This window comes from Mytilus trossulus, chromosome 1 (genome assembly GCF_036588685.1).
Source record: "Mytilus trossulus isolate FHL-02 chromosome 1, PNRI_Mtr1.1.1.hap1, whole genome shotgun sequence".
In the NCBI taxonomy this organism is placed as follows: domain Eukaryota; kingdom Metazoa; phylum Mollusca; class Bivalvia; order Mytilida; family Mytilidae; genus Mytilus; species Mytilus trossulus.
In genome coordinates, this window is record NC_086373.1 from 109863140 (window position 1) to 109914464 (window position 51325).

A 51325-nucleotide genomic window follows, 5' to 3' on the forward strand; every position below is an offset into this window, starting at 1 on the left:
TGATAAGGGACTTTCCCTTTTGAAATTTTCCCGGAGTATAGTATTTGTCTTATTTTTTTTTTAAAATAACAGACAAACAAAGAAAAAGAAAAATCACCAAAATAATGTCTGTTTGTTTTTTCTTACACATAGTTTTGATATGATTGAATTTTACGAGCTTGTCATACACGTGAAATTTTAAGGTAGCTTTAGAAACAGTTTTATTCCAACACTTTTTACATAAGGATATGTATATAACAAGTCAGGAATATGACAATTGCTTTCTCTCGTTTGATGTCTTTTGACGTTTGATTTTGCAATTTGTGAAGGGGCTTTCCGTTATGAATTATCGTTGGATTTTGGCATTTTTAATCAATAAAAGTGAAAGAATTTGAAAGAATGAAAACGGATGCATTTATTATTCATAATTTAAACTGAAATTTCTAGGTCAGTTTACACGTCATGTTAAATACCTTAGAAATTAAGTAGGTCAACTAACAGTATGTTTCTTAAACAGATAAAATTGATATTAAGCTAATTGAGTTGTGATATTAAAATTGAGTTCATGATAAAATTGTGATAAGAATTATTTGAATTTCCGTCGTCATCTTCTATACAACAATTTTACGATGTTGGTGACGACAACGGAGGGATATCAATTAAAACTTAAATATTTGTGAGACCATATAATGTTTTGAAAGGCGAGCTCTTTACCTTATACAGTGCTCTAATAAAATAAATAGAATATGCATAGAACCCCACACCCACAAGTTATGAAGGATAAATGCTAATATAACTGAAATAAAAAGGGTTATAATTTTGACCATATGAGGATGAGTAATTCAAACAGAAATGATAAATTTCTCGTCAATAGAAATTATAAATCTAAGAAACGTTTTTGTGGAAAATTTGATATGGAATTCTCTGATTCATCCAATTTGATTAGGTATTTATAAGTAATCCGTAGAGTAAGACCTTAAGAATGTGTGTTTAGACATGCTAAATTTCTATCACTGGGATAACCATCTTCAGTAATGCTCAAATATAAATAATGGGAACATTTTCAAAAAACATTTTTGGATTCATAAACTGAAAAATCTACGAAAAAGATGCTCAGTTATAAACACTTTGTAACTTAAATTATAAAGCATGCTCATACTCAGACACTGGAAGTATCCACATGAAATGCTCAGAATCAGACACTAAAAAAACCTACATATGTAATACTCAGATAACGTTTTTTTTTCTAACATGAGCAACACGTCGGATCTGCCTACCCTTTCTGGAACACCAGAGATCACCCCAGTTTGTGATGGGTTCATATTCCTCATTCTTCAGTTGTCTTGTTTTGTGTTTTATTGTTTGTCTGTTGGTCTTTTTCTTTTTTAGCCATGGCGTTGTCAGTTTTTATTTGACTTATGAGTTTGAATTTTTTGCCGTTAGATCATGTGAAGCAATAATGATGTCAGACGCTTTTATAATCCTATATATAGAATGATAGAATGCATGTCGTTTTGTCCACTGTCAGAGTTAATGTTTAAACATATCTGAGAACCATATTGTTAAACGTTATGAGCGTTTTTAAAATTTTCTCAGTTTCTGAATGGGAATCTTTTTTCAGAGTCTGAATAAGAGCATTTTATAGATTATTTATGTCAGTCTCTGAATCTGAGTCTGAAAAATTCCTTACGACATTATCCTCCGTTACTTAGTGTCAAATTGTACTTAAGTTCTAGAAACACGCACGTAGCGGACCAATGTTGAGTAATAACTTAAATAATATACATTCAATTACACTTTTTAGAGTGTATGTCTTAAAAGTATCAGCTGAAAACAACCCCGGTTTTTGTTCGGGTTCGTGTTGTTCTTGTACCTCTATGTGTGACTTTTTGTTCACGCATCATTGTCAATATAATGGAATTTGATGCGACTGTCGTACAAGTGAAAGGTTAAGCGCTATAAAACCAGGTTCTACATATGAGAATGCATGTACCAAGTCAGGAATATGACAGTTGTTTGTGTTTTATCATTTTATTTTGCCATTTGATTAGGGACTTTCCGTTTTGAATTATCCTCGGAGCTCAGTAGTTTTGTTATTTTCTTTTTAAAATACACACAAAATGGTTTTAGAGAGGGTAAGTGCTGTTTGTGAACTCTGGATTTGTGCATGAATTAAGATGGCCTTTCTCGACTATTTTTCCCGATTCTATAAGAGAAGGGTAATATACGAGAGTGGGATCAGTTTGATAATATCTTTTAGTAGACTGTATGTAATAAATGAGTGAATGTAATATGTTTTTCTGTCTATGAAGAAATAACATAAAAAATGAGGTGCACACTGAACACATATTAAAAGTGTACATCCCATAGTTTAGGTTATTTTGAATTGACATACAACATAAAGTTGTTGTCGTTTGTTGATGTGTCACATATTTGTTTTTTGTTAATTTTTGTACTTAAATTAGGCAATTTGTTTTCTCGTTTGAATTGTTTTACATTCGTTGTTTCGAAACCTTTTATAGATGACTATGCGGTAAGAGCTTTTCTCCTTGTTGAAGGCCGTAATGTGACCTATAGTTGTTAAATTCTTTTGTGTCATTGGTCTCTTGTGGAAAGTTGTCTCATTGGCACTAACATGTTTAACCCCGCCACATTATTTATGTATGTGTCTGTCCGAAGTCAGGAGCCTGTAATTCAGTGGTTGGCGTTTGTTTATGTGTTACATATTTGTTTTTCGTATCATTTTTTACATAAACAAGGCCGTTAGTTTTCTCGTTTGAATTGTTTTACATTATCTTATCGGGGCCTTTTATAGCTGACTATGCGGAATGGGCTTTGCTCATTGTTGAAGGCCGTACGGTTACCTATAGTTGTTAATATTCGTGTCATTTTGGTCTTTTGTGGATAGTTGACATCATTGGCAATAATACCACATCTTCTTTCTTATATCATTGGCAATCATAGCATATGTTCTTTTTTATTTCATTTTCAACAGTATGCATATGTCTTTACAATATGTCAAGCTCTAAATCGTCATTTGTTCATAAAAGATGTGAATGAATATAACAGAAAAAACCCGCGATGTACCACTTTCAAACACTTATTTAATAGTTTATTTCCGTTTCTGGATTTGATTGCGCATGTAACCGTATAATGTTTAAAAAAATATATTTAGCAATTTAGCAAGTATTATCAGTATGTTAATTGAGAAAATAAAGATTGATCAGATGGAGACTATGAAAATTACATAATGAAAACAGTAGTGCTGTAGGCAGCGTCCATAATTGCTTCCTTGTTTTAGATGGATTCTAATTCATTTTCAGTTGATGATGTAACTGTTTGAATCCTCCCCCAATATTTTTTAAAGGAAGCTACAACATTTTTTACTAGGTGTGGTACTTCATTTTTATAAATCAATTAACTGGTTTCATCTTTCATTTAAATAAATCGTATAAATAAATTCAACAAACGTACCTCATATTTCGACACTGTAAATCATCTGATCACAAATGAAACTATCTTATTAAGATAAAAATGTTTAAAATATGAAACAAGGAAATTTAAACATAAAAATATGTAACCTGAACTCTTGCGTTTCTTTTTATGACCACTTGTATGCATGTATATGATTGTGTTACCAAGGAAACTATTTAATCTAGGGTTCCCAGCGGTAGATTTGTAGTCGTCACCCCTTCGAAAATTGTTACAAACAGTTTCATGGTCTTGTAAAATATATTCGTAATGGCATATGTATGTGTCGTATTCATGACCACGGATATATTCCAATTGTTTGAGCCAAAAAAAGTCCCTCAATTTATTTTGATCTAGAGCCTATTGAGAGCTTTTTTAAGTCTACTCCAAAAACATGTGTTGTACGTAAAAAATTCATACATGCTGCAATTCTTTAAGACAGATTTTAGTTATTTTCAATTGTTGACGTTAAAGTGCTGGAACAGAACTATATACTAATAGCTTAATCATAAATTTTCATCCTGGTATCTATGATGAGTTTATTACTTATATTTGTAAAGGAAACAAACCTGATATTTGTTTACTCAAGAGTGCGGATTAAGAGTCAGGATTCGTCGGTTTGTAGTCAAAAGAATGTCCCTTGGTAAAGTAACACATCATCCCTTTGAAGGACATCTTCACACATTCAGAACTTATGGTTTGCTGCATTCTTGTTTTAAGGTATGTTGCCTCACACTGAGTGGTTTAATGCTTGAAGTTTGTGCAATATACGTTACTTGCGTTTTACACCAGAACACTTAAGATTGACCTTTTACAAGATTGAATTTCGGCTTATATATATTGGCAGTTAATTTTAAGGTACTGATTCAGGAATTGATTATACACCAGTTGTAATACTGACTCGGGATTGATTTCCATCAGAAGATCAGTATTGACTCTTAGATTGGGTGTTCTCCAGTAGCGGTACTGCCTCGGGATGTGATTGCACATCAGTTATAGTACTAACTCGGGGATTGATTTCAACCAGCGGTGCAGTTTTGACACGGACTGATTATTCATCAGCAGCGGTACTGACTCGAATTTTGATTGTCTTTCAGTTGCAATACAGACTCATGGTTTGATCTTTTAACAGCAGCGGTACTAACTCAGGTTTTGATTGTCCATATGTAACTGACTCTTTAATTTGTTGTTCACTTGCTGTGATAATGACTAGGGGGTTGATTTCCAACAGCAGTGCAGTATTGACATTTGAACTGATTATTCAGCGGTACTGACTCGGGTTTTGATTGTTCATCAGTTGCAAAACAGACTCATGGTTGGATCATTCATCATCAACGGTACAGACTCAGGTATTAATAGTTCACCAGCAGCGGTACTGACTCGGGTTTCAATTGTCAATTTGTTACTAACTTGTGGATTGGTTGTTCATCTGCAGTGATAATGACTCGAGTAACGATATCTACCAGGAGCGCAGTATTGACTCATGGTTTGATTGTCCATTAGTTGTGTTATTGACCCACCGATTGATCGTTCACAAGCAGCAGTAATTACTCATGGTTTGATCATTCAGCATCAACGATACTGACTCGGGTTTTGATTGTTCATCCGTTGCTTTACTGACTCGGGGATTGATCATTCACAAGCAACAGTACTGGCTCGGGTTTTAATTGTCTATTAATACCGATTCTGTCTCGGAGATTGATCGTTTACAAGCAGCAGTACTGGTTCCTGAATTGATTGTCTACTATCAGCAGTACTTACTCACGTATAAATTGTCCACCAGTAGCATTACTGACTCGGAGTTTGGTTGTCCACTAGCAACAGTACTTACTCTGGGCTGATTTATATTAGCAGCGATATTAAATCAAGGATTAATTGTCCATCAGCAGTGGTACAGACTTATTTGTTATTTTTTAATCATCAGTAGCTCTGGTTCTTGGATTGTTTGCATATTAGCAGCAGTTCCAACTCAGGTATTGAATGTCTTCTACTAGCAGCGGTACTGACTCGGAGATAATTATCTTCCAGCAGCGGTACTGACTCGGGGATAATTATCTACTACCAGCGGTACTGACTCAGGGATAGTTATCTATTAGCAGTGATACTGATTCGGGGATAATTATCTACTAGCAGTGGTACTGACCCGGGGATAATTATCTACTAGCAGCGGTACTGGCTCAGGGATAATTATCTTCTAACTGCGGAACTGACTCGGGGATAATTATCTACTAGCAGCGGTACTGACTCGGGGATATTTATCTTCTAGCAGCGGTACTGACTCGGGGATAATTATCTACTAACAGCGGTACTGACTAAAGGATTATTATCTTCTAACATCGGTACAGGCTCAGGAATAATTATCTACTAGCAGCGGTCCTGACTCGGGAATTATTATCTTCTAACAGCGGTACTGGCTCAGGGATAATTATCTACTAGCAGCGGTTCTAACTAAAGGATTATTATCTTCTAACAGCGGTACAGGCTCAGGCATAATTTTCTACCAGCAGCGGTAATGACTCGGGGATACATTTCTACTAGCACCGGTACTGACTCGGGGATACTTATCTACTAGCAGGGGTACTGACTCAGGGATAATCATCTACTAGTAGCGGTACTAACTCGGGGATAATTATCTACTAGCAGTGGTTCTGTCTCGGGGATACTTATCTACTCACAACGGTACTGACTCGGCGTTAATTATCTAGTAGCAGCGGTACTGACTAAAGGATTATTATCTTCTAACAGCGGTACTCGCTCAGGGATATTTATCTACTAGCAGTGGTACTGACTCGGAGATATTTATCTTCTGGCAGCGGTAATGACTCGGGGATAATTATCTACTAGCAGCTGTACTGACTCGGGGATAATTATCTACTAGCAGCGGTACTGGCTCAGGGATAATTATCTACAAGCAGCGGTACTGACTAAAGGATTATTATCTTCTAACAGCGGTACTGGCTCGGGAATAATTATCTGCTAGCAGTGGTACTGACTCGGGGATAATTATCTACTAGCAGCGATACTGACTCGGGGATAATTATCTACTAGCAGTAGTACTGACTCAGGGATAATTATCTTCTAGCAGCGGTACTGACTCGGGGATAATTATCTACTAGCCGCGGTACTGATTCAGGATAATTATCTTCTAGCAGCAGTACTGAATTGTCAGAAAAATGATATGGTTTTCTGTTAGAAGAATTAATTTGTCTGCACTATATATGTCAGGCATTTGTACCAGATTTGTTTGTAAGATAAGTTATAAACTGTTTTGATTAGTTAAAGAACATATTTTGTTTTATTAAGTTGTAAAAGCTATAAATAAAATTCGATATACAGATGCCGTAGATCGGATGCTAATTACATACATTCAATAAAAAATCATATTTAAATAATACGCATTTCTTAGTCTTAAATGTTATTGGACATTAACATATGCAATTATAGTAATTTTAAAGCAACATGCACAAAAGAAAAACAATTTGATAATATGTTTAAGATAGTATTTTTTGTAAGATTAATCTCATTATGTAATGCAGGGCTCGTTTAATATCAAATTTGAAACTACATTTTATCATATTGGGTTACTATTCAAGCTTTTATAGCAATTAAACGGTTTTGTGTTTCTAAAGTAATTTATTTTACAGAGTATTAATTGAGCATATTTCATATCTAATGTCAGAGACATCCTCGATTTACAAAATCTCGACTCCTTGTATTAATAAGTCAATATGCGTGACAGTTTGAATACTTCTTTAAATAAAGTATCAATTATCGTAGGGTTCTGGGAAGATACTCGGCTATAACATTTCTGTAATTTACAAAAACATCTTATTTACTCAGTTGATGAACATGCAGTTTTTATAATTATCCGAAACAGATGTAATTTGTTATTTAAATTCTTGTGAAGCTTGAAATATGTTTAGTTGATTGATATATATGACGATAAGTGTGGGGGTATTTAAAGAAGGAAGTTAATCAATACGTAACATAATTCAGAATGAACACCACGAATGATACCACGGTCTGTCATCACTTTGATCTTATATGTTTGGAAAGACATAATAAAACGGACCAGGCATACACAATTCTTATGAAATATATTTTTCCGAACTTTTATGAATGGATTTATATTGCCTTATTTAGTATAGTTTTTATCTTTGGTTTAATTGGTAACATTTTAGTATTTTACGCTGTATGGAGTAATGTTCATCTACGGAATACGACGAACTTTTTCTTGGTTAATTTGTCCATTGCCGATTTCTTGGTTCTACTTGTATGTTTGCCACCAACCGTTATACATGATATTGCCCAGACATGGTTCCTTGGAGAGACGATGTGTAAGATAATTACATATTTACAGGTAAGACTTATAATATCTCTCTCTCTCTCCTTACATATAAACAGGTAAGTAGTTGTTGTGTTAAAACAAGTAATCTCTTTCTGTGCAAGAAAAAAGAGGGACATAGCATTGGGGAAACACCTTTAACTGAATAGATATTACTTTGCTACTACCGTTTTAATTAAAAAATATCTACTTTTCGTTCTTAACGTATGGATTTAATTCTATAGTTTTTTTGAACAACAGATCTAGATGTCAACACGAAAGAGTAAATAAATTTCTTTTCACAACCTGTCTTTATTACGGAAATGATTTTTATCTATACATTTGTCTATATTTCTTTAGTAATGGACTATATTTTTACAACAATGATAACTTGTACAAATCTATTTATAGAAATAGAACAGATCGTTAGGATGAGCAAAGGTTTGCATATTATAAAAATCCTTATAAAGGGTATTACATTCGAATTTATTCCCAAGCGAGTCTTGTCTTACATATGACCCATTTAATTCCGTTTACCTTGCTGATTGTTTTTTATGACCATGAATTTTGCTGAATAAGTTCGACAGTATATTTTGAAAAGTTTAAATTGGTTCAACTGTTTACACACATATTTAATTAAGCCGAATGGGTTCAACAGTAACACAATTCTTTTAGGATATTAAATTTTGTAAGAATACAATTATAATGTTTTCGTTTTGCTTAAATATACAGAAGGGAAAGTTATATCGGTTCTACTCTTACACATACATTTTGGAAAGCTGAATTGGTTTGACTGTAATATGTATATTTTTGGAAATCTGAATTGGTTTGACTGTTATATGTATGTTTTTGGAAATCTTAATTTGTTCGACTGTTACAGGTATATTTGGACTCTTCAAAAGAGATTTATCTTTTTTACCACGTGTATATAATACGCATTTTCGCACATTTTTGATTAGAACTTTAAAGACTTGTTAAGTAGTGTCACGTTTTCTTTCAAGGGTTCCACGTTAATGGCTGTCATATAATAGTTATCAAAGGTACCCGGATTATAATTTAGTACGCCAGACGCGCGTTTCGTCTACATAAGACTCATCAGTGACGCTCATATCAAAATAGTTATAAAGCCAAACAAATACAAAGTTGAAGAGCATTGAGGGTCCAAAATTCCAAAAAGGTGTGCCAAATACGGCTAAGGTAATCTATGCCTGGGATAAGAAAATCCTTAGTTTTTCGAAAAATTCAAAGTTTTATAAACAGGAAATTTATAAAAATGACCACATAATTGATATTCATGTCAACCCCAAAGTGCTGACTATAAAATAAACAATCATTGGTTGCTAGCACGATGTAAGAAATAGTTTGTTATCAGTGAAGCCGGTTTCTCCAGTGCATTAGAAAACGGGTTGAATTCAGATATTTGGAATTTAAACAAATTCTATAAGAATTTACAAAAGAAATTCTCTTCCTTCCGGATCACCTTCACTTATATATTGGTTTTGTGTATAAAAAGGGAGATCTTAAATATTGCCAATTGGACTTCTATTTTGCAAATATATGATAAATGACAATTCACCATACGGGTACAGGTTACATAACTTTACATACTTTTAAATGTATTCACTGCCGAATTTATCTATTCTTTATTGTTATATATGTATCATTTTCCCATGACGCAACATAAAAGGAAACAACTTCCTTGAAATAGATATGTTTCACAATGAAATAATATTTTGTTCATTTGACCTTACCCTATTTGATTTTCTAGTTATAACAATACTAAGAGTATTCATTTACTGAGAATTATGTGCATATTCAATGACATGCTTATAATTCATAACAGTAGACATTTTTTCTTCGACATATCTTAAAGAAACGGAAGATTTTTAAGAAAGTTTCTGATCAAATCAGTTTTTATTTTCAAAAACAAATGTCCGGTATACCAATGTATGTCATATTTTTATTCAATCACACATTTAGTGAATAAACATATTTACTTATGTATGCTTTCTCATGTAATAAGATTATTTTATATGAAATGTTTCATCAATGCATGATTTTCTACTGCAAATTGTTAAATTCTTATCAGGAAGAAATTGATATTGCGTGATTTGATATTTTCCTTTGATTTTTTTAAAAAATAACAACATTTCATTTGAATTATAAATTTTGTAACATTCAAACACTTACACAGAATAAAAAGGCTGTGTTTGTTATGTAAAGCCAATTAATTGTCGGATCGAATGAATTACTGTGTTTATGTGAAGCCAATTAATTGTCGGATCGAATTAATGACTGTATTTGTTAGGTGAAGCCAATTATAATCGTCAAATAAACGATAATATAGATTTGGATATCATATAATACTCACATTTGATTATGTTTGAATGTTTTTAAAGTTTCTAAAACAAGTGTAACTGGTTTACTGTCATGCTTTATTTATAATTAATGTAATGACCAGTTATGATGGCCACATAATTTTGTTCAGGCGAAAACAATGACCATTTCTATATGGTTGAGTGTTCACACATTGAGTTGGTAATCAAAGTATTATACGTTTACTTCATGTGTATTTCACTCTATTTGTATAATTTAGTTTACGTCTTACACTTTTAAAGTGCAGGCTAGATGGTAACAGCGTTCAGTAGAATACGTTTATAGATATCTAGTGGTTTTTCTGAAGTACGTCTATCTTTGAATTCAGACAGAAGTTGATTAAACTTGTGATTTGATGTCTTCGAATCCAGTGGAAATTTTGAAAAGTCTTAATTGCAAAGTTTTGCTATTAGATTTCAAGATTCTTGTCAAAAGAGTGTTTGATAAAAGTCCATTCCACATTGCCTTCAGCTTGCAATGATGAAAACTTTGAATTGTCCTCATTAAGAAGTAAGACTTCCAGGTCATGTAGAGATAACCAAATCAATTCAACAATTAAGGTATTACTACATTAAATGGCATTTGAAATATTGATTCCATTGGGAATTAGAACGCATCTGATTCTAACCACAATGATAATTATTTAACAACATTGTCTTGTTACTTGCACTGCTTGTAAATGTCATCCATTGTTGTCTATCTCAGTATGATAAACGTTTTGATAACATTATATCCTTGAAAACTACAAATACTTCATAAAAAGTTAAATCACAAAAAAACTGATCTCCGAGGAAAATTCAAAACGGAAAGACCCTAATCAGATGACAAAACACATCAAACGAATGAACAAACACTGTCATATTTCTGACATGGTACAGGCATTTACAAATGTAGAAATATATTGTGTGTATTTAGAGATTCATGTCTCCTTCTCTTCGACCTGTATACAGCAAATGTAATTATAGTTTTGTACTGAACTGAAAGTAGAGAAGATGCTATCGGGATATCGGGATACCCACATCACCTTTTGTTCTGTTTGATAACCTTCATAGATTAACTGGAAAAGTAATGTCTATATTTCCCTCTAATCACTTTCATGAGGTACAAGCAAGAGGTTTAGCTAGCTATTAAACCAGGTTTAACCAACCATGTTCTCTGTCCCCCAATAATCTTGCTGCTTGGTACAGTTTGAAGTTTGGATCGGAACCAAGGCACTTGTTTTAAGGTTCAGTTACGACAATTAAAGAATTAGAAAAATGAACTGAAAGCCACTACCATTTTTATGCACATTTTTTATTGCAAAAAGTGATTTAACCAAGCTAAAATCTAAACCAGGCATATCAATTTTTTCCTAGCTGCTAGAATAAACTTCACGAAATAATTTAACTATTTTAAACGTAATAACAAAGTTTGAAAATTGTAAACCTCCTTGTCATATACTGGATTAGTTCAAAATTTTAAGATTTTTTAAAGTTATTTTCATCAAGTTTTAAAACAAATCCTTCCGATTAAAAGACAGCAATGAGAGTATTTTGTTCTAAAACATCCAATTGCAAGATCGATACGAGGAAGATATCTGCTGTAACTCAATTGTTAATCAATCAGCTAATGCCGAATACAGCTTTAATACAATAAAATGCTGACAAATCCTAAGTGCTGATTGTTGTATACCTCTACTTATACTAGGAAACAATTAACTAGAAAAAAAAACTCTCAGGTTCATTACACGCCACTCAGAGTACATTCCTATCATTCGTATTCCAAGTTAATTTCGGTAAAGCCGCGAAAAGTCAACAGCTATAGTCTTTCATTTGGTCTAACAAAGTTCAAAAGTGAAAGAAAATAAATAGACGAAGTCTGACAAAAAATAATGATACATTGGCAGCAACTGTTCAATTTTGCCGCCATATTTAATACCAGACATACGGTCTAATTGATTTAAGTGTGCTTGTTTTTTCACAAGTACCTTAGGTTATCTCATTATTTCTGTATCATATACAACGAAAATAAAGTCAGCAGATCATACGAACATTAGAAAAGATAAATAAAATATGAAGAAACATATATATATATATATATTTATTGAAAACTTCTTGATTTTCAATTACTTGTGATCAGAAGAAAAACGTATACCAGACGATATTAGCGAAGTCTTATCAATATTTCATTATCATATTGTTAAAGGACAGAAACTGTCCTGTTTATGTCTTTGGATATTATTTTTTACGATGCCATAACTGTACATAGGTACTTTTAGGCTGTAAAAAAATGATGCAGTATTTCTATCAAGATTATACTTACTTAACCATAGCTCTAAACAGAAGTTTTAAAAGAACTAGTTAAATTATAAGTAATAATTTAAAACAATGAATATGAAGGCAAGTCGTTACTTAAACTAATGTTATATAATATATTGCGAACACTCATACAGTTTTTTAGGAAAGTTTTGAAACTACATATACATTGTAGATGGTTAATTGTTAGAACGACCTTAAGTGTGATGCAACAAAACAATGTCAGTTCATGGTATACTTCATATAGTTCGAGGGTGAAATGTTTTTATAAGTTATCATGTTTTATATGATTAACTCGTTCCAATTTAGGGTCGAACTGACAACTATTTGAAAACTTTCAGATTTTCGTCGAAGTGTTTACAATATGTGCATAACAAGTAGCGATATAGTATAAAAGGGTATTTCCGACTTTCTAAGTTTAATACATCTATAAACAGTAAAATTTTCCATTTTTTAAAATAGTAATAACAGAGAATAATTACCCCATAAAATTAATTAAATTTTCATTTCGTAAAAGCTATCGTGTCCTACTTTTGTCATTCATCTTCCTCTCTTGTCATTTATCTTCCTCTTTTGTAACATAAGTCATCATTATTCGTTTTACAGCGAATTTTTAAAAATGTGTTTACTGTTTACAATCGTTGATGCATTAAAAATAAACCATGATCAGGGACCTAAAGTTGTACAATTTTTATTTTATTTTTGGAAATAGTAATATATAGCGTTATAATTTGGTAATGTATCAAAAAGTAAAATCACAAAAATACTGAACTCAGAAGAAAATTCAATCGAAAAGTCCCTTATTAAACGGCAAAATCAAATGACAAAACACATCAAACGAATGGACAACAACTGTCATATTCCTGAATTGGTACAAAATGTTTCTGTTATATTTGGTTTATACCTAATATTTGCCTTAAGATAGATGTAGGAAGATGTGGTAAGAGTTTATATAATACAATATAATATCTCTTGTTATCCATTTATACACTCAAGCAAAATATATGATAGAAACACTGAAAAAATTATAAAAATGTTAAACTGTTCAGTGGCATTGATTCGTATTATCTCAAACTAAAATTTCTGTATCACGTACGACAGTATTGAATTTATAAAATACAGCGACGTTTTAAAACGTCAAAACTGAAAGGGCTTTCTAGTGATTAAAAAGTGTTGATCTCTTAGGTAAAAAATCAAACTAAAACAATTACATTGCCCCCGTGTTTCTTAAATAAAGGCAACTAATAGTAGTATACCGATGTTCGAAAGTCATAAATCGATTGAGGTCGTGTAAAAATATATGTTTTCATTCAAAAGTCAATTTTCCTTTAAGAAAGATGTGAAATTTTGTTAGTAGCTGCAAGTACTCTCAAATCGTTCTTTCTTGTTAATTTGACCTGTTTCTATGTGTAATGCCTTTTCGTTATTTAATGTTTACTTATGTAGGGTTATATCTGTCTATATATCAGCTTTGATAAGTGTTTGGTATTACTATAAATGTTCACATATGAACAACAAAATTATTTATTTTCTAAAACATATTCCGTTAAAACTGTATACCCTACGATTAAAATATTTTCATTGTGTATATATAATGGTTATTTTGGTTTTTTTAGCTTTTTTGAAATTGAATATATCACAGCCGAATACTACGGTTGCCTATATATATTCACCCCTTTTAATGAATTTGTATTTGTATTGTATCATAGATCATATTTAGTCGTTCAGTGTAATATGTCTTATGATTGAGTTAAGCCATTTCAATTGATATTTTATAGTAATTTTTTATGTTGTTATGTTACACTATTGTCATAGATAAGGGTGAAGGTTGGTACCTTTTTAAATGTTTAAACGTGTTGCAATTATTTGCCCCTGTCATAAGTCAGGAATCTGATGTTCAGTAGTTGTCGTTTGTTGATGTGGTTCATGAGTGTTTCTAGTTTCTCGTTTTTTATATAAGAGACCGTTGGTTTTATCGTTTGAATGGTTTAACACTAGTCATTGTGGGGACCTTTTACAGTTTGCTGTTCGGTGTGAGCCAAATCTACGTGTTGAAGACCGTACTTTGACCTATAAAGGATAACTTTAACAAATTATGACTTTGTTTGAGAATTGTCTCATTGGCACTCACGCCACATCTTCTTATATCTACCTGCTACACTTCCCATAAGTAAAAAGTAGTTTCTTTACTATTTATTCTCATAAATCATTTACACGACACACACACTATAGTTAAATGCGTGCACTAACTTTACAGCGTGTAAGACTGACATTTGCTTTACATCGTGAGATACGCACACTGTCATATTTTTGCTAAGTACGCACACTGCCAAACAGCGTGTTAATCATGCATTTGCGTTTCAAATACACACACGTTAAATACGCCACTAGTTTAAAAACGCCGCACGAATTTTATCAGTTGTTGTCTTCCATATATATTAATATAATTGTAGGGATCTGAATTTATTCATAACTTGGCTTTTTCTTAACAAGTGTTTCCTTAATAAATATGTTGAATAATGACACCAACTGCACTGATTTTATTCATATGAATTACATAAATCATGTGTATAATACAATAGAAGTTAAATCTTTTGCATATCAAAAGGTAAACTGATGCAGACTGCTAGTTTATGTCCCTAAATTGGAGATTTAGTATCAGTCAAATTGTCGTATAACATATTATTTTATCCATACACTACATAAATTGAACGATTTTGGTTTAATCCTCGACATAATCATTAACCCTTCATAAAGAATGATATTTAATGTGTTATCTGGCCAGCTCTTCTACATTGGTCCATTTGTAAACTAAACTGTATCGATATCAATCCTATTGAAAGCAATAAAAGTAGAAAGTTTTTGTAATTACACCACATAAAAGATGTTATCCTATAAACTTTCATTCTTCTATACAGTGCATGGTGATAAGTTGTCAGTTTTAATGACAATAAAATCGAAACAAGTTTCGGTTGAAACAGTTCATTAAATTACCCAATGAGAAAGTATATATTACTGACAAGTGTCTGCAAAAAAGTTTTTTTTCTTGATTAACTAATTGGTGATTTCGTTACCACACGTTACTTAAAGACATTTTATTGCAGATATTTGATCGGACGTCCTTGTTGTAACTTATAACATTTAAAAAATCACTATAATTATGTTTAAATCATTTGTCAATTTATTTAACTAACCGAATGTATCATTTCATTCGTACCATACTTGTTAAATCTACGCTTAGTATATTTTTTATAAGGTCCTCTGACAATATTTATTTCTAAATATAAGAAAACAAAAACATTTATTAAATTACCGACTGTCTGAATATATCCTTCACCCATTTTCTAAAGAATTGCAGTTTACATTAATTGACAGAGAAATGTTAGCATAAAAAAGTAAGATTTTTAACCAGAATTTGTCATTTAAACCATAAATATTTACATGATTTAACGAGCTAAGTTTCTTTTATATTGTCAATAGTTATGCTGTCACAATTTCGATGACACTAATAGAAAACCAATTATGATTTCTGGTTTAATTTGATTATAAAAAGTAACTGATGGAAATGAACCCACGCCTGGTTGATTGTGTTCTAACGCTAAAACTTCCCCAGTTAGGTTATGAAGACTTCTATACTTCGCAAGTGTTAAGGTCAGTATCAAGAACTGACCTTGAGAGAGAAATATCTAAGCGGTCTTAGATCTTATAAAGACTATAGAATACTCGTCTAACCTAAGATATTTACCAGTTGTAGCTTATTCCCATATCGTAACATGAATTTTACTGAGTCTGGATTTGCATCGCCGGAGACACATAGCCTGTCGACGCACCAGATTCCGTTCCGTTCATGGGTATTTATCATGTTTCTTTTCTGTTTTTTGGTATTTTCAAAATATGTTAACGAGAATGACCATCAGTGAAATTTTGAAGTCTTTTATTAATATATAAAAATAACATTTATATGTATTATTTCCACATAAAATAAATACTTTGGTTCTCCCAATCTATCACCGGTTATTAAAGTGACCGTAGATAAAAATGAGAACTATTGTTGTATCTAAAATTAGAATTGAAATAGACGAGTCTTAATGCTACCTTCCTTCTTTTGTATGATAGTTGATTGTATTGAAACACGATCTTAGTTGTTTTTAGAATCCAACATCACTGACATATTCATTTTTTTATAATGTAATATTCTATGGGTTTTATAAATCTTTTCGTGTTTTAATTACCGAAGCCTTAAAACAATGATTGGTTACAGATTTAACGTTTGTGCAGATTTTTTTATTAAGATTTCCTTTTTTCGAACGGAGGAATAAGAAACATTACAAAATAATAAATTTCATCTATCCTTTTGAAGTTATATATTTTTTTTTAAATAAGGATATTTTATGCTCAATTCAGAAATAGTTTACCTTAGCTGTATTTGGAAAAACACTTTCTGAAATTTAAGTCCGCCCCTTGAAATGTGCATAAATACATAATGACGATTTTAGTCTTAGAGAGGATTTTGTATTAGTTGCTACTGGTTTTGAAGTAGCTGTCAGTAACTATGAGTACTCTCAGATCTGAAGTATAAAAAAGAAGATGTGGTATGATTCCCAATGAGAAAACTGTCAATAAGAGACCAAAATTACACAGACATTAACAACTATAGGTCATCGTACGGCCTTCTACAATGAACAAAGCCCATACCGTATAGTCAGCTATGAAAGGCCCCTATATGACAATGTTAAACAATTCAAACAAGAGAACTAACGGCCTAATTAATATAAAAAAGTTAACGAAAAACAAATATGTAACACACAAACAAACGACAACCACTTAATGACAGGCTCCTGAAGGTTAAGGGTCTTTTTGTAGTTGCTACGTTAACTCTGTGTTTTTGTAAAACATGTTTTAGGTTTTTATTTGATGAATCAATCCCTTTTTAACTGATTTTTATAGTTTGGTCTTTTGATGTACTGTTACTCTACTGGCTCATGTTAGGGGAGCTTTGGCGCCTTCAAAATAAATTAATCAAGACACAATCTGTATGTGCCCGTTCTTATTCAGTGGTTATCGTTTGTTGCTAATATTATATTTGTTTCTCGTTCATAATTGTGTATATAAATCAGGCCGTTATTTTTGTGAATTATTTTACGTTTGTCATTTTGAGCTATAGCTTTTGATTTCTGTGTCACTTGTGAAGAGTTGTCTGATTGGTAATTATACCATATCTTCTTATTTTCATATTCAAAGATTTTACAATTATACATTTGCTTTTGTACAGGGTGAATTTTGAGTTTTTTCACAAAGTGATCTTATCGTATACCCCTGTGTGGGAAAATCAAATACTTTCTTTTTTTATTATACTTTATACTTTTATCTTGTACTCGATGTAATACATGAATATCTGCTTTGCAGGATAAAAAATACTGCAAATATGTAATGATACCTTCTTGTTATTTTTCAGTGTGTCAGTGTGCTAGTATCTGTGGTGACCTTGACAGCTATATCAGTTGAACGATACTTAGCTATCTGCCGACCATTGTCATTCCGAGGCTCCAGGTTCCGAACAGCCCTTGCTGTGCTGATAATATGGATACTTTCTCTAGTGTCCTCGTTTCCATATCTGGTGTTTATGACATTGATTCATGATGATTTAGTTCCTGAATCAATTGTATTGCTAACAAGTTGTGTATCATCCGATTTCAACCAAGAATACATATTCCAGATATTTTTGATGGTAATATTTTTCCTGATCCCATTCCTCATAATGACATATACATACATTCGGATCGCTTTGTGTTTATGGAGAAGCAGTACATCAGGCTCTGTTGTTTTAAGTAAGTATGAATACTGTACTGAGAAACAAATTTATTAAACATAACTGAATCTGAAAAACAAATGACCAGTTAATAATCGACGTGAGTAGGTATTAGCTATACATAAGACGTAACACGTCAGAATGTACGACAAGGATGACATTGGTTAAACGTTGTCAAAACAGAAAAAAAAACATCAGAACAAGTTTCTTTAGCCGTATTTGGCACAACCTTTTGGAATTTTGAGTCCTAAACGCTCTTCAACTTTATACTTGTTTGGCTTTCTAACTAATTTGTTCTGAGCGTCACTGATGCGTCTTATATAGACTCATTAACTAATCATAGATACCCGGATTTAAATTTTGTCTGTCGTATCAAATTCTAAGCCTGGTACCTTTGGTAACTACTTACAAAAGCTGTGTGAAAATGAATTAATTTATAGATTATATTGAAATCATGTGCTATTGGAATTCAACCATACATACGCGTATTCTTCATTTATTTTTACTAAAGTCAGTTTTTATAACTGCAATGGAACAATATCCTGTACTACATTGATTATCACCAGAAAATGAATTTGCGTCTAAGGACATTTTGTTCTAAACATACCTGTACAAGGTCAGGAATATCACAGTTGTTTTCTGTTTGTTTGATTTATTACATCTTTCGATTGGAACGTTTTGCAATTTCCTTAGAGTTTGGTATGTTTTGTTACTCTACTTTTTACCTCGTCATCGGTCCAAAAAAGAGAGTTATATTGTGTCATCTAAAAGTGTTATCTTTCTACCCTAATGTTTGAATTTACGTTTTAAAAGATTAATAAGGAATAGTTAAACTATGTATCTTCATTTTTATGTTCTGAATGCGTCTTGCAAACTTACCTTTATATATTATTTGACATAAGACTTTGTAACAAATTTTCTTATATACTTTTTAGGCATTTATTTTATCGAAGAGGGTATATTCCGTATTGCCGTGGTTATATATTGCACATGTCTTCCTTATCAAAATAAAGCAACTGTAACAGTTTTGTTGATTTGTTAGAATAAAATTGGCTTCCATAGCGGAATTGATTTCGATGCAAGAGAAATGATATTAGTTATCTGTGATAAACGAGAAAAGGGTGGGATTGTACCTATCGCAATAAAAAGACAATCGTTTTGATTTTAATTAATTATTGACAGGCTATAGATAATATTTGGCTAGAATCATGGTGTTTTTCATTTCAACTTTTTATCTTCAGTACAATCGTTTGACAATATTTATTTTAATTAGAAAAAAATTAACCTGTCTTCAAGGTTGAAATCAGGAATATTTGTTTAAAGTATTAAGTGTGGAGAATTCAAATGTACGATTTAACGGGAAGACAGACTTAGATTGTCTGTAACAGGTTTAAGAAATCGTACTTTCTTAAAACTATGGTGAGGTTGGATTCTCTTTGACCCATTCCCCACGTTTCCTATCTTAAGTAGCGAGAAAAGTGTTTTTAAGCAGTAACTACAATAATATTTTATTATCAATTCCACGAAGGCATCCATTCTGTTTTATTTATTAACTAATATGAGTTAGCTACAGATAAATATTTCCGCAACAACGAAAATATAGAATTTAATAGCTATCAAGAGAAATCTTTCAATTATAAATTTGATACCATAAAGGGTTTTTGATGTCAAATAAAATTATCAAATAATAGAAATCAGTTTTTTTTTCCAAATACAGAAGTTTAAAGTCAATTAACTTCAGAGATTCGATCTTGGATAGTTCCAAACAGATTTGAAAATTCTCCAACAGATGGAGATTAATTGTTTGTATTATTCCCTTTTGTGATAAAGTGAAATATAAGTTGTAATTATAAGAGAATGATATTAGAATTCATGCATTGTATAACTTTTAAATCTCAAACAGCTTGCTAAATACAGCGTTTCAGTGTGTAAACTCTTAAAAATAATGCATTCGATAAAGGCATTATTTTCCAAAATATTTGATAGAAAAGACTCCTCACCAAAACAACAATAACATAATATTGAAACATGGATATAGGCAAATTATTTATGTTATACAATATTGGATAGTTCAAAAGTTATTAAGTCACACAGTAATCAAAACACAGTTTGATATATAAAATATTTATTTGCACAATATTATTATCGATCATGCATATGTGTGCAGCTCTTCATTTGTACTTAGAATGTTGCTTGTTTTTATGATTTTGTCAGCGACCGGTCTCGTTTTTTTGTTATGTATACACGAGTATTTTTATGCCATAGGCCAACATTTTTGTATAACAAACAAAATCAAGTGTCTACTTTTTGATCGGGTTGTTGTCTCTTATACATATTCCCTGTTTCATTTCTTACTTTTATGTTCCTTATTAACTTAAATAAACAAATTCATTTGTATAATTCATATACTACATTGAAAAAGTTTTTCTCTGGACACTATGTCTTTAAAACAGGTAGTGGATTCCGAAATAAAAAGAGATGTTGGTACAAAAAAAGGCAACATAAGTATACCACTGTTTAAAAGTCATAAATCGATTGAGAGAAAACAAATCCGGGTAACAATCTTATTAGTTCTCAAAGGTACCAGGATATAATTGAATACGTATATAGACGAAACGCGTGTCTGGCGTACTAAATTATAATCCTGGTACCTTTGATAACTATTAATACGTCTACAGAAGACTTATCAGTGACGCTCAGATCAAAATATTATAAAACCAAACAAGTTCAAAGTCGAATAGCATTGAGGACCCAAATTTCTAAAATTTTGTCCCGAATACGGCTAAGGTAATCTATTCCTGGGATAAGAGAATCCTTAGTTTTTCGAAAAATTAAAAGTTTTGCAACAGGAATTTATAAAAATGACCAAATAATTGATATACATGTCAGCACTTCATACTGGGCCGGTGATACCCTCAGGGACGAAACATCAACCAGCAGTGACATCGACCCAGTGATGTACATAGTTATCAAAGGTACCATGACTATAATATAATTTTATAAGCCAGACACGCGTTTCGTCTACATAAGACTTATCAGTGACGCTGAGATCAAAATAGTTATAACGCCAAACAAGTGCAAAGTTGAAGAGCATTCCAAACAGTTGTGCCAAATACGTCTAAGGTACTCTATTTCTGTTTTTTTTTTAAATATTCAACAGGAAATTTATAAAAATGACCAAATAATTAATATTCATGTCAACACCAAAGTGCTGACTACCGATGATACCCTGAGGGACGAAACGTCTACCAGCAGTGGCATCGACCCAGAAGTGTAAATAGTTATCAAAGGTAACAGGATTATTATTTAATGGGTCAGACCAGCGTTTCGTCTATATAAGACGCTCAGATCAAAAGGAATATATTGGAAAGCAGCATGTTCAAGATTACCTTCCACTTTTCCTGATTTGTGAACGATATTCACCTCTCTTAACTCAAACACATGAAAAGAATGGATAACAACTGTCACATTTGTTTAAAGTAGAAAATTTTGAACTCATGTCTATTCATAACTTTTTAGTCCTCCAGAAACTCTATAAAAGTGTCTACAATGTTAAATGAGTATTAAAACTGTCTTAGTGTTGATCGTTTTTACCCTCTTGATACTATGTTTTTATCTCGATCGTTAAACGGGCACTAGATAATATGTTTTCTGATTGTGTCTCGATTGCTTGATATCCTCTAGATTCTAATTTGTATTCTTCTATCGTTTACTGTCTACTTGATACAGTGTAACCTGCCTAATATGACACATGAGTACTACAACATTCTGCTTTCACCGACACTTTTTCATGGTCCTAATATATACCTATCCTCGCAGAAAAACCTTAGTATACTATTCTACTTGTCTCGATTGTTTTATTTCTTACAGAAACTATTGTTATGTATCACAATTGTTACATTTCTCCGTATTCTAATTTTTTGTTGTATTGATCGTTTAATGCCCTATAGTTACTTTATGTATGTTGTCTTATTCTTGAAATGTAATAATTTTTTCCCTATCTTTTTTCTCCTACGAACTTCTTTCTATCTGTATCTTGTTTTGGTCTTTTAGACTCCTATTGTTAATATTACTTTGTATTTCCCTATTGTATAGAGGGTACATCATAACTATCTATGTCGGTCTTTTAAAGTCCTCTTGTTACTTTTGCTTTATATTTCTCTATTATATAAAGGGTTCATTATATTATCTGTTATAAAACAGGGTCAATTTTTTTCGTGGCAGTTTAGCGATAGACATATTATGTAGACAATTGTTTTTGTTTTTGTGTTCTATTTTAAAGCCGTCTTTAGTGCAGTATACAATACATCTGGCTTTATTCGTCTTGTTCTTGATTCGAATGCTAACACTGATGTTTACTTCACTACATTGTAAGATGATCCAAGTAGTAATAGTAAAGATAACTGTTAAAGACTAGAAAGGATGCATAAAGAAATAATAATTGTGGTATTGCTTCTGAGACTTTTGCCTTAGAAAAACTGGATTAGTTATTCTCATTTTCGACTCTCTTAAACAACATCAAGTATCTACAATCAAACGCCATCTTCCAGCTGTAAACCAGTACTGTGTAGTCATGTGAGTGAATCCAACGAAGTAGACTTGTTGTCTGATCTTACACCAATTACTAGTGCCAAATTCTCAACGGACAAACATAAAGTGATAGAGAAAGCCACCAGCGAGATTCTTCAATAAGATTCCTCAAATGTTTGTTACATAATGCACAGTTATAAGAGCAATTCATCAAATAACATGAAATCTTCCTTACATATGATGTTCCGTTTGGGGAAAATAATGACAGATTACTCTTTATCTTAACTATATACATCATAAATGAATTATAATGTGTTTGTACGCGGTTACATAATTTTAAATGTTAGTTATTGTCATTTCAGATAGTAGATCGGAAGGAGCAACAATACAATCCAGAGCGAGAAAACGAACTGCCCGGATGTTGATAGTTGTAGTTATTGTGTTTTTTATTTGTTACATTCCGGTTTATTTGAGTAATATATTCAGGTAAGGCTATCATTAAAGAAGGGTCATGAATAGTCAACATTGGCCTGTAGAAAATAAAAAAAGATTTACACAGAAGAAAACATTTCAATCCTTGCTAAATACATTCCGCAGATTTCCATAGCATTTTAGGTATCACACCACCAATTACTCCCTCCAATTTAGAACGTATGTGAAAGTAGGCCTACTCGGACAAAACATAGTGTATTTGATGTCATTGTTTACTTAAACTAACCAACAAATTGGCAGAAATTAAACTTTTATATTAAGACCATTTTGAGTTTAAATTTACTTGTTTATGAGTTTGCATTCAAAATTTAGGATTCATGCACTCCATAGTATACTAATTGAAGAGTTCCAGAAAACAGGGGTTATTTGTAGTGGTACCTCTATTTAAAAGACCTCTTCTTCCTGATATGATTTTAAACATCTGTTGAAAGTTAGCATGTAGAAAGCTGATACATGTACAATTCAGGATATACCTGGTTTCTATGAAGTTAAACTAAGGAAAAATATTTAGAAAGCTATGAAAATTGCAAAATTTGGTTCAACAGATAGGGACTTTTAATTGGTGGTCTGACACCAATAGCACGTGGTTAAAGACCGTTGAGTTATAAACAAGTTATAAAAAGTGCCTATATATTTTGCGCTTGGATTTTTCGGAAATTGCGTTAGTAATGAATTCAGGTTACAATTTACAACTGGATAATCATAATCAATATCGAACATATGCTAACATCTTCCGTTTGAAAATCTTCCGACAAAATAGTACTTTGTTACTGACATGATTTATAACATATTTTTCTTAAACTCGTCGCTGTCAAGATTTTCAACGGGAAGTATCAGTAATCATCTCTCAATTTTGAATCTCTCTCTGGTTATTTTGTTAAAATAACATAAATAACACCAAACAAAAACAAGCGTTGTATTTTGTAATATTGAAAATTGTCAAAAATACTGAACTCCAAGAAAATTTCAAAACGGAAAGTCCTTAATCAAATGGCAAAATCAAAAACTCAAACACATCAAACTAATGTATAAAAACTGTCATATTTCTGTCTTGCTACAGACATTTTCTTATGTAGAAAATGATGGTGGATTAAGCCTGGTTTTATAGCTAGCTTAACCTCTCACTTGTATGTAATTTATTACATAAATCGAAAAAAAATATTTTAAACATATTTAAGACAAGTTATTGCATCTTATATTACTCATTTTCTACTTTGCGGGTGCGAGTGCTGCCTTGTAGCGGCATTAGTCTGCTCTTTTTCGAAATCTATAAGGGTGTCTTTCACGTGCAAGAGATAATGACTCTCTCTTAACGCGGGTCAGCTATTTATCGTCCCCTTCCAACGGACTGTCATCGTTTCCTCAAAACGAAAAAGTAATACTCAAAGGCAACGGCGGAAATACAACAAATACGTGCTTTTTAGACGGAAAATGATTTTTATTTTATTAAAAATTGTGATTCTGTGACTATAAACGAAAAATTCAAATTCTATTGAAAAACGTTATGGGTAATAGTATAAACATGCATATCGTATTATTGAAATGTTTTGTTTATTTTGTCTTTTGTGTTGTCCAACGATTTCACTAGCTTTAATATGAGGATTGTATATATTTAGTTATTTCCCAAAGTTCTTTTGAAGTATTCTTGAAGGTACATTTTCCACAGTTAACCCATCAATTATGACATCATGTGCGTGTTGAAAACAGTTCTGCTTGTTATAAACTGTTGACAAAGCCATCTTTATCAATATAGTCAGATAGCAAATAGAAATTATAGTTTATTCAAGTTCTCCTTAATGAATTATCAAATGAATTATCAAAAGAATAGATATAGTAAATATACGTTATTGATCACAAGAAAGGAAGTCGTCGACAAATAGTACTAAATACTTTGTTTTAATATTTGTCGACAAACATTACTTAGCAATTTGTTTTAACTCAGATTAACATATATATGATAAAAGTGCGTGTAATATAAAAAAGTTTCCTTCAATATCGATATCACAGCTATAAGCAATGGATTGATTCACCACAGTGGAAAATGATTTATTCCGGATTTGTTGTCGCTTAATCAATGTATGACTATTTAACAGCGATATATTACTATTGTCTTTATTCAATGCATAGTCATGACGAGAACAATTAAAAATAAGTACAGTATGCAGGGGCTGCACTGAGTAGTTGACAAAATTGATAGGTGACAAATGTAGACTGCAACTGGATCATGAAGGTAAATCTACAGACCATTTACAAAATTTCATGGATTATTAACGTACATAGAGCATTGTATATAACGCTGTTCCCATTCTGACAAAACGTGGCAGCGTATCTTTACATTCCTTACAACATAGCAGACGCACCACTTTTACAAGTATTTAAATGCCGATCGCAAAAAAGATCAATGGATGACCATGTTTGTATACTGCAGTTAATCATAAATTAAAAAAGTTGAATCAAGAACAAGAACTTAACCATATGTAAATACGTATTTATATAATTCACATCGGTCACTTCTATGTTCATCTTTGCTTTATGGCATACATTAAACTGTCTTTGATATTTAGGGAAAACTTATAAAGCAGAATTAACAAGCTCAAACATGCAATATTCGACGAAAACAAATTTATTCTAGTTTAAATACCTCCCGATAAGTTTTATAGTCAAGATGTATTCAAATATTTCCATTCCAATTCAGAACAAACATTATTATAAATGGGACCTATTAAGATGACAAATATGTGATTCTAATGCATTTTTGTTAATTTCAAATGTATTTAGTTTTCTGGAATAATTATTAGATATGTATAAAAGAAGATAACAATTTAAGTTTATAAAGTTATTATAATTTTAATTAGGCATCTTTACAGAAAGCAATAATAGGTTATAGATTGACTTTGTTATAATTGCCAAGTATGTTCAGGCTAATTTTAAACCGTTTTTTTGTTAAGGAGTTTGTTTGTTATATATATATAAATTAAAGCAACATAAAATTATAGTGGTTATATAACATTGATAATATCGCATGAAAAACAAACTTCAAAGAAACAGAAGAATATATTAATAAATTAAAAACAAAACACACAAAGAATTTCATTGTAATAAATATTATAGCCTTTAGTTGTCGTATTTGCTCTCTAGAGCATGACTATATTTATTGCAGTCCTTTATTTTATTTCTCGCATGCTTACAATCTAATTATATTTACAATTTGGTCAAGGAACAAATTGATGAAGTTTATGAATAAAACGATTTGATAATTTAGTAAATAAGTTATGAAGCAACATATAGTAGTAAGATAAGATTGATCGTCTCGCATACAAAAACAAATTCTTAGAAAAAAAAAAGAATAAATATTACACCAATAATGCATAGGATGTAATATCGGCCCATTACTAACAGGAGAAAATGGCTAATTGAAGTTCCAACTTTGAGATTGATCGAGAAAACGTAGGCCATTCAGAAATCAATGCGGAAGGATTATTTAACTTATTTTGACTAAAAAGAAGAAAAAAACACCGTTATTTGGTACAAACGTAAATGAGATAAAAACCCAACATCTAAAATTACCTGAAACTGAAAACAGAGTTTTTTGTTGATAAATTTTACACGGAAAAAGGCCATTTGGACAATTTATTAAGATGCTGTTATAATCTTCTAATTAAATAATTGCATGCCATTAATAGCTATTTTCTAAAGTCATCGTTCATTGTATTTCATAAACATTGACATATTGTTCCTGTTTCTCTGTATGAATCTCAACAAAATACCAAATATTTTAGAAGCATTGCACTGATTTACAAATATCTATTTCCTTTAGAAAATTAACGTTTATTTTTAGAACAATTTGTCAATCATTGTTATTTAATTATTACTGCGATCGACGTCTTGTATGTTTCTGGTGTCGACTTTAACTGTAATCTTACCTACCACGAGAAATAAGCAGGCTTTGTTTTTATTTTATATCTTTCTTCTTACTGCTGCTAGATTAATTTTTGTTTTCATATTTTACTTACAGGTCTGACAAGTCGTGCTAACACGAATCTTTCAATAAAACGATCTTAGCTTTCAACAGTCATTTTGCTTTTTCGGAAAACGCATATAATTTTATATACCAATGTAAGGTTACAACAGGTATAGACACAATATAATATGGTCGGGAAGATTAAAAGTATGATTAGAATAATTTGCATAATCTATAATCTAAACATTAAAAAAAATTGACATCTGAACTCTTAGGTTCTTAGAGTTCTTTGTTGTTTTGTGTTTAGGATTTCGAAGCTTGGCCTCAGCCATCAAAGCAGAGACATTATTTGTTAGAATGCGTTTTTCATGCAGAATATCAGTACCGTTCATGGTAAATTCAAAAAAGGTGGAGTCCAGAAAACCTAAAAAGGAAACGTTAGAAGAATGAAAGATGACTGTCAATTCCTAACCTGGCTTTTGTATTTGCTTTGATTTAATAATACTTGAACAAGATTAACAGACCATAAATATATTAAGTAGCTGACCATTGGTTTACTTCGTAAGCTGACTTTTGAAATGATTAGATTTTTATTAATTGAAATTACACTAAACATTTTCAATGGCAGTTTTTTGTTTAATTAACTGTTAATGCGCTACAAAATGGTTTTCTTTTAATCTTACATCGTTAGAAAACTTTGCAAATGACTTCAGGATGGTTGCAACCTTTCATGTATAGACTATAGAAAATAAACAGATATGACTTAAATAACGGAAAAAAACTATTGTGCCTTGCTTATGAAGATAAATCCAGAAAAACGTTTCGAACGTATGAAATAATCTAAGTTGTATTTGATTTTTATACAGAACTAGATTGATACCATTGCTTGTTTGGTCAATCTTGATTATTTCCACACAATACGTTTTTTTTCCAGCAGGTACACATTACCTTAAACTTATTTAGTACATCTGTTGGAATCTCTACTTTTAAATGCACCTCAGTTTCCTATTTGATTTGGCTTTACAGGTGTTTCGACTCGAGTTTAACTGAATCGTTTGTTCGTTGTGCGTATCAACATATAATTTTACCTTTCATGAGATTTTAATACACAAATAAAGTTTTGATGGTGTAAAGGTAGCATTCGGAATACAAGAGCTTGTAGCTGCTACTCAGACTTTGTATGTTGATGAACCAGGCTTATGTCAAAGATCGTCCCGTTCTTTCTTTTTTTTTAAGTCCATTGAGATTCTTTGTTGGTTATTTACTTTGTCTTTATGCATTCTTGTTATTCTTTGTTGACATATTTGTTTGGTACTATATTGAATGTTAGCCAATATTGGCTGCTACACCCCTAATTTGTGACAATTTTAACTGTTTAATTTGTTCACAAGTGGTTGTCAATATAATGAAAGTGTATGCGACTGTCATACCATAGGAGGTTAAGTTAGCTATGAAAAAAAATCAATCTATCATTTTCTATATCTGAAAATGCATGAACACATCAGGCATTTGGCAGGTGTTATATATTCATTTATTGTGTTTGAGCTTTTGATGTTGTTGGTATGTTTTTAACGACCAGTGACAAGTTTTCCGTTCAAATATTAAACACATTTTGAGAAGCTTAGGTTTCAACCCCTAACAAAATGTTGGATATCGAAGGATGCCTGAGTCTTCAAGGTCAAGGTAAATCCAGAAAAGTACATCAGACGCAGATAATTGATAAAGTATTTATATAAACATGAAACTAGCTTTGAACTTGACCGACACGCTAAGCAGAATAATTTTATATTATTAACTGATTTGCCCTTTTAAAAAAACACTTTTAATGTAAAAATAAGTAGATAAGATTTGAAAGAAAGGCGTGTTAGATACATGGAGGTGATCAAAGATCTTTTCTATGCTTGATGATGTTATTGAAGCTTGGTATTTGTACATTTTGAATATTTTTGTCTACCGAAAAAGTCATCTTTTACGCCTTGATATCGTTATATACCTAACACATATTATTTCTGTCATAGGGTTCTGTTTGATTGTTAATGTTACATTACTGAGGATAAAGGGCGGTCTGTGTTGAAATGAAATGTATGAAATCAGACGTTTTGTTGTATCTATTTCCAGAATGTTTAACAGAAACGTAAATTGCTATTGGTATCACTTAAACTGCTTTAACAGAATAGCATTCAGCTTATTGAAACAGACATAAAGCTTAAATGAAAATTAGACAATGTAAGAGTAAGAACATTTTATAGATAAAAATAATAAACTTGATCATTTAAAAAACAATAATGATCATAATAGTTATGTGGATAAAAAAATAGATCAATTAATGAAATGACTACATAAATGTGACGGTAAACTATTAAAGATTTAAGACTGTTCTAGAATTATGAAAATAAAACAGCTTTTTTAATGTATAAGTTACAAAACAAATCGGAATTATAATCCTGGTACCTTTGATAACTATTTACAAAACAAATCGGAAATCAGTAGTATTTAAATTCCTCCTTGTGAAAACTGGAATTCAAATATCTAATTGTTGACATTGTAATATCCAGATGTGTATTAGGAAAGGATTTTGAACTTTATAAACTTCTACCAGGTTTTATAAAAATGAAATTAGAAGATTGTACAAATGTTATGCGTCTTTCTTTTATTAACTCAATCAAACACTCACAAAGACGGAAAAAACTACTAATACATATAAACATACATATGAGTAGAAGGAACACAAACTTATCGTCAAATCTATCTACACCGCCTAAGGCGGTTTGGGTGTTGTTTTTTTTTTTGTTTTTTTTGTTTTTTTTTTATCTTTTTCTAATTTTTTTAACTGGCAATTTACAAAATAAAGTGTGTAATGTGTCATGTCAGAATCCGGAACACTGATCACTGATGTGATGATATCAAGGACTTCAAGTTCACCAACAGAAATATCCAACAATTCTATAGAAAAATTGAAATAAAACTTTATAAAATGTATGCTCTTGAAGTACTGTTATGGATTAATCTTTATTAGAAACGCTCAAAACCAAACAAAAAAAAAGACAATGTGTTTTAGTCGATTTTAGTCTCTGATGCATGATTTTTTACTATTAATTGGTTTTGGCTTTTAACTAGCTGTCAGTAACTGCGAGTACTCTCAAATCGTATTTTCTTGTTAATTCGACCTGTTGATACTGTTTATAATGCTTTTTTGTCATTTTCTATTTATATGGATCTTGGCTGTATACCAGCTTTGATTATTTGTAATATCTTCAATTTTTTACTTATTCTTACAACATTTGTATAAACTTCAAGATTATAAAAAACCGTTTTTTTTCTAAAGTGAACATTGATTGGTTAAATATTTCTCAGTGTGTTTGAATTTGTTTGATAGCCTTTTGGTCATGACTGTTTGTCTCTAATATTTAATTAACTGTGCATTTGTATTCAGATCAAATGTATTCGTTCTTTGTGTAATCATACGTTTTTTGATTGAGTTAAGTCTGCTAATTGATATTTTATGGTATGTTTTTATATGTTGTGATGTTATGCTATTGTTTCAGAAAAAGGGAGAAGGTTTGGGCCCATTAAAACGTTTAATCCCGCTGCAAATGTTTGCACCTGTCCTATGTCAGGAATCTGATGTACAGTAGTTGTCGTTTGTTTATGTAATATATACGTGTTTCTCGTTTCTCGTTTTGTTTATATAGATTAGACCGTTGGTTTTCCCGTTTGAATGGTTTTACACTAGTAATTTTGGGGCCCTTTATAGCTTGTTGTTCGGTGTGAGCCAAGGCTCCGTGTTGAAGGCCGTACTTTAACCTATAATGGTTTATTTTTTTAAATTGTTATTTGGATGGAGAGTTGTCTCATTGGCACTCACACCACATCTTCCTATATCTAAATATTTATAAGCACAGTAACACATGTAGAGCTGTTTGACCAAAGGGACATACAACAGTAGCAACATACATATAAGATGCACGTGCTAAGAACCATCCTATATATATTACTATACTTGGAATTATGAAACTGGTAGTTGATATCTGTGTAGTGTCCGTATATTCAAAATTAAAAGTTGTTGTACTAAAAATGCATACTTATCGGGATTAAAATTGCCATATTCATAAAATATTGATGCTAATGCATGTGCTTATAATAGTCTCGCTTAGTTAACGTGAGGTTTGTTACTAATCATGCAATTCTGAAAAGAGCTGTAATTATTCTGTCGTTGCAGACATTACCAACATAGATTTATTGTTTCTAACTTTTGCATATGAGTACATCGCACGAAGTTCTAGCCTAATTCAATTTTTGGTCTTAATTGAATTGTACTTTTCATATTACACTAAAAAGTGTTAATACTGTTATTTTCTATGTATCAAGCTTAACATGGCTATTTACGCACCGACTGTCCTATTAAATATATCACGCACTTGTTCTCGACATTAATAAAAGTGAAGGTCGAGGATGTTTATGCAATAGGTTTATAGTTCACAAATTTCTTGATTTGTTTTGAGATAAAAAAAAATGTCCTTGTTTTATACAACCACCGTAATCTGAATTTACCATTTGAAAATTATAGATATCCTTATTTTAGTATTTAAAATCATCTAAATGGCTAAAACATATATACTTTTAATATAATCATATTTCCTTCAATAAATCAAACAAATTATGTATATTAGAACAATAAAAGAACTATAGTGTATCAGGTATGAAATAACAGATGCTAAAATTATAGGGCAATATTTTCTGAAAAACGAAAGACGATAAGAGTGCAACATAAATAACTTCCTTTGGTCATGTTGTTGATATATATACTTTTAATACAGTATGGTGTGTACCCCTCATTTGGACATTATGTCTGTTTATTTTGTTTACACATCGTTATCAATACATATGCTACTGTTATGATGTTAAGCTAGCTATAAAAACAGGTTCAATACACCATTGTCTATATAAGAAAATGTCTGACCAAGTCAAGAATATCAGTTGCTATCCATTCGTATGATGAATAAAGGCAACAGTAGTATACCGCTGTTCAAGCTTTTTATTTTGGCTTTTTATTAGGGACTGTCAGTTTTGAATTTTCCTCGGAGTTCAGTATTTTTGTAACATTACTTTTTAACAGAATGACTCGACCATACTATTATGCGAAGTGTTTGATACGTCTTGTCCTACTAAACAACATAAAGGTCTGTAATTCTCTTGTCTTTCAGGAACGTTTATGGAAATATATGCAATACTCCAGGAACAAACCAGACATTGGAAAATAAGATATCAATCTGTTCCTTGACATAAGTTAGTGACAAGTACAAATAATTTGGTATCCGATGATAGTAATACATTTTATAAATTGTAACATTGATGGAGAGTTGTCTCATTGGCACTCATACTACAACTTCCTATATCTATATATAATAAATATAGAAACGAGAAAATATATATAGATCTGTATTACGAACAACAAACATATATTTCCTTTAAAATTTACAGCGTCTCGTCTTCAAACTGTTTTTTTAATGATATAACAAACAATATATTTAAAATTGTCTATGTCCTTACGCCTATCCCGTCATAACTCCTTCTGCTCTTGAAGAACAGAAAATGTAGATCACCTTCTTTTTCAAATTTATTATTTTGTTTTGTTTTAAAGATATGAACATATTTAAATGTACTCGTTGGAATATATTATGTCCTACTGTTGATTTGCTGGTATAACCAAAACACGTTATCAAGATGTCATTGCAGTAACTACAAGTACAATTTTATGTTTTATCGAAGATATGCAGGTATGACAAGTACAATCAATCAGGATTTTCTTGTAGTAACGACAATGTACAATTTATGTTATTGTAGAAATGCTGGTAGGCTCGAGTTGGCATTTTAGTAACTATAATGTACCATCTTATGTTTTATTATAGATATGCGGGTATAACTAATACACCCAATCAAGATGCCCGTGTAGTAACGACATAATCCATATTATTTTTTATTGTAGATATTCAAGTTTGAAAAATACAACCAATCAAGATGTCTTTGTAGTAACTATAAAGTTCCATATTATGTTTTATTGTAGATATGCGGGTTTGACAAATACAATCAATCGAGATGTCCTTGTAGTAACTATAACGTAACATATAACGTTTTATTAAAGATATGCAGGTTTGACAAATACAACCAATCAAGATGTCCTTGTCGTAACTATAACATACCATATAATGTTTGATTGTAGATATGCAGGTTTGACAAATACAACCAATCAAGATGTCCTTGCTTTAACAACTTTAACATCTCATCTCCTTTGCTATTTCAATAGTGCCATCAATCCTGTTATTTATAATTTTATGAGTGGTAAGTTCTTATGTAATATAAGAAGTTACAATATATATAAACTGGTTAGAATGATGCAATTTTGCATAATGTAATACGGATTTGTATAAGTAAGGCAGCTTTGTTGTTGAATGTCGGAATGTATTAATAGAGATTTGCTTGTTTGATATCTTATCCTGTAGAGTAATATTATTTGTTATAGTAGTTATAGTCGCATCAATATCTATTATTTTCGTATTTGGTGCCAAATCTCATAACGATTTTTCTGGTATATTGATATTGAAATATTATAGTACTATATCGTTACGGGACCTTTGTCGATTTGAAAGTCTTATGTTTATCAGATGAATAGTCCAAATAACACCAGTTTTCAAAAAAAGTGCTTGCCTTTCTAGTTATTATTTTATGATTAACGATTTTTTTTCAAATATCAGGTACTGAAACCAAAATTGTTTAGATGGAAATCTGGTAAATGTACAATAAAGAAAAATCCTCTGCAGTAATATTGTTCAACTACATGTTATAAATACATACACCACCACTTACAAAAACAAATGCAAATGCAAATTGAAATGACCAGTTGTACTTAGAAAAGTAAGACGTCTTTAGTATAAAAACCCGTACAAACTAGAAAACACTCACAACCCTTGATCATAGAAATAGTCTACTACTGCGTCGATTGTGATACGAAACTACTTCACTTCTGACAACTCAATTTTCTAATTCACAAAGCCTGCCAAGCGTTTAACTATTTGATTGAAATTTTAGCTGTCGACTATTTATGAACTGTGATCAAATGTACCACATCCTGATACCAAACAAATAATCAACAGGTCTGGGATGTATAATCAGTCTCCTGATACCAAACAAATAATCAACAGGTCTGGGATGTAGAATCAGTCTTATGATTTGTAATGAAATACAGACAATAAGAAGTTAGAATATTATAACATACTAGTATTATGACAGTCGAATTTTGTTTTTCAGAAAAGTTCAAGAAAGAATTCCGCGTGGCTTGTAAACTTTGTGGCTTAGCACCGACACATGGAAGACACGGAACATTAACAGGTAGATTTTGGTGTTAAATTGACGCCATATATTAAAGATATTGTTTGATGAATGTATTCAATTGTTAGCATTATGTTGTCATCGACCCACTTGTTATCAGAGATACATAGCATCGTTCTCATTCTTTTTGATTCTTCTGAATATTGTTACCGTTATGACCACATAATATATACATTGTATACCATCGAGACAACGACCAGATAAAATATTGAACGGTCGAATTGTCTCTCTTCATTATTTTTGTTTTCTTCTCAAACTCTCAGATACTCGGACTCATAAATAATCATGTCTAGTTGGGCATTGCATAGATTACTATACGGTATGTGCGTTACTCATTCTTGAACACTATATAACTTGTTTAGAAAAATCTTTTTATTTTTAGCCATGGCGTTGTCAGTTTATTTTCAATCAATGAGTTTGTCTCTCCCTCTTGTATCTTTCGTCCCTCTTTTGTTCTTCGTTCTTTAGTGGCAAGTAATCGCATACTAAACAAGGATCAATCATTTTTCTATAGTAACTGCAGTACAAAAAAATAGAACTGAATTCTAGGTTAATGTGTCACTGTATGAATAGATTTAAACTACACTATATCATAGAAAAATATTTGCAGATGAAAATAAAAGCAAATTTTCAAAATAACAGCAGATACTGAACAAAATCATCGTTTGAAAAACATTTTAGAAAATCTCTGTTTTAATCATTTTGCATAAAGTATTCCAAATATCAAAGTTCATCTTAGTAGCAAATAGTCAACAAATATAAACCGAGTTTGAGTCTGTCTTGAATTCAATCAAAGACTTTAAAATGTAGCGCTGTGTTAGGTAATCCTTTGTATTTGATGCAACTTTACTACACGACACTTTAGAAATTGTTATATCATTGATGATTAATGATTGATCAATTTATTTATTTAATGAAATTCCAGAAAACTTTAGGTGGCTAATATTACCATTCAATCTTTAGCTGACACTTATGAAGGATGAAGTCGAGTCTTGTTCCAATTAGGTGCTGTAATGATAGTTGATATAAATAACGGGAATATACTGAAAGATTGCTTTAGTTTCATTAAATAAGTTGTGTCAGCTCAACATGTGTTTCCTTGTTTGTTAAAAACAGCCATCCAGTTAATAAAAATATGTTCTCTCTTGTAAACAATAATTGTTCGACACGTGATTGATATCTTTATTGTTTCTTTCCGTACAACCAGAATTACGAATAAGGTTATATTGTTCAGTTGAAGACAAAGAAATACAAGTCATTCACAAATTGTCATTTTCAATAATCTAAAACAACACGTCAGTCTTTTTCAATAATTACATTATATGACGCTCAAATGACATCATAAATTACTTTTCTGTATTTATTGAAATACACAGCAGATTTTTTTTTTAGATATTTAGGAATAATTCAACATATTCGAATACAAAGGGTTGAATTATTTTAATCTTCATGCAATTTTAGGTGTCTAATCATAGGCCTTTCATTGCATTTTAATAGTAATCAAAAGTACCAGGATTATACTTTTATACGCCAGACGCGCGTTTCGTCTACATAAGACTCATCAGTGACGCTCAGATCAAAATAGTTAAAAGGCCAAATAAATACAAAGTTGAAGAGCATTGAGGATTCAAAATTCCAAAAAGTTGTGCCAAATACGGCTAAGGTAATCTACTCCTGGGGTAAGAAAATCCTAAGTTTTTCGAAAAATTAAAAATTTTGTAAACAGAAAATTTATAAAAAATGACCATACAATTGATATTCATGTCAACACCGAAGTGCTGACTACTGGGCTGGTGATATCCTCGGGGACGAAACGTCCACCAGCAGTGGCATCGACCCAGTGGTGTTAATAGTAATCAAAAGTACCAGGATTATAATTTTATACGCCAGACGCGCGTTTCGTCTACATAAGACTCATCAGTGACGCTCAGATCAAAATAGTTAAAAGGCCAAATAAATACAAAGTTGAAGAGCATTGAGGATTCAAAATTCCAAAAAGTTGTGCCAAATACGGCTAAGGTAATCTACTCCTGGGGTAAGAAAATCCTAAGTTTTTCGAAAAATTAAAAGTTTTGTAAACAGAAAATTTATAAAAAATGACCATATAATTGATATTCATGTCAACACCGAAGTGCTGACTACTGGGCTGGTGATACCCTCGGGGACGAAACGTCCACCAGCAGTGGCATCGACCCAGTGGTGTTAATAGTAATCAAAAGTACCAGGATTATAATTTTATACGCCAGACGCGCGTTTCGTCTACATAAGACTCATCAGTGACGCTCAGATCAAAATAGTTAAAAGGCCAAATAAATACAAAGTTGAAGAGCATTGAGGATTCAAAATTCCAAAAAGTTGTGCCAAATACGGCTAAGGTAATCTACTCCTGGGGTAAGAAAATCCTAAGTTTTTCGAAAAATTATAAGTTTTGTATACAGAAAATTTATAAAAAATGACCATATAATTGATATTCATGTCAACACCGAAGTGCTGACTACTGGGCTGGTGATACCCTCGGGGACGAAACGTCCACCAGCAGTGGCATCGACCCAGTGGTGTTAATAGTAATCAAAAGTACCAGGATTATAATTTTATACGCCAGACGCGCGTTTCGTCTACATAAGACTCATAAGTGACGCTCAGATCAAAATAGTTAAAAGGCCAAATAAATACAAAGTTGAAGAGCATTGAGGATTCAAAATTCCAAAAAGTTGTGCCAAATACGGCTAAGGTAATCTACTCCTGGGGTAAGAAATCCTAAGTTTTTCGAAAAATTAAAAGTTTTGTAAACAGAAAATTTATAAAAAATGACCATATATTTGATATTCATGTCAACACCGAAGTGCTGACTACTGGGCTGGTGATACCCTCGGGGACGAAACGTCCACCAGCAGTGGCATCGACCCAGTGGTGTTAATAGTAATCAAAAGTACCAGGATTATAATTTTATACGCCAGACGCGCGTTTCGTCTACATAAGACTCATCAGTGACGCTCAGATCAAAATAGTTAAAAGGCCAAAAAAATACAAAGTTGAAGAGCATTGAGGATTCAAAATTCCAAAAAGTTGTGCCAAATACGGCTAAGGTAATCTACTCCTGGGGTAAAAGTGTTATCTGAGGAACGCGAGGGTTAACTCGACTGATATAAAGTAAATTTCGAGAGACTACTTGCCGGAGGACTTAGGTTGATTAACCTTTCCCACATGTGACAGTTTGCAATTAGTATTGCCAATGTTTTTTTCAACTGATCAGGTGGAGCCTACGTTTTGATTTGCATAAAGACAGACTTTTTAAAGATGTTTTTGATTAAGATTATTCCCGTTATAATTATTATTACAGTTTTTCTAATCACCAACCAGTGTCATCATACGCATGAACTACAGGTCTAAAAAGTGTATGATATTGGACAAATATTTTTTAGGTTATGTGAATAATTTTTTTTAAGGAAATCAATAGTAGTTAATTTTCGATGGTATTTTCTTTTATAGTTGTTTTTTTCTAAGATATCAAATATTTCCCTTTTAAGTTATATCGGTGATTTTATTTTGTTTTTTCATTTTAATCATTTGATGCCTTACCGATCGTTTTCATATATGTGGAATTAAATGCATATTGGAAAAGGTTCGCAAAATAAACTATAAATGAATAGAATGAGGATTTACACTATGAGCATTCTCTCTATCTTACCTTAACTCTTTTTTATATGTAACATGACTTATTATGAAATCCCGGATGAATACAGATAATAAATATTTTGTATTGATCAGCTTAAAGGTTGCCCTCCAAGCTTTGTACTTAATGAATGTATCAATATGCGTGTTAATTCCCGTGTAAGTTATTTTAGACTGTCTACGTTTCTTAGTATAATGAGAATAAACACAACATGGTAGTAAGGTGACAAAAGGTGTATCTATTAGTCGACAAAATATTATATTTTTGAAAATAAAAGTCCAAAATAAACTTATAATAAACTGTCAATTTCAAGATACACATCAAGATATGAAGCAAAGCTAACTGTGCCTGTTATATCCCTTATTGACAATGCAATATGAAAAAAGATGCTCTCTGTATTTTCATTAAACTTTAAATAATCCAAAAGAAATCAATGAAATAATGTAAAACGCGAATGTATTGATAAAGTGCCTTGAACAAAACTATTAGACATATCAACTGCTTTGAAATATTTTACGAATTTTTCATTCTAATTGCGGCATTACTTTGTCATTTTTTTTAATTATATTCATGTCATCTATCTGTTCTGAGTTTTGACAAACGTATTTTTTAATTATTTTGATCTTGTTACAAGGATTCAGTAAAAATACAACAGGGGCTAAATGTAATCTATCAATCTTTAAAATGTTTGTAAACTTAATTTACTTGTATTTCCCCCAACATTTATTGATGTATGAGTACACAAATTTCCTTTGCATTTCCTTGAGTCGATTCTTAATGTAATCTGTTTTATCTTCCATGCAGCTACTGTCAAAATGGACACTGTAACAGAGTAAGTATCAAACAACAAGGTTTGGAGGGATAACGAGGGCAATTTAAGACACCAAGGTTTGCAGGGACAACGAGGGATATTTTAAGACACCAAAGTTTGGAGGGATAACGAGGGCTATTTAAGACACCAAGGTTTGCAGGGATGACGAGGGATATTTAAGGTTTGCAGGGATGACGAGGGATATTTAAGGTTTGCAGGGATGACGAGGGATATTTAAGGTTTGCAGGGATGACGAGGGATATTTTAAGAAACGTTTTTATCAATACACTACTGTTGATTCATTTTCGTCGGTATCAATTGTCGTGGATTGATGAGAACTTGCACCTTCGAGATTTTGCATACACAACCTATTGAAAATGTGTTATTCGTTGAATATTTGAACTCGTGCTTCACTTGTATTCACTAAACTCTCGAATATTGGTATCCAACGAATAATAATGAATCTAAAGTATCATAAATAAACTCATCATAAATACCAGGATTTAAAATTTTGATGTGCGCCAGATGTGCGTTTCAACTACAAAAGACTCATCAATGACTCATCTTAACTGTTTTGAAATAGTTTACAAAAGATTAATGTCTAGAGGAATGTTAAATGAAAAGCATTTTCTGTAATTCAAATCTTGAAACGGATTTACTGCTCATTATTTAGAGATAATTGTTAATGTTCCAAATTATCAGTTACGTGCAATTAACAAAACGTTTACGCCTGTCAGAGCCAAAGGCACATTTTTATACAGAAAAAATAATAATAATGAATTCCGATGCACGAACCTAGAATGATTTGCTTTAAAAAATAAAAGACTGTAAATTGTTGAAACAGTTAGAAATAGTTGTTGTACTTACATAAGAGACGTTTTTGAATAGTTTTGTTAATTTTGATATTCGAATGCGTTTATTTTGGTTAATAATGACATTTTATAATTATGTGGCTTAAATTATGTATAAATGCATTAAACGGTAAATAGAAATTTCAAAAATTTTAGATCGTTCAACAGACCACACAAACTAGTAACATCGTACTCCGCAGAAAAGTAATATGTACAAACAAAGATTAATAACAATGAATATCTGTCCATTAGCCTGTGTGATTGAATCAGTTAAAACGTACTCATAAACCTCTCCTTTTGATTACGTATCTAAACCATGTGTCGTTAAACTTTGGGTCATCTACTAGGGGGAATATTTCAAAACTGTATGTATAAATACATAAATTTGGTGAACTATTTTATAAATCATGTCTAATAGAAAGAACATAATTGAAGGTAGTAACGGTTTACATATTAACATATTGAACATGACACAAAGTTAAATGGCTTTGACTACATAACAATACCACGGGTATGGACGGATGAGTTTACCTTCTGGGATAATTAATTTTATTCCTTGTTTGATTAGACGAAAGTCAATTGGTATTTTCTGTTGTTCTGATGTTCGTGTGTCTGTGTTTATGTTATATTATGTCCTTTCTATTCCATACCATCATTAACTTTGGCGTTTTGATTTGTGGAAAAAGGTCGTTCATACTGTATTCCGGTCTCTGTAGGTATTCTTGCGATTCACTGTATTAATGGTTGTTACATTTCAGGAAACTGTGCAGTGATCGTTCTATAAAGAGATTCCCTTATCAGAATTCACATGAAGCAGCATCAGAAGACTCGAAGTTTCTCCATTAAATGGAAGGATCAACTGAAATACCTTGTCATCTATCACGGCTTCACAAACATGTACCTTTATAACAGATTTGCTTTCTGAAAATATTACATTTAATTTATCTATTAATGTGTGTGATGTTTAATGTCATTATGACTGTTAAATAAATTGTATAACTTCAGATCGTTTTTTTTTTTGTTTTACAAACTTAAGACTTTTTTGTATTTGAAGACATTAGGAGGACCACCATTTAAAGAACAAATCAAAACACCTGAAGCATTAAAAGGGCTACCATCATACATATTGGTGAGTAGTAGAATCTTTATTCATAAGATTAAAGTTTAAAGTTATATTGAGTAGAAGAAAGATACAGATACACAATTAAATGAATGTAACACCATACACAATATATATATAAAGTACCTATGTAAATGTAAAATACTTCAGCATGAGCTGACATGCAGCGACTTAATTAAATCTAAAGTATACTAAATAAAATACCTATCTTATATTTTTGTGGATATTTTGAATATCTAGTGTTTTTAGTATTTGTCGAACTGTATTATTGCTTACTGTGTCATTTTCAATATAAACCTACAAATAAAAACTCAGATCAAAACCTTTTTAAAATAAAACATATTTATGATATCTATCTTTTATTTTAAACGTAAAAACATCCTACATACTTTGAAAGTTAGAAAACAAATCTGATATCAACGGTGGATTCTTTTGATTCCATATTTGTCCATTTTCTTTTATATCTTATGTTGAAAGGAACTGAAAATAAAGACGTTATCACCATAATATAATCTCATTAGCATACAGATCCATACACGTTATAAGTTCAGGATTTTGGGAATTTTATAGAAGCGTTATAACATATCAATAAAAATCAGTTACAACAATACGAGGAAATGTTATTCAACTAAAAGATTATGTTATTATTTATTTTATAATTACAACAGAACAATTACCAGGGTTCTGGTCAGTGGTTACGTCACAAATCACTTAAAGCTACGGAGGAAAGTAATTTGGGGTAGGTATTATCTATATCAAGTGTCTAATGAACATGTCTTAGCATTATAAAGGCAGTAAGTTAGCCAGAGGAAGCTGCTTAAATAATTTGCATTTATATTTGTTCTTAACTATTTCATGTTGAATGTTGAAACACGATATATTTTTAACATTTAAAAAAATGTGTATTGAGATAGGAATTACTTTATAATAATACCTGTGTATTGCTTTTGCTGGCTAAAGAATTGTATATTGAACTTGTGATAACAATTGTATCAATACCGTCATAAACGCTTCAACTCATCGGACAGGCTAACTTCTTAAAATGTCTGTGTCTGGTGTTGATGTTGAACTGAACAGGGTTATTTCTCTTGAAATGTCTGTTTGTAGTGTTGATGTTGAAATAAAACGGTAATCTGACAAGAAGAAATCCTTGGGGTAGTATGTGGATTGACACGCTTACTAATTTCTGCAGTTTACGCATGGAACATATTTATCATTTAAAGTCTCGTCTGGTGAACGGGAGATAATTCTGCTATAAAACATAATCATTGTCCACTTCTAATTCATTTACAATATCATCCGACTTTTTAGTTCTGTCATTCTTAATGACTCGTGCATTAAGTAGTGTTATTAACTATAATAATTCCTTCTTACGTGTCATGTATTGTTTGAGTATGTCAACCTATTGCATGACTTATATTGCATGAACTCATGTTTTCTTCTGTGAAGTGATGTACTTGTAATCGTTATGTGTTTTTGTTCCGTCTAATTGTTGTCATCTTTGTATTATTGTGATTTGTTCCTATCCCATAACAATAGGTATCAGTGAAAGCATTATCATGAATGTATAAAAAGTCAAGTCAGTCATTTTACTCCAAACAATATTATTGATAGTTTAGTTTAAACATATTTGTTTATAGTGGATTGGGAAACAAGTTTTGCAACTTATATTAATCCCTTTCCACTTTGCGGGTGCGAGTGCTGCCTTGTAGCGGCATTAGCCTACTCTTTTTCGAAATCTACAAGGGTGTCTTTAACGTGCAAGAGATATGGCTCTCTCTTAACACGGGTCAACCATTTATCGTCCCCTTCCGACGGACTATCATCGTTTCCTCAAGACCATACTCGCAAATGGTGTCAAGGGAGAGCCGAAAATTGAGGTCCTGAAATTTTCATCCCAAACGGGAATCGAACCAGGAACCTTTGTGATAGTAGTCCGATGCACTAACCACTACACCACGGCTCTCATAATATTATTGATAAGAGGACATTAGGATAACGACTTGTGTGTAGATGTATATCCATATGAGCAGTAATGTTTTGAAATTATACGTTTTTAAAAGATGTTTTTTATACCAGTATTTCTATGAATTGTGCAACAGAACGAGCATGGTAAAAAGAATTAACTAAATGTTTCTAATCTACAAAAATGTATATATGAATAATATTTGGAATAGTTGATATATTTGATTCACACTACCGACTGCATCTGGGGACTGCCATTTCGAGATAGTATGTACAGTACTTACAATGCTATTCGCATAATTGATATGAAACATTTATCTACTTTTGACAATGTAAGATTTTGGTTCTTGGTGAAGTTTATTCTGGAAACACATGTGCATGGAAATCAGTAACATATTGATCTTTATTAAGTAACCAAAGTGACGATAAATATCGTAACCAAACGGAGCTGTGACGGACAGTGATAAATCCTTTACAGAGATGTAATGCCTTGTCTTCAAAAAGTCATTTACAACTTATGTAACAGTATGTTTAATGCACGTTAATGACTTACTTTTTTTTTTATTAAAAGAATAAAGTAAAATCACAAAAAATCTGAACTCCGAGGAATATTCAAAAAGGAAAGTCTGCAATCAATTGGCAAAATCAAAAGCTCAAACTCATCAAACGAATGGACAACAACTGTCATATTCCTGATTTAGTACAGGCATATTCTTATGTAGAAAATGGTAGATTAAACGTGGTTTTAAAGCTAGATAAACCTCTCACTTGTATGGCAGTCGCTTTACATTTCATTATATTGACAACGATGTGTGAACAAAACTACTAGTCACAGACATTATAGTAAACAATGTCAAAGATAGGGGTTCAGCAGTCAACATTGTGTTATTATAATCTTAATCACTATAAAAACAAACAAGTATGTATTAAAGAAGCACGAAATGGTATATATACCAAGTATATACGCAAAAATTGAAAGACAAGAATATACAAATTTATCATAGTACAATACCACAATGACATTGCAGTGACATGTTCATGGGAAGGTTTAGGGCTTACAAACATGTTAAACCACGCCACATTCGTTATGTGCGTGTCCCATGTCAAGGCATTTTATAGCCGACTACACGGTATGTGTTTTTCTCAATGTTGAAGGTTGCATATAATTGCTTGCATTCACTTTATTTGAACTTCGGTGGATAGTTGTCTAGTTTGCAATTATACAACATCTCGTTATCCTTATACTGTTGAGTAGGGGCGCTTTTCTTGAATTTGGAACTCTGAAAACAAAAATATGTAACCAAAAAAAAGTCGTAACATTTTAGAAACAAAGTAATAATAATAAACATAAAAGTATATACAAAAAACATGCAAGATCTACTTTTACTTTAGGCGTTAGAACATTAGTTTCTTGATCTTTTCAAAGTGATGCCTTACATTTAGTGTTTTCCTTCTGTAAACGACAAAGACGTATATTGCAACTGATCCAGGTGTTGTTGGACTTGGTTAAAGATCTAGATACGGGTTTCGGTGTAAGTCTTACAGAAAAAAAAACACCCTTAAAAAGTAAATTAATCAAAGCACAATTCAAAAACAAAACAGTCAACACCTTAGGTAAAAATAAAAAGCTCAAGCACATTTCGAGCATATGATGAGTCTTTTCCTGACTTGATACAGACATTTTCTTATGTAGAAAATGGTGGATAAAACCTGGTTTTATAGCTATCTTCTCCTCTCACTTGTATAAAAGTCATATAGAATTCAATTGCAAATATTAGGCGCTTTGTATGTCTCTGAACCTTTATTCAGTAGATACGTTTCTCTAATTCTATGGAAATTTATCCCTTTCCGAACCCATTGTATAAAAAAAATAAATCAACGTGTGGTTGTTAGTGATCTCAAAAGATCATTGGACGATTTTAAGGTCATTACCTTTTTAGCTAACTGCATGAATCAGAATATGCTAACAGGTGTTAATGAAATTGACAAATTCGTAGAATGTGAAAGGCACTCGAAAGGAATTTTCGTTTAAGAAAAAAAGAAAATTCATTTTTAATCATTAGAGAAACAGATTCTTACATATTTACTCGTGGATTATCGGATTTATCCAATCTCGATAGTTAAATTATCAATTTTAACTATCTCGATTGGATAAATCCGATAATCCAATGGTATCAATGTAAGAATCTCTATTTCTATAATTGTTAGAATACTTGATACAATCACCCTGAACAAATCCTTGAAGTAGATCTCCATGTTTATACGAGATTGTCAAAATCGAAAAAAAATATTTCCTTTTTTCCTCGGATTTTTACTTAAAAAACAAAACACAATGAACTGTGCTTGTTAGTCACTACTATTTGAAAATATAAGCAAGAAACTAGTAAGGCATTACCGAATTATAAATTCAGTGTTTATAGACATTACGACTTGGTGACATGTTACGTAAGTACGTCGAATAACATTTATTAACAAAGTCACGAGAAGCAATTTTCATTAAGCCAGGTTTTAGGGCCTGTGGAATAGGTTTTGTCATAAAATAACAATACCGTACATCTACAGATAAACAGTATTATCTAATTTATAGGCTTTACTATCCACTAACTGTCAAGAGAGAATAAAAATGTTTCATTCTACTTGAGACTTTACAGTAGAACACTTTGGGGTCAACGTACGCTTTCGACATATGCCAAAATGTCAGACTCAGTATATATATGCAAGATGTGAACAGATTCCTTTGTAAACTATCTGCAATTTAGATTCAAAACCCACTTTTTTCTTTTATTATTTTCTTATATACATTTGTTGGGGTTTAATTTCCACAATCAAGATTGATTATTTCTGCTCTCGTTTTTGATACATTAATAAACACTGACGAGATCTTGGTTTGGGACATAGAAATTATGGAGGATATTTTTGGCTTTTAAAAGACGTAATTTCGATGCTTACGATCGTCCATATCTTCATGTAAGATATGAGTTATTCAATTCACTATTCAAGGCCTTATATAATTATCAGGAATTTCTCTAATAGTTGTATGATGTTCATTTAATGTACTTTCATTATTTCAATATCAATCCCGATACACTTAATACATAGCCTTTATTTTCAGCTAATTGCTATTTTTCATATTCTTGTCTGGTATATTTTTCTTCTAAACCAAATAATGACATTTCACAATAAACTTGCCCGACCTTTATAAATATACAGGCAATATACTTATTCTTTCTTAGTTAGCGTAAGAGATGTGACTAGACAACATTAATGACAAAACTATGATTAGTGTTAAAGTCTCGAGTTATTTTATCCTCAATAATTGCATGGTCGCGCAGTACACTGGATAATGAGATTAACCCTTTTTAAAGTAAAAAGCGACTTAATTCAAACATATACTTGTTGACTTCATTTTTAAAATTTTGTTTTTGGTGGAAGAACTTTTAGCTAAATGAAAATTACTATTGAAAGCGTACTACCAATCCTATATCGTAGGAGATTTATATTTCAATGAGTCAGTACTTACTTATAACATAAACGATAATACTTCCCTTTGATTGTCGAGTGAGCATAATTCTGCTATTTTTAGAGAAGTTCATTAACTAAATTATGTTTTAATTATTGTCCTTTTGTACTTCCAAATCCCGTCGTTGGGCTACCATAATACTAGTTAAACTAGTAAACTTAATCCTTAATTTGAAAATGATTCCATGGACGTGAAACAAATCAATGTCCGCATAGATGTACAAAAAGAAATAATTTGCTTTATAAACACTTTTCAAAGATATATCTGTGAAATAAACATGCCTAAAATATTTGGACCTTAGTTAATATCAATCATCAATAATCGATCTTTATCCTGATATTGGAAAAAGAAGAATACCTTCACAATAAATTTTCACAACGTTTCCTTCTTACTATAATTTTAACGCTTCTCAAACTACACGTCTTATGTATTTAGAAAGCAACTTACAAGGTTTACATTTAACAAAGTTTTGTCGTATTGGTTTTAGAATCAGGCAGCATGGTATGATTCGATCATGATTGTGTCCTAGTGTTTGTTAAAGCAGGGTTGCGTTCAATGTCGTAGATTTTTTTGTCTACTGAACGAGGAGCTAGCCTAGCTGCTATCAATATCTATGTAGCAGCTAGGCTAGCTACACGTTCAATAGTCATAAATTTGCGTAGCCATATGAAGCCACTACGATATTGAATACAACCCAGGCAACACGGTATACATCGAACACACAATGGGTATACATCAAATAAGGTTTGGCATCCATTCCTTCAAGAATGTATTTGGGGAAACACTTCATTAACATATAAATCTCTTTGAATTGCTTTGATGAAAATCTCATGGCAAGAATTAATTTACTTAAAATGTATCATCTTATCAAATCCTACTAAAAACTATCATGCATGCGTTAAATTTCTGAAGAACAAAAAAGAAACGTTTTGTCAGAGAAAGTGCCATTAACTTTTGATATGTGTTTTTGCCCTTTAATGTTGCAAATCATATATAACCACGATTTAAATTTAACATATTTGATCCTCTAAAAGCTATTCTTTTCGGAAATTAAATACGTTTATTCGTAAAATCGGTGATCTATATTTAACATACATGTATGCAAGATATTAGTTTCATTCTTCTGTAGTTGCGAGTTACAACTTTCGGTACAGTATTGTACAATTGTGGGTTACAATTCTTGGTTCATACGTGTATATTGATGGGTTACAATTCTTAGTTCAGACGTGTATAGTGATGGGTTACAAGTCTTGGTTCATACGTGTACAATAGCGGGTTACAATTCTTGGTTTTTAAGTGTATAATTGTTGGTTACAATTTTTGTTTGTTCAAGTTACAGAGTTATCTTCACTTCATTGTGATTGTTTGCCTGTTAATTTAGCATCAAGTAGTGCATACATTTGAAAAGAGTGGCGAAAGTTCATCAAAACTCATAAATCGAAAACAAACTGACAACGCCATGTCTAAAATAGAAAAAGACTAACAGACAAACAATACTACACAAGACACAACAAAGAAAACTAAAGACTAAGCAACACGAACACCACAAATAACGGGGGTGATCGCAGGTGCTCCGGAAGGGTAAGCAGCTCCTGCTCTACATGTGGCATCCATCGTGTTCCTCAGGTTATATCAAACCCGGTAAATAGTCAAGTTAAAATATTTAAATGATATATTGTGTCATTATTTATATTTTTTTTGTAATTTCGAACTTCGTTTGCAGTTTTATCACACGATATCTAACAGTATTATAAAGATGTTTTCAAACAGATTACAAATGGAATATGACGATTTATGATTTTTTTAAACGAAAATATCTTCTTGGTTTTTTTTAAAATGATATCATTGTAAACTATCGTTTACACAATTTCTGTAGATAACTAATAAGAATAGAGGAAAATTATAGACTATGAGGAGTCAACCAATGATTTAAATTTTGATGAAAATGTCATGTACGTAAAGAAACAAGTATTATAGACACTTAGATTCAGTACTTAAAATTATTGTTTATGACCTAGCCTACTGATAAAATACCATTATGATCATGCTGATGAGATTTACCAGAACTGATTTAAAATAAATCACGACAGTATCATAGTTTGTTTACCAACATAGTTATTCTTAAAAGGTGTATATGTTGTAATTTTGACGGATGTTATTCCCCTGTGCATCAAATGTCAATATGAGTAAGATTCTCATGTCAACACAGATCCGTTTGACATGCTATTCTTCAGATATAGTATCTAACTCGGAGAAATTGCTGTACAATATGTTGACACAAATAGTGTTTAAATTTCGCTCACAGTACGCCGACTGAGCTCCGTATTTCGATATTTTCTAAAATAAATTGGCGTTTTCTATGGAAAAAATATCATTTCAAAAACACATTTAGAACGTACAAAATATTACATTTATACGTCATATCACAAATATTTCTTCTTTGTTTAGTTTCAGAGGAATTGCGGGTCAATGACATCGGTCTCTTCCTTTAGTAGTATAGATATATGAATAAAAGGAGTCAATGTCAGTGAGACATCTTATAACACTGTGCGGGACAAATTTGCCATTCCGGTATCGGCAAATCTGACTTTGTCGGTTTACAAGATATCAAAAAAACATTTTGCCCAGCAATAGATTATTAAATTTTTTTTAAAATGCCATATGTCCCAACTTGTCACTGTTGTCAGAGTTGTCACTGCAGCTGCTTATAAGTACATTTCCCATGGGAAATTTTATAATTCCCATGGGAATATTAGAATTTCCCATGGGAAATGTACTTTAAATCAGCTGCAGTGACAACAGTGACAAGTTGGGGCATATGGCATTTTTTTAATTTTTCAATAATCTATCACTGGGCAAATTTTTTTTTTGATATCTTGTAAACCGACAAAGTCAGATTTGCCGATACCGGAATGGCAAATTTGTCCCGCACAGTGTTATATGAACACTACATGTCAATCAAATAAAGCCAAATTAGGGTAAAATCATCATTGGTTTACCTTTGAATTATTTGTTATATAAAAATTAAAAACGTTACTGAACAACCATCACTTCAGGTTAGGATGAAGGTTGTCACCTTTAAACGTTAAAACCTATTCATGTGTACTTATCAAAAGACCAAAATCTGTTGTTCAGCGGTTATCGTTTGTTGATTTTCTCGTTTTATATATAGATAAGTTTGTTGGTTTTCCTGTTTGAATGGTCTTACACTAGTCATTGATTGGGGCCCTTTATAAATTGCTGTTCATTGTTAGCCAATGTTCCGTTTGAAAGCCTTAATTTGACCTTTGACCTATAATGATTTGCTTTTTTATAATTGTGACTTGAATAAGGAGTTGTCTCACTGGCACTCATACCATGTCTCAAACTTCTTATATCTATTGAAACCAAAAAGTAATGAAAAAATACCGAAATGATATGTTTAGAAGTCGCAAATCAACTATATCATTCTTACTCAACTCTGATTCTTACTTTTAATGGCTAGTATATTTACTGTACACATATTATTCGCCACAATACATGTAATATTTAGTGTACCAAAGGGGCTAATATATAAGGTTGTAGTTTGAAATTAAGAGCATAAACAAAGATAATGTATGTATCGGGTACGATATAGGTACAACATTCCTGACCAATCTTTCAAGGGAAGAGGTCATATTGTCTAATGTACTGTTGTTGTTTTTTTGTGTAGGATTTAATGGAAAATCAAATTTGCCATGATTATTTTCCTTTGTGTGTTAGATAATAGTTTTGTGACATCCAGTTATTTGTTACACAATGGGCAAATACACATTCGGTTTTTAATTACCTTTGTCTATGTAGACCAAAAGAGGCAACACAAAAAAACCGCACAAAGAATATTGATGAAATATTGTCATCATTTTGAAAGTAATCTCCAGGCTGAAAAAGATATGTCTGTTTAGATATAATGAATGTATAGCAATATTCGTTATATCAAAATAGCAACCAGCTGTAATAGTGACAAGTTATCAAGCTAAGCCTTACAATACATTAATTTATTATCGTCATTTCTTATATTTTCTCCTTGAGATAATAACCAATCATTTTGAACGTAGTAACATAAAAAAGGATTTTAAAATTAGTATTTGTAGTAGATATTGCTTATAAAAATTGAATATTGGGACATTTTCTCGGTACATTTTCAGCTGTATGTAAGTGTGTTTGTTTGCCTTTCGAAAACGTTTGACTATTTTTGACATTTTACTGGCGTTTTGTGAAAGGAATACTTCAGGTCTGTGAACTTGTTTTCTATTGTTCTTTTTCTAACTTATTTTATAGTGCTATCTCTAACACCGTTATTATAGGGTTAAGTACGTTTACAGTTATGATTTTACTTATATGTTCCTGTCTGAACCAACTTATTCATGTTTTTAGATAGTCCTATAAGCTATGTAAGTCCTAATGTATGTTTTTGATAGTGTTTCTAGTTTGGATTAATTTAGTAAGAACATTCAAATTCCTGTTTTGAGAAGGTCTCATATCAATAATACAAGTGTTTTACGTTTACTATAGTATGATACAACAACTATTTACCTACAGTTTAATGTATTATTAAAGTAGACATGTTAATGAATAGAAGACTTTTAGTGGTGTCAAATGCAACTTATTTACTAAGTAGAGTACCTTTAATGAATTGTTATGCTAATTGGAAACTATAACATTTGAAAAAAAAAATGCGAGCAAAATATGAATATTACTATTGCTTTATGTGAAAAGGTCACATGGTAGACTTAATTACGCTG

General features: G+C 31.5%; 1 protein-coding gene across 1 annotated transcript; it reads left to right on the top strand.

Annotated features, from left to right (window-relative positions):
• The first annotated feature begins 7709 nt into the window (after positions 1 to 7709).
• Positions 7710 to 40961, top strand: LOC134697368 (orexin receptor type 2-like). Its single transcript, XM_063559604.1, has 7 exons — positions 7710 to 7787; positions 17900 to 18272; positions 23146 to 23269; positions 33457 to 33575; positions 34542 to 34622; positions 39100 to 39127; positions 40716 to 40961. Exons 1-7 carry the CDS (start codon positions 7749 to 7751, stop codon positions 40801 to 40803), a joined length of 852 nt encoding a protein of 283 aa, XP_063415674.1. The 5' UTR covers positions 7710 to 7748; the 3' UTR covers positions 40804 to 40961.
• Positions 40962 to 51325: the final 10364 nt, after the last annotated feature.

Coding starts and splice junctions, on each gene's coding strand:
- LOC134697368 (XM_063559604.1), top strand. CDS start 7,749: ATGATATTGCCCAGACATGGTTCCTTGGAGAGACGATGT. Junction 18,273..23,145: donor ATCAGGCTCTGTTGTTTTAA/GTAAGTATGAAT, acceptor TTGTCATTTCAG/ATAGTAGATCGGAAGGAGCA. Junction 39,128..40,715: donor AAAATGGACACTGTAACAGA/GTAAGTATCAAA, acceptor GTTACATTTCAG/GAAACTGTGCAGTGATCGTT.